The sequence below is a fragment of the Cryptotermes secundus genome, unplaced genomic scaffold (genome assembly GCF_002891405.2).
Source record: "Cryptotermes secundus unplaced genomic scaffold, Csec_1.0 scaffold588, whole genome shotgun sequence".
In the NCBI taxonomy this organism is placed as follows: Eukaryota; Metazoa; Arthropoda; class Insecta; order Blattodea; family Kalotermitidae; genus Cryptotermes; species Cryptotermes secundus.
In genome coordinates, this window is record NW_019737990.1 from 4,906 (window position 1) to 76,994 (window position 72,089).

Sequence of the window (72,089 nt, forward strand, 5' to 3'; positions counted from 1 at the left end):
TCAGTGTAATGATTGGCTGCTGGCTGGAGGACCGAGAGGTCGGAGTTCGAGTACCGGTAAGGTCAAGAATTTTCAGTTCTCCACGTCTTCCAGACCGGCTCTGGGCCCCACCCAGCCTCAAATCCAATGGGTAACGGGGGTTCTTTTCCCGGGTGTAAAGCGGCCGGAACGTGAAGCTGACCACCAACAGCTAGTGCCTAGTTCAAGAAAACCTGGGTCTATACATCTACTCCCCGGTACGCCTTCATGGCGTAGTGCTTAATTAGTTATGTGCAGTGACAGCTTTAGCTTTGTACACAATCGGTAGAACTCCTTGGACGAGGGATCAGCCCGTCGCAAGCCCTCTACGTATATACAGGGCAGCAAAAACAGAAGAAACGCCGACAGACATCCATGTCTCGAGTAGTATTCGAACACGCGATCCCAGTGTTCAAGCCTGCGAAAACACTTCCTGCTTTAAACAGCGCGTCCAGTGTGATCGGCAACTTCTGGGAATACCATTGCATATTTCGTAGAGAGTTGCCAACATTTCGGATTAACTAACTGTCACCATCTTCAGGGTACGATGAACCAAGCATGGAGAGAAAGTGGTACAGTTTTAACGAGAGAGTTGACTCACGGTGGCAGGATTCCTGTGCAAACCAATAAGAGCGCTGGTTCTGTCTTGTTCCCTGCTTGCTTTCCCTCTTCTCATTTTTCTGCCTTGAAGACAGGCAGAAAATTAATCTGAAACGCTAGTAACAGTCTGTGAGACTAAAGTCTCATATAAAAACAAACATAATTACCTAGGAAGAAAGCAGTCTTCTGGGATTTGGCACCGTGTATATGTGGTGTTAACCGACGTTTCGGAGGAACGTATCGCCCCCATCTTCAGGGTAGAAGAAAAAGTATAAGAAATCTGCAAGCGACAACACCGTGAGAAACGGTAAAGCGGTGTTGTCGCTTGCAGATTTCTAATACTTTTTCTTCTACCCTGAAGATGGGGGCGATACGTTCCTCCGAAACGTCGGTTAACACCACATATACACGGTGCCAAATCCCAGAAGACTGCTTTCTTCATAGTCACCGCCGTGAAAGCCTCAAATCTTACAAACATAATTACCTAGACTTTCTACAAAATGGATTACCAAAACAGCTACAGAATGTTTCTTTCGCTACACAGGTTGCTATGTAATTTCAGCATGACGGAGCCTCTGGTCATTATACCCGATGCAGCATCTCAGTGACACTTTCCCTGGATCCGATCCATATATTTTCATCTTGTTGCTTCTGTATTCTACCAGTCTTTATTGCGTCATATCCCACCTTATTAATTAGATGTAATTTTACACGCTGTATGTGGATCGTGTAATGTCTTAGAATTCGTTTCTTTGTGTTTTAGGTATTGGAATGGTGGGACCCAGCTACAAGCTCCGTAAGTAGAAATGTCATTACAGTGTCTTGTGGCCTCTGCAGTCCATACCCTGACATCCTCCGTTTACTTTTGGTCCCCTATACGGGATGCTCCAGGAGGAAAGTTCATTATTCTGGGAGGTCACAGTATCGGTCATTCTAAGCAAAAAGTGTATATGTACATGTGCCCTATTCCGAACGGTTTCCGAGATGAGGCTACTTCACTGTACAGTTCCAAATTTGTTGATAAGAGAGAGATATTACGTACTGTTTCTAATACCGGCATTTATTGCTCAAGTGATAAAGTTGTTACAGCTTACCTAGTATAGTACATTTTCGAAAATTCCACCGTCAACATCAATACACCTTGCAGCTCGTGTGAGGACATGGCGTGTTGCTCGTCTGTACAGTGTACGGTGCACTGTTCAGTGAAATAGCTCTCTCTCGGTGCAACTCGTGTTAGGACATGACGTGTTGCTCCTCTGTACAGTGTGCAGTGTACTGTACAGTGAAATAGCTCTCTCCCGGTGCATCTCGTGTGAGGGCATGGCGTGTTCCTGGCCTGTACAGAGTACAGTGTACTGTACAGTGAAATAGCTCTATCTCGGTGCAACTCGTGTGAGGACATGGCGTGTTCCTGGCCTGTACAGAGTACAGTGTACTGTACAGTGAAATAGCTGTATCTCGGAAACCGTTCGGAATAGGACGCATGTACATATACACTTTTTGCTTAGAATGACCGATACTGTGACCTCCCAGAATATTAACCTTAACTCTTGGTACATATGTACACATACATACATACATACATACACATTGTGCTTCCTTCTCTATTTTAACCCTTCAGCAGTCCCCATACTTCGAAAGAAGTGCAGAAATCTTCATGTAGGGGCGTGATAGTCGTATGGTTCGATAAAGAATATATATCTATCGAATCGATTACGTCACAGATGTTTCCCTGAAACATTTTGGGAAGTTCTTATCTGCCTCTCCGCCCATCCGCATGTTTCGATTGGAGAAAAGTTGGACGGATTTTGAATAAACTTGATACGAACTTACGTCAAATGGAGGCTATTTGATACTTTTTAATTTCTTGCAGTCGATAAACATTATAGCTGACGCACGAACTTCTGAGGTGGGAGCGCCAGTTTTGAACAGCAGTAATCGTAGTAAGTAAAGCTGTACGTAGTATTGTGACCTTGTGCAGCAGAACAGCTAGGAGCAGCGAAAGTTTCAGGGTGCAGATAACGTCCCTAGCAGCTTCTGATATACGTTCGGGAGGCTTTCTGATTCGAATTCCAGTCGGGAAACCGACTATCCTGAGGGTTTTATGGTTTTCCTCAGTTCCTCCAGGAATGTACCGGGGTAGTACCTCAGATTAGATCACAACCCCTCCCTTAATCTTGCTTTCCATTCAGTGAATGGTGATTTACTGTGATGCAGTCATTCAGTGCTGTTCAGTCAGCGCTGCCGTCTGTCACGATTAGATAAAAAGGTAAAGTTGTCCCTATGTTTCACTAATTAAGCACTCTGCCATGAAGGCGTATGGGACGGTAGATGTATAGATCCAAGTTATCTTGACCTCGGCACTAGTTGGGGCTGGGTGATCAGCTTCATGCCCCGGCCGCTTTACTACCAGGACAGAGCTCCCAGTACCCATTACATAGGAGGTTGGGTGGACCCCAGAGTCGGTCTGGACGACGAGGAGGAGAGAAAATGCTTAACCCTACCACAAGAAGTGTCACAAGCAAGGAAAACAAATGCAAGAACTCTATGATACAGAACAACTATAATTTAGATGGCATTCTGTATTTTCCACTCATTGGTCCTTTTGTCTTGCTGTAGAGATACTGAAATGTGGAGAGTTGTCCATCTACATCAGGCCTCTGTCTGTTTCCTTCTTCAGTTGTCGAATTAATTTCCCTTCTTTGTTTCTTTTATTCAGGCTCCTTTGAGACCGAAGTAGCTCTCCTTAGTGGTTTATTGTACGGCGCTCTTGATATGTATACGCAGTGCAGTTTTGTATGTGTAACACTCTAAAGATTTTTCCTTAAACTCCGCATGTTTATGTCTCATACAAAGGAGATCCAGTAAATAAGTCACAAATAGAAGTAAAACAGCTGCACTGGACGTAATAAGGTTTCTATGTGTATCGCTAGGTGGCAGCACAGTGTAGTTTTATGACTGTCTCGGTATCAGACGCGCATGCGTAAGTTCAGAGGCTGGTTTCAGTAGTCAAAATGGCGACCGTGCTTGAGTAGTGTATTACAGAAGAGCAGCGTTCTGTTTTATTTTTGTGGGCAAGAGGACTCGATGCAGAGGACACTCATTAAGAAATGTTTCATGTTTACGGTGGGAAGCTGTCACGTAAAGCGGTTCACATATTGCTGGAAGACGTTTCGCTGTTGACGACGTTGAAACGGAGGTGCGGAAGTGGCTGAGACAACAGCCAAAATACTTCTGTGCTGCGGGTTACGACGCACTGTTGAAGCGATGGGACACGTGTAATCAGTGTTGGTGGGGGATATGTCGAGAAATAAATGTTTTTATTCCAGGTTCGAATGACACGTGTTTTACGTTTTATTAATTTGTGACCTATTTACTGACTCCCTCGCATTTTACGACGTGTTTCGACCGTATGAGGCCGTCATTAGGAATATGTGATAGTCAAACTGCTACACTGGACTCTTTATCACTTCACTGTGCCTAAGACGTAAAACGCAGAAGTCTGTAAAAGTACCTTGAGTCTTTCCTTGCGCTCTAGGTTAAGAATACCTGGAGTTCTGCCTCAACTCTTCCATACGTCTTCATGGCACGATGCTTAATGAAACACAAAAGCGACTTTTCTTCACTATGTAATATTCTTCATCCTTGAATCAGTCGCTGTGTCTTACGCAAACGTATTCTCCTCAGCAGCCTGTTCCCAAACACCCTCGGCCTATGTCGGATGTTAAGTTCTGATTTCCACGACTGTGAAGAGTACAGTATTCTGAGGCGTGATCTTGTATAGTCTCATAGTTTGCCGACGTTTCGGATGCACTTATTGCCTCCATCTTCAGGATGACATAAGCCAAAGAAGCAGTAAGCAGTTGGTTCTCAGTGCTTCTCCCTGATTGCATGCTTGGCATCGACACTGAGCATTGAGGCAGTGCATTAGTCCGAAATGTCGGTGAACTTCAACCGGACTACACAGGGCCACACCCGTGAAGGTAATGCTGCTTACCCTCACGCTGTTTTGTGTTCGTTCGGAGCGTCGACTGAGTAAATTATGGAATATGTAAATCCTATGGTTGCTTCCGCCCCCGTGAGTGTTCGCTGTGGCGCCCTCTTCCCCCCGGGACATGCAGCGAGTGAGTGAGTGCCTGTGGCTGTTAAGTCGACGTCAGGAACATGTTAATTTCCGGAGGAACAACTTATGTGGCAACACTTGAACACAGCAGGTTGTTCTGTCGGAAGTGCCCTGCACTAGTATGCAGGGAGTGTTCGGGATGAGTCCCTACCGGGTCCATCGGATATACTGACAGATTTTCCGTGGTTTCTCTTGATCTCTCCAGGTAAATTCCAGGGTGGTACCTCAGTTAGGCCACGACCGCTTCCCTTTCCAATTCGGCATTCGTCTGTTACCCTACTGCTCGAAGCTGTATAGTCTGCTTTAATGACAGCGCTGTAAGATTACTCAGAAACCCAACACAAACCTGGTAAAGCTATCCGTGTAACAGGCCGTAGAGGCCCATAGGGTTGTGAGACGTCGAGGCTCCCACATTTTCTAGACGGTTCACATATGACGGTGAAGTAAGTCTTACGCGCTGACCGCCCTTTACCCTCAGGAAGATTCCTGGTACTCATTCTGTTAGAGGCTGAGTCGACCCCAGGGGCATTGTGTGGCTGGAAGGATTAGGTAATTTAAATTTTCAGTAACCTCATCGGAAATCGAACCCGTGACTTTCCGGCTTGTAGTATAGTGTCTCGACTAACTACACTACCGGATACATTGAATTATTGCTATTAATTTTATTTTCATACCATTATGAACAAATTGTTACGTTGCATTAACGCAGGTCGTGTAGTATTTCACGAACGAGCGAACAGTCTTTTATTTCAATATGTCGTGTTTAACCTGTTTTGATAATATATTCATGTTGATGTGTGAAGTGTAATGCGCCATATAAAAGAGACTCTGTACGATTGACTATTTGTTCGTGTTATTTGTTGGAGATAAGCCTCGACATTTGGTCCCATAACGTGTAGAACTGGAAAGGAATATACGAGACAGCAGAGGACGTTAACAGTACGAAATGAAGAGAAATATCAGTTAAATTCACAACGAGTGTTACACTAATTATTGTTACCGTTATAATTAAGATCGTCCCATAATTGAGGGAAGAGTTAAAACTTGACCTTGCATAATGAACCTGTGCACTACGCTCCACGCTTACCTTACATACAGCCAAATTTACAGATTCACATTATGAAACTGAGATGTAAATAGTAGAGAATTACTGCTCTGGAATGTGTGAACATGGGGCTCTGCAGGAGGGCGACCGCTGCTGTCACTTCAATTAAGACACGATTTTATGTGCACATAGCGTTAAAGAGTGGGGGAAAGGAGATTGCTTAAGTTGGTAGACTGGTAACAAGGTTTTGGAGGAACCTGATGTCCCTCTGTACAGGGTAGAAGATGAGGTTGCAGGTACTTTCGAAACATTGGTACCAAACTACACGGCATCACACAATACAAGCTCGAAATACTGGAAACAGTTCGGGGCAGAATTCATGGAGCCTACATTCGTACTTTACAGATTTCCCTTCTTGAAAATTTCCGTTATTTAGTTAATGTAAAATAATCTAAGAATAAAATCAATTTAACTAATGAGTTGACATGCTGGACTCGTGCACACGGGTCTAACCCTTGGTTCCTAATTTTCTCAGATTTTCGCTTATCATTCTCAGATGTAATTATTTTAACATTATTATTTTTATCATTATCTGTGTTATAGAAGACTATAAGTACTCGTAATAGTAAGTCCCGCTACTAGTAGTATCTTTCTTTGAGGCAATAACTTATTAGGTCCAGATTTAGTCCATATTAAAATTGCCAGACACAACCTCAAAGTGTTAATCCGTCGCCATGTTTGAAATTGTTGACATATTTTTTATTTTATTTTTATTGCTAGTGGGGTGGGACTAAGTCCCTTGTACTGCGGCCACTTCTGGCCTATTTTACCAGCCCCAGATGATAGGCGAGGGTGATTGTGGAGCAGTTGGTGGAATGAAGATTGGCAGGGGAAACCGAAGTACTCGGAGAAAACCTACCCCAGCGCCACTTTGTCCAACACTTGACCAGACCCGGGCTCGAACCCGGGCCGCCGCGTTGGGAAACCAGCGACTAACCGCTTGAGCTATGGCGCGGCCTCAATTGTTGACATAAATAATGCATATAATACAGGGTGTGTCATTTAAAACGCTACCCATACAGCAGCATTTGTAAGAGGTAATCCGGTTTCTTGTGAAGATCTTCCCAAAGACTTTCACATATTAGTTCTCCTTCTTCGATGTTTTGAACCGTACCGTCTGTCACAATTACTCAACACCTGTCATTTTGCCTGTCGTAAACACTTGCTGCGTTACTTCATAAGTACTTCACGAACAGTAGCACACGGTTTCCCTACGGCAAGTATTGTTACAGAATACATACATATGCTCATGAATACCCCATGCTCACATCCGGATAGTTTCTGTGCAAGTGGCAACAGCAGAAGCCTAGCAACAAAGAAGACATTTACTATAAGTGTCAAGCAGAAAGTTGGGAGAGTTAATTACACGGCAGTATTTGCTTCTGACTTCATTTCTGTGCCGTAATACTATGAACCGGGATAGCGCAGTCGGTACAGCGACTGGCTACGGTTTAAATTGCCGAAGTGCCTAAGTTCAAGTCTTAATGAGGGCAAGATTTGTTCCTCTCCACGTCGTCCAGACCGGCTCTGGGGCCCACTCAGCCACCTGGCCAATGGGTACAGGGGGATCTTTCCTTCCTCGGGGATAAATCGGCCGGGACGTGAAGTTGACCAGTCGCCTCCAATTAATGTCCAGGCAAAGAATACGTGGATTTATACATCCACTCCCACATATGTCGTCAAGGCGTATTGATTGATTACTTAAGAACAGGGACAACTTTACCTTTTACCGTGGAATGAGATAGTTATTTAAGCTGCATTTTGTATGGTACACTCTGTACATAAAATAAACCTGAGGAACATTTAGACACAGGCAGGAGGCTATGATATTGTTGGAGCCGAGGTTCTTGCAACGGCAACTTTCTTCTGTGAAATGACGCCGTGTAGGCTTAAAGAAGTGTACCGACTTTTCGGACGAACGTTCTGCCTCCGTTTTCAGGTTCAGGGAATAAACCAAGCAAACATCTAGCGAGAAATGACCAACAAGCGGATCACAATTTATTTCCACGTGGAAGTAAAATAGACTAAACACTATACTCCATCTGCTATAGCAGGCATGTCCAACGGTCCATCGCGGGACGATTTTTGGTCGATCTCATAGGCCTCTAAGGAAATTATACGTGAAAAGCATGTAAATTCACTTGTAATATAATCTGATTATACTCAGATTTTGAAGGGAAAATACATATTAGTCATTCCTATTTTTCTGTTCTTAACGAACAAGGTATTCGTCTAGTGGGGGGTGGAGTCCGACTGGGTCCACTCGGCACAGCGGCCACTGATTGGCCTCTTGTAGCCTGCCCCAGGTGATTATGATGATGGAGAATTTGGTGGAATGAAGATTGGCAGGGGAAACCGAAGTACTCGGAGAAAACCCTCCCCAGCGCCACTTTGTCCACCACAAATCCCACTTGACCAGACCTGGGATCGAACCCAGGCCTCCGCGGTGGGAAGCAAGCGACTAACCGCTTGAGGTATAGCGCGGCCAACGAACAAGGTAAGTCTGTACTTTCAATGTATGTTGCTCTTATAACAAACTTCATGTGTCGTGTTATGTTTACCAATATTTTTGCTTAAAGCGTGGTACGACGATAGGAGGGGGTGGCATATCACAGGCAATATTAACACTAAAAAGCCGATCACAACCTGTTTCAAGTTGGACATGCCTGTGCTATAGGAACGAGGTTGCGTCATCGTCAATGACGTAGACAGTTACGTCACTAATTGATTATAGTCAGCAGGCTTCTGTTATTCATACCCCGGTGGGAGATCTAGGCATGCTTACAGAGGACATTTCTTCCGTAAGGTTGGCTACACAGGATATGCCGTAACCGTAATCGTGGAGTGGACACACTGTACTTGCTTACAGCCTTCTCCACGTCCTCAATACGGACTAGAAGCGGGGGAGGGTGTTTGTTGCTGACGTGTTTTTCTCCTGCAGAAGACACGAATACCGTCTTCCTAAGCCATCGCCATCTGCTCCAGTCACGTTTCTTCTAAAATAAATTTCGTGCTTGAATTCATGTAATGACGTTGGGTAAGTCACAGATGTTGAAGACTATTATAATAGCGAATTAGTTATTTTTAGGTTGGTTGAGGCACTATGCTAAAAGCCGGAAGGTCGCGGATTCGATTCCCGATGAGGTCATAGGATTTTTCAATTGACGTAATCCTTCCAGCCTCACTATGGCCCTGGGGTCGACTCAGCCACTAATAGATATGCGTACCAGGAGTCTTCCTGTGAGGGTAAAGGGCGGCCGGCGCGTAAGGCTGACAAACTCACCGCCATCTGTGAGCTGATTGTGTAGAGAATGTGGGAGCCTCGACGTGTCACACCCCTATGGGCATTCGCGGATTGTTACAAGGGTAGCTTTATCTTTTCTAATAGAGCAAGACTTCACTAATTGCGACTAATTGGGAGGGAAACCCTGCCCAAGTTAGTGAAAGTCGTAATTATAGAAGTGCTGTTGTGATTAAGTTCGGGGAAGTTATGCACTTCACGTGTCTATTAGGGCAATACAACTGTAGTTTGAAACGTAAATTGTATATCATAAAGTAAATTACTTGTCGTAAAATGAAAAAATGTATGTTTTGACGTCAGCGTTAAACGGTTTAGATAGCAGGAGTGTCATTGCCAAGGCCCGTAATGCGCAAAAGCTAGCGGTTGTCCGGATTATCGCGAGTGAGGTTTCACTGAACACAGAGTGGGAGGGGGAACACAGAGTCGACTAACTGGTACGCCTGCCGAGCAATAGGTTTGTACTGCCTTACATTTTGGTTGTGAATTGTTTAACGACGCTCTCACTGGTTGGGTCCGCCTCTGTGGTCTACTGGTCAGAGTTCCTGCCTACAGATCCAGAGGTCCGGTTTCGATTCCTGGCGCTACCAGATTTTCTGAGAAGTAGTGGGTCTGGAACGGGGTCCACTCATCCTCGTGAGGATAACTGATGAGCTATTTCAAGGAAATAGCGGCTCAGGTCTAGAAAACAGAGATTAACTGCCGTGGGGATCCGTTGCGCTGACCATGTGACGCCCTCTATCCTCTAAAGTTGGCACTAACTTCGCCGACAAGCGGCGGTCGCTCGGTTGGTATAGTTCGGTTGCGGACTCAAGCCACGGAGTTTTTTCTCACTAGCTGGACTATATAGCGTCCAGTGGAGAATGATAGAAGAATGGTAATTTGAAAAATGCTGGGAAAGGAGTGGTTCTGCTCTAATCGAGCTACTGCCCCGGAATTTACGTGAAGGGACTGAGGAAGGCCACGCAAACCCTGTCAGGGTAGCCGGTGTCCCGGTCGAGATTTGAACCGAGCACTTCCCTCCTCCCAGTGCGAACAGAACATTATCGCTAAACCACTCTGCTCGGCTTTGCTTTAAATTAATCAGCAAACATTTTCCAAATTCGAAGATTTCCATCTTCTTGGATATAACGCCGTGTACTCCGTTGTAAGGGAACTGACCTGTCGGAGGAACATATCGCCTCCTTCTTCAGAGATAGGAACAAGCCGAACAAGAAACCAGATTGAAAGCAGGTGGCAAGTAGAGTTCTGCTTACCGACATATTCCCCCTAAACGGTTGACTTTTATCGGGTTACACACCGATATATGCCAGAAGACATATAGCTCTTCATAATAACCACTCTGAGAACCTCAAATCTTACATGTAAGAAGTAAAGCTATCCCTGTAACAGGCAGTGAAGGCCCATCGGGTTGTGAGACGTCGAGGCTCCCAAATTTTCTAGACAGTCGTCTCACAGATGGCTGTAAGTTTATCAGTCCTATGCCGGTCGCCTTTTACCCCCCAGGAAAATTCATGGTACTCATATATGTCAGAGGCTGAGTCAGCCCCAGGTCCACGGTGCGGCTGGAAGGATTAGGTCAATTGTAAACATCCAATGACCATCGGAAATCGAACCCGCTACCTTCCGGCTTGTAGCGTAGTGCCACAACCAACTACGCTACCACGTGCCTCCCAAATCATACATGTAAAAAGTGAAAAAGGTAAAGCTATCCCTGTAACAGGGCCGGTCACGGTAGCCGAGCGGTCTAAGGCATTCACTGTCTTCGTTCGCTCGGAAGCCGGGATCGTGGGTTCGAATCCCACTCAGGGCATGGATGTTTGTGTGCGTTTTTCTGTGTTTGTCTACAGGTAGAGGCCTTGCGACGAGCTGATCACTCGCCCAAGGAGTCCTACCGAATGTGTAAGATCTAGTAAACCGAAGTGAAACGGAGAGTTTCATGGAGGTAGGCCTAGGCCCAATTGGGGCTGTAGCGTCACAGAAAAAGAAATCCCTGTAACAGGACGTGAAGACCCATAGGGTTATGAGACGCCGAGGCTTTCACGTTTTCTAGACAGTCAGCTTGCAGGCGGCGCTGTGGTCACCTTTACGCGCCGGCCGCCCTGTATCTCCAGAAGATTCCTGGTACTCATTTCTGCTAGAGGCTGAGTCAACCCCAGGGCCACAGTGCGGTTGGAAAGATTAGGTCAATTGAAAATTTCAGGGACCTCTGCGGGAATCGAAACCGCGACCTTCCGCCTTATATCATAGTGCCTCAGTGAGCTACACTACCTTACGTGTTCCAAGTGTTTTCCAATTTTTCACAAACTTTTCTGCTTTTCGCTGCTAATAACGAATGCAGTATATAAAGAGTTGTTAAGCAAGCCAATCAGTAGTTCTGTAGTATACAAACCTCCGAAATAAACTATTGCTCAGGCAACGCTTATGAACAGCATGGAAGGCTGCCTTGTGTTAGAGATTGGCAATTCAGAAGAATCTCTATAAACGCGTTCTAAAGCAGCCCCTTTATGTAACTCGCCTTGTTCGTACGGCAACTTTTCCGACACCATTGTTTGGCGTGTAATCAGACTGCTGTGATGCAGGCGAAGCTGTATATTTACTTTCTATGCCACTGGTTCTCAACCTTTATGAGACCGCAGCCCAGTAATTTCCTTTTTTATAAGACGAGGGCCCAGTCCCAACAAATTTACTCGTAAATACCTTTACAGTATTGTTGAAATTCATTCATTAAGCTAACGTAATTAGTTACAGCATAATCATAAAGAGTATTAGTGCACTTATGTATACGGTGTGGCATGTTGACAAACATAAAATTACATTTAAATTAGTTATCAGTCACTGGACTAATGAAATCTTTTAGCATTTTGTAGTTTCCTCAGACCAACATCATTAAATTAATTTGTGCTAATTTTCATTGACATATCCCATGCTGATCACCAAAAACATATGGTATTCAGCGTAAAATTGATTATTGTATTACTAAATTGATTTTAATGATGTTGGTTTGAAGAAACGGCAGTGAGAAAAATATTTATGCATTGTAACTCACCATGGAAGTCAGCTGAGTAGGGGAAGAAGCAGAAGGATGTCAACTTGCCGGCGAAACACTTATTATCACAAACACACGCCAAATAATTATATATGTAAAGTATGTAATTTGATAAATAAAAATGTATGAATCTCTCAATTCTAAACACTACTTCTAACACTAATTAATATTTTGATTTTAAAGACGCAGCACTTTAACACAGCAATTATAAGTTATTGGGAAGTTAAACTTAGTTTATTTTATCACAACTGAGTTCGGAAGGTTTTAGTTAGGCTAGTGAACTTCTGTTTCTGATTTCCATCCGTTAGCTTATTAATTCTGGGATGAATTGGAGAGCCAGACGGAGACAGAAAGTTGCAGGCAGTTCCTCTGTTTCGTTTTAAGCACAGTCATGGCAGGAAATGCAGTTTCACAAAGATATATGGTGGAAAAACAAAGAAGAAACCTCACTGCTATTTCATGTAAATATGGATATTCATTTTTCATTCTTATCCAGAATTTCGAATTACTCGTAGTATTAAAAGTACTTTCCAGTCCTTTGTCCGATGATAATTCAGTAAGTTGAAGGGTTTCTTCGTGGGAAAGGGCTGTCCCTCTGTGTTCAACAAAAGGGTTCACAATCCACATATTTTGCCTCCGGGGGTCCTCATGTTCGGGATAATATTTTTCAAACGACAACATCTTCAAGTGGGCTGCAATGATATCTGAAACTGAATTCTGTGAATAGAAATCATCTGCTTCCATAATATAATCTGAGTACGACTGAAACATTTCGTTCTTTCCTTCTGCAGTCATATTAAGCCAGAGTTTGAGTTTCTTTTTGAATGATTCGATCTTGTTCCACGCATTAAATATTGTTGTATCTGGACCTTGAAGTTTTAAATTCAACTCGTTCATGTAAGAAAATATGTCGCTGAGATACTCCAGCCTGGCTACCCATTTCTTATCCTGGAAATAATGGGACAGGTTACTTTTCTTGTCAGTTAGAAAGAGCTCGACTTCCTTTCGGAGTTCATATAACCTCTTGCGAACTTTACCGCGGAACAACCAACGAACTTCCGAATGGAAAAGAAGATTTTGATGATCAGAGCCCATTTCGTCGCACAATTCTTTTAACGGTCTCGTATTTAAAGCACTGTTTTTTATATAATTAATAATCTTAACAGATTGAGACAGGACTTCATTAAGCTCAGGTGCCATTTTTTTGGAGGCCAGTTTTTTTTTTTAATGTAGCCATGCGTTGACACTAAGTTATTGCCCGCCATATCCTTAATTGTAGTGACCTGAATTTCTACCTGTAAGACAGGCAGTGCCGTCAGTGCAAATTCCAACAGAATTTTTCCATTCCAGACCTCTCTCTTCAATGAAACCATTTAAAACTTTGAAAATTTCACTGCTGGTAGCGTGCGTAAGTAATTCAGAAACACTTAAAACGTCTTCCTTCATGTCACTCCCATCATGGTCAATATATCGTACATACGTAAGTAAAATGCTGCTGTTCTGTTCTGAATATCTGTAGATTCGTCCAGCTGTAATGCAAACAGTTTCGATTTTTAATTTTTTCAATGACTTGCGTTTCTGTATCTTCTGCCATATCAGATATCCGCCTACCAACTGTATCATTCGACAATGGGATGTCTTTCATTTTACTTGCCGCAGACTGGCCCAATACTTCATTACAAGCAGCAGTCAAAGACAGCTTAATGAGTTCTTCCCCAATGGAATGTGGTTTTCTACATGTAGCTATCTGTAGTGATATTAAATAGGATGCCGTCAGAAGTGAAGTGTCAGTGGTTGAAGCTTGGTAAATAATTTTCTTTTCTACTTTAAGTGCATCTCTTCTACGCATAAAGAATTCAGTGGGTTTGTTGACTAGATTGGAATGTCTTGTGTTGAGATGTCGGGTTAGTCGCGATGGTTTCATAGCTTCATTTCCCAGAACAGTAGCACAAATGGCACGTTGAGGTCGTGGCAGTTGGTCAGTGTTAGGGCATTGTATGAAACCAAATTTTAAGTAGCTGTCCACGTACTTACGAATGGATGCAGACTTCATCTTCTGTGTGCTGGTGGTTTTCCCTTCATTTTGTACATCCTGGATATCGCTATGTAGGCTTGAGGTGGATGAATCACTACTTGTTGCGTCACAAACACCTTCAATACGAGATTTCTTAACACCAAAATTAAACAAAGTCCCCTGTCTCTTATTCATATTAAAATTTAAATCACTCAGGTTTCGAAACAAGCACCTACACACTGCAATGCGAACTTGCGAAGAAACAGCATTCAGTATTACTAGATTTGAGAACCGGATACAGACTGCCTTGATCTTCAGTTTCAGTGGAAACATTTTCTTTATACTTCCTTGCTGATTGGTCACTGACATTTGCAACACAGATTTAGGTGTTCTGTGTCTAAGCTTCTCGACACAAATAATATTCTCCTCACAATATTTCCACTATAAAATATTTATTCATAAAAAATGCTTGGAGAATGAAAGTGACAAATTCCAGAAGAGCCTCTCGCGGCCCAGCGTAATTGATGCCAGGGCCCACTACTGGGCCGCGGCCCGCCGATTGAGGAGCACTGCTCTATGCCGGCGAGTGTATCTGTTGGCGCAACCTAAAACACACTAAAAGGAACACTTATCATTGCATTCTGGATAGGAGGCTGAATGGGCCTCAGCCCTTCTGTACTGTTTGGGAAGAGAAAAATCTCTTGCCCCTACTCACCTCCAACTAGTGCCGAGGTCAAGAAGACGTGGATCAATTCATTCACTCCCCCATACGTCTTCATTGCCTCGTACCTAACTAGGCAAGCACAGGGACACATTTACCTTGTAACTTTACCCAACCCGCACGCAGTAACGTAGTTGGTTGAGGCACTATAACAAACCGATAGGTCGCCGGTTCAGTTCCTTCCAGCCGCACTATGGCTCTGAGTCGACTCAGCCTTTAAAAGAAATGAGTACGAGGGATCTTCCTGAGGGTAAAGGGCGGCTGGTGCGTGAGGCTGACAACCTCACCACCATCTGTGAGCCGATTGTCTAGAAACTCGACATTTCACAACCATATAGGCCTCCATGGCATGTTACCTTACCATACCTTACCGGAAATCAAACTCCAGTTCTACAATTTTCCCCTCCATTAGTCTGGTCACTATACTGACTGAGCTATCTCGAATAGAATTACGAGTAGATCACTTGAAATGTGGTTGTGGAGTAGGAACAGACATGAGCCTGAATCGTGAAGGTAAGGAGGAGAAGGTGGGGGGAGGGGGAGGAAGAATACGATATGTAAGTGAAAGTGCTTGTCTGGGGGCAGGGGTGGGGGCTTCGTGCTAAGTTCTCCTTCCATCACATAAACAAACAAACCGTAGGCACTTGAGAAGTACTTCAGAAGCGCAGACCCTAGGGAGATGTAGAAGTAGCAGAAACAGGCCACTTCTGCCTTCCCTTTGCGCCAGGGTCTAGTCTGCATAGCCCCTGAGAAGATATCGCCATTCAAATGAACCGACATCATACTCCACTTATTCCGTAAAATCCGCGTTGCCCCAGAACGGAACTGGGATTCAAGAGACTTTAAGGGCGTTATGATCTTGTGAGTTACGACACTATGCATTCTGGCCTCTGACTTCAATCTAAGCATAGAGGGCATAAAAGTCTGTACAAAATACTTACTTGAAAACACGTAAACGACGGAGTCGGTATAGTGACGGACTACGAGTTGCACGGCCCGGGTTCGATTCCCGGCATGGCAATTCTTTCTCCACTGCGTCCAGACCGACTGTGGGGCCCACCCGTTCCCCTATCCAGTGGATACGGGGGTCTGTTTCCTCGGGGATAAAGCGGCCGGGGTGTGGAGCTGACCAGTCTGTTGCTGAGATCAAGTATGGCGGAGCTTTACTTCCACTCCCCCATGCGTCTCCATGGCATGCTGCTTAGTTAATTAAGCACAGGGATAACTTCTGCTTTACCCATAAATGAAGCACTTTGGAGACCTAGTCGTAAACGGAAATATGTTTATTCATTTGTATCTTACTAACGGCGTCAGTAGCTCAGTTTGTGTACCTTCGAATGGTAGGGCAATTAGTGAATAATGAATTGGAAGGAATATGGAAGGAACCAATCGTCTAATTTAAGGCATCATCCTGGAGTTTCCTGGAGGAACTGAGGAAGACCACCAAAAATTTCAGTCGGGGTAGTCTGTATGCCGGCCAACGTTCGAATCGTACACCTCCAAATCCAAGTCAGGAACGCCGTTGGAGCCAGTTTGATTGGTTCAAAGTCATGTTAAATGGTCAAAGAAATTGGAGGGTGTTAACTGGATTCAGCTGACTGAGGATAGAAATGAACGAAAAATAAAGTCAAGCTATCCCTGCAATAGGCCGTGGAGGCCCATAGGATTGTAAGACGTCGAGGATCCCATATTTTCTAGACAGTCGGCTCACAGATGGCCGTGAGGTTGTCAGATTCAAGCGCCAGCCGCTCTTTACCCCCAGGAAGATTCCTGGTACTCATTTATGTTAGAGGCTGAGTCGACTCCAGGGACATAGTGCGGCCGGAAGGATTAGTCAACTGAAAAATCCAATGAGCTCATCAGGAATCGAACCAGAGACCTTCCGGCTTGTAGCATAGTGCCTCAACCATCTACATTATCGCGTGCCCCGGCTTAGGATAGAGGATTTTTAAAATGGTATTGAACTTTCGGATCACGTAATTGATTGGGAAATATTTCTACCAGTCAAGTATTGAACACATTTTCAAGAAAATGTCTTTTGATTTTTGTTCTTACGTCAATTTTGACGAGATGAAATCTGAAGTTTAAGCACTGTCGATCCGTCTTTATCCTTTCCATATATAGCGCGTTCGCAATTAGAGGACGCATAAATTCTCCCATTGATTTCACCATGTCTGTAGCAACTCGACAGCCCTGTTCATGAAACTTGATATTGGACAGTTTTGCTGAGATGTCTCAACCAGTTCAAGTTTCGTTTAAAACGAAACAACGATAACGGACGCTTTGTATGAAGATCTGTTTCCTTCTAGGCGTGTATCGAGACTTCGCCTCTGACATTAAGGGAGGAACATAGACTGAGGGTGTTTGAGAACAGGGTGTTGAGGAGAATATTTGGACCGAGGAGAGATGAAGTGACAGGAGGTTGGAGAAAACTGCATAATGAGGAGCTTCATAACTTGTACTCTTCTCCAAGTACAATTAGAATGATCAAGTCAAGGAGGATGAGATGGGCAGGGCATGTAGCACGAATGGGGGAGACGAATGCATATAGGATATTGGTGGGAAAGCCAGAAGGAAAGAGACCAGTATGACGACCAAGACATAGATGGGTGGATAATATTAAATTGGATCTTAGAGAGATACGATGGGATGATATGGATTGGACTGATCTGGCTCAGGATAGGGACCAGTGAAGGGCTCTTGTGAACATAGTAATGAACCTTCAGGTTCCATAAATTAGTGCGAAATACTTGAGTAGCTGCACAATTGGCGGCTTCTCAAGAAGGGCTCAGCTCCACGAGCGAGGGAATGAAGCGCCTATCGAGAGTGATTAAAAATTATGTATCGGAGCGATAATTGTTTTCAAGAAAACTTGTACAGAAACATGAAAGACATAGTCTGAGTCTAATGTACTTTGACTTTGGAAATTTTGTGCCGTCTGTGTGCAACGTCGTTCACTGTTCTTTCTTTGTATTCCTTTAGTGGACACTGCATGTTTCGGCCTAACTGGACATCTTATATCACGCTATAATTTTAAGGTACTTATCTACTAAATAAAAATATTGAATGTGCCAGGTTTTTTATGCTATTCATACATTTCCTGCATGTGGATACACACATGGACACATCCCCCCCCCCTTGACACTACAGCCCCAGTGGGCCTAGACCTACCTCAATGAACTTCTCCGTTCACTTCGGTTTTTTTAGATCTTACACATTCAGTAGGACTCCTTGGGCGGGTGATCAGCTCGTCGCAAGGCCTCTACCTGTACGCAAACACAGAAAACCGCACACACACACAAACTAAACATCCATGCCCTCAGTGCGATTCGAACCCACGATCCCAGCTTCCGAGCGAGCGAAGACAGTACATGCCTTAGACCACTCGGCTACCGTGACCGGCCACGGACACGCATACTTTCATAAAATTTCACATAATTGGTGGCAGACGACACAATGGTGTTGTCAACTTCGTTGGAGAGATTTCCCTGTACAATACGCGACCTTAGGTGTATGAAGTTGCATGCCTCTCCTTTGATATTGGAAGCTGATTATCTATAACGTAATTTTCTGGCATCCGACTGAAGTATTTTCCACGAACGGTCTCGTTATGTATGTGTACCTTTCAACGAATCGATGTATACAACTTGGCGACCACTGCCGTTTGCCTGTCACTGCGTGATGTTACTTGGTGTAACAAGATGGAAAATGTTTCACATCATAATGCCAGTTAAATGTCAAAAGAACCAAGGTGGAAAAAAATGCAAAAAGAAAGTACACTTTAGCAAAATGTCATAGCTTTCGAATAAATGAAATTGAACTCCATTTGCAGTCTAGTCTAGCTGTAAAAGTGTTGCCTGTACAGTACTCTTCCTGTTGCAAGATGGCGGTCTATCCAATTTCATGACATACTTTATTTGGTGATGTCACTTCTGAATTCGTCATGTTTCACATTTACATTCTATGAATTCTCCGTAGGTGACTCCATTGTGGATAAGAAATATTTTGTTTCTTGGCATGTATTACGGAACTGTGTATGTTTACGCTGTGTGCCCAAGTCTGAAACCCATGTATTTCTTTGAATTACCCATAAGGCACCATTGTCGATCAGACGTCTCGTATCCAAGAGGTCACAGGATTGTATCTCGCCCCCAAATGGTATCCTTATTCGGGTATTCGCGGTGCTAAGTACATAGAAAGATTAAGCGTCATTAAATAAATTAACAAGAAGTTCTGGGGAGAAGAAATAGCCTACTTTCCTTTAATATGACGTGGACCGCATAGAAAATGACGTTTCCAACAAGCCTTGTATTGTTGACGTGTATTCGCTGCCACGGGAACGTGTTTACTGAGCTGTTGACTAGCAAATTTACGAGGGCTACATTTTACGGAGATGTTGCCTAGCGATGGTACGAGGGATACACATACAGACACACACACTGATGGGAGTGAGTTATGAAGTACGCCACTGAGGTGGGTTCAGTTGCCATGCGTAACAATTTTCGTAAATTTTTGTTCAGGCATTCAAACGTTGATGAGGGAATGGATGCAGAGAGACACAGCATGGAGATCCAGTAAGCCTACTTTAGGAAAGTAGGCAAAAATCTGTCATTAGACGAGTTTAGAAAAATTACTTACAGAGATACCAGTATATTTTCCATAAAATGTTGGGTTAAAAAGGTGATCACAGGTGTAATTAAACACACCGGGATGAAGACGTGTTGGGAAGGGGAGGTATGGGTCCACGTATTGGGAGGTGACTGGCCACTTTCACATTCCGTCCGCCCTATCCCCAGAGAAAGAGTCGGAGCCCCCTTAAGTCCCAGATCCGGTTCAAACGCTTTGGTTTTCTCTTGAAAATTTCCAGCCAGAAAGGCGTGATGTTGAGTTCCTGAAATTCAACGTGACTGTAATTTTTGTACAATTTCCTCGAAGGACTTTCTTTGATCATAATGTAATTTTTATTTCTCACAAGCTTCTTGGAAACATTCTGAGCTGCTACTGAATTTTGGATATTGAAAATTTCATTGCTGAACTGTATTTGGGACATGAATATTATTTTGCTAATATCAGAGGAATATTCGCAGATAAATGGTGAAATATGTTCTCAAGCGTTAAGTTTATTCCACTAATACTCGTACAGTCTTGTACACAGTACTAACTGTATGCAGTAACTTAGCTATATGTTTTTATCTTGCTGGTCATCATCAGGATGTGATGCATTCATTCTACAGAAACTGCTGAACTTTGAAGGGTACGGTCTTCTGCGTTGTAATGTTGTATAGTTCGGAGACGCCAGAAGTTTGCCTCCAGCTTCCTGCTGCTGTCTTCCTTGGCTTACTTTTCTACACTGAAGATCCTGATAAGCGAGGTGAAGGGGGTTACGTTTGATCTGATTAGGTTACCTTAATGTGGGTTATATTTCGTTAGCTGTGGTTAGGAAATTATGTTATAAGAGGTTAGGAAAGTTTAGGTTAGGTTAGGTTAGGTTATGTAAGACTGGGGAATCTGAATAGCGATGAGCTACGGGCTGAACGGCTGAATTTGCGCATGCGCCTCTGCTGCTACCTAGTGATACACATAGGAAACCTGTTACATCAATTACAGCTGTTTTGCTTCCATTTGTGACCCATTTAATGTCTGGTTTGTTTTCATTGAACTATCTAGTAACACTGAGATTGGAATGCATGAAAAGTGCCCTCAACTTCTCCGTGACTCTGACGTGCCGGTCCGAGTGCAGCTGTTCACCTCGTTTCTACCTGGCGCACGGGCTGACCGTCACAGCCAGCCAAGAGAGCTTGTAAATCTTCTCTACTTTAATTCCTTGTTGATGAATGTACACTGGGCCGTGACCTATATGTGGTAGGGTGACGAATGAATGACATCACAAATGGAGACATAAATAGGCCCTCTGTGTTGGGAATAGACATTTAATTAAACGATGCCCATATCAAAATCCTGTTATCTATTCACTTAGTGATTTAAGATATGTTTTCCTCATCTGAAGTGTCATTCTATATAGTTTCTCTTTGCTTACATGTAACATGTTTACACTCTTTCTTTCATTTATGGTTTTGATCATGATATAGGTCAAATGGTCATTCTGCGGCTTCTGACTGATAATCCTCGCTTAAGTCACTGGAGATATAATCTGAGATTTCTTTTGGGATGAAGTGGCACTAAAGCACATTTCTCTCGAAGTTGCTTCAGTTTCCTCCTGCTGATCAATATCCCACTATTGTCCTATACTCATATGTGATCACCCTCTTAGCTGTTCAGTGTGCCTGACCAGGCAGCACATTATCACATCTTCAGTCTCTAAGTCTGGGGTTTCATCTCTGACCCGGAACGTGACTCATTAAACAGTAATGAATTTGGTTTCTTACTTTGTTTATGTTTTAAATATCGACACTATGAGTAACAAAAATGTACATTGGCTCTGTCGGTAAGTTAATAGTGAATAATGAATTGGTTGCGGAAGGTACGGATGATCTCCTAACGTAAGGTAATATCTCTTCCTTCGCCTTGAACGGCTGAGGAAAACCACAAAACACCCAGAATAATAGGTTTACCGGCCGAGATTCGAATCGGACACCTCCAGAAAGGAAGACAGAATAATTACCGATTGAGCTGACTTACTCTCTTATCTTCCTGTATTAAGGCGTGACGGAATCTTGAGTATTTTTCGTCGTGAAACCAAGCAAGGACTCAATACATCGGCTGGACTGCAGAATCCCTGCTCCACTGTTCAGATTATCACGTGTTAGTTACTAGACACGGGGTTTGGATGAATAATTGGATTTACTGAAGGCTTATAACTCGTCACTAGAAAGAACTGTAATATAACAATACAACTGATTTACACTGGAGATCACTACGGCTACAGCACGCATGAAGTCCTCTGATTTTTCCCTTGTCGGTGCCAGATACCAGCTGCTAAGTGCAGCTCAAGGCTCAAATATGCCGACTGACTTTTCCCTTTGATCCTCGTCATATAGCCTCCGTACGGATCGCATAGAAAACACCGTATCCAACAGTTTTTCTGTTGTTGCGGAATCGTGTTTACTGCGCCGTTGCGTAGCAGTGGACGCCCTTTCTTGCTCCAGTGTTCCGGCTTTCAGCCGTCATGTCACGCTACGTTGCGTATAGTCAATTGCATGGAAGTCACATATCCCAGCAGTGACACTGTGTGTACGTTGACACGTCTTAGCTCGTGGAAGGCCCTTACCGGCTTCTGTACTCGAATCTGCAACAGTATTTTGTTTCTTAGGTACCGAGCAATTTGGCTCCAGCTTCTGACCTGTATTCGGTTGGAGAAAACTTGCAATCTCAGCCTAAACACGTTCTATCCTGCCCGAAAGCGGAAATAATACGTATCTTTCCAGAGAGAATTCTCGTGATTTTTCTCAGTCCCTTCAAGTAAATACCAGGACAGTACTTCATATTGCATCACGACGCCCTCCTTCCGTATCATTTTCTGGGGGCGAATTCGACCTCAGCATGAAGCTGACCACTCACCTCCAACTACGTCGTAGTGCCCACGTTAAGAATGAATGGAACTATACCTTCACTCCCCCGCACCAACTCTGTGGCCAACCCTATTCAGTGAGTACCGTGGACTCTTTCTCCGGGGATAAATCGCCCGGGAAATAAAGCTGACCTTTCGTCGACATCGATAATATTTTGAGCTACACCTCCAAACCCCTTTTTCGTCCAGACTTTCTGATATCGAAGCAGCTTCCTTTCCGATTTGTACCGTGGACTCTTTCTCCGCGGGTAAAGCACAGAGGAATGAATGTGACACTAACATCTATCTGGTAAAGGTAACATTGCCCCTGTGCTTAACTAATTAAGCACTACGCCATGAAGGCGTATTGGAGGAGTGGATATGCAGGTTCATATTTTCTTGACCTCGGCACTAGCTGGAAGCGAGTGGTCAGCTTCACGCCTCTGCCTCTTTACCCCCCGAGGAAAGAGCCCACCGTATCCATTGGATATGAGGTTGGATGGACCCCAGAGCCGGTCTGGACTGACCTTACCGGAACTCAAACTCCGACCCCCTGTCGTCCAACCCGTAGTCAGTTGCTGTATACCGACCGAGCTATCCCTGCTCCTGTACTTCAGTCTGGTACAAAGATTAGAAGTTCGTGAAGCTGCAGTGCACACCCTCGTACGCTTTCATGGCGTAGTACTGAATTAATGAAGGGGATAAATTTACCTTTACGTTATGTTCAGCTTAGGGTTGAGTGACGGTTGGGCGCGGATTACTTCCTGACCTGCTGTGTCTTACAGATGAGTTCACGACCTACATACAGGTCATGTTTTGTTAAGGAAGGTCGATGAATCCGTTTCGTTCTCTGTGAACCTCTGAAGCATGAAATTAATCTAACATTTTAAAATTTCAGTCCGTATCTCACAGGAACCATATCACGTCTCTGCTGCGAGGCCCAGTGCTCTTTAGGGAAACAGTCGCTGTTTATTGTCAGAACCATACGGAACACACAAACACACTGTGTGGGCAGAATGCAGAGTTCAGTTCGTACCTCACAGGAAACACATTACGTCTCTGCTACAAAGCTCAACCGGTTAATTCTGTTTAGGGAAATAACCACTGTTTATTGTGAGAACCATACGGAACACACAAACACACTGTGTGGGCAGAATGCAGAGTTCAGTCCGTACCTCACAGGGAACACATTACGTCTCCATAACCAGAGCATAACCAGTTAATGCTGTTCAGGGAAATAATCTCTGTTTATTGTGAGAACCATACAGAACACACAAAAAAATATAATCTGTAGGCAGAATGCTGAGTTCTAGTACGTTGAAAGTTAGCGTTACATATAGTAACCACTGTGGTTTAAAGGCAGCAGACAGACATGCTCTCTAATGTCGTGTAGTCCAGTAAAAGTTCACAGACATTTCGGAAAAACGTAGTGACTCCAGTTTGGACGACATGCTGAGCATTCAACGAATGAGAACCAAGCCGAAATCCAACAATTGTGCTACCTAATTATTTTCAGAATATTGGCTTCTCTCGTGAGTCTAAATTGCATGCTAAGTCCTTCCTCCCCAAGGCCTTCCCGTCCTTATAATAGACCGTATGGCCTCTGGTCTCTAGTCTGTAAGGATACTGTTGTGGCCTCTTATATTATTGATCAGCCTGAATGCACGTGGACGTCGGATTTTTTATCTGTTATTTTATGACGCTGCCAGTGTCTGGACTATATAGCATCGAATGGGTGGGTGGTAGTAAAAGGATAAAGTCCACGTGCTTAATTAATTAAACATGAAGACGTATGGGGGAGTGTGTATATAGATCCACCATTCTTGACCTCGGCATTAGATAGAAATGCATGGTCGGCGTCACGATGAATTGGAAGGGATTTGGAAGAAAGTGGTTGTGACCTAATTGAGGTACTATCCTGACATTTCCCTGAAGGGACAGAGGAAAACCAGGAAGAACCACAGTCGAAATAGCCGTTGTCTCGGCCTTCAATCGAACGGAACATTACCTGGATACAAGTTGAGAGCGTTACCGCCACGGTAACCCTCTCTGCTTCCTCTTATTCCTGTTTTCACTCTATATTCAGCCTCAGTGTTGCATGTAGTGGTAACCTTGGCCTCATTTTGTGCTGTCTCATTAATTATCAGTGGATAGTTTCCCTGGAAGTTCTACCCGAAACTTGACTGGTAAACTGGTTCGGAAACAAGTCCGTCAGATGCAAGGCCTCTCCGAGGCATGGAAGCACCGAACAAGTTGACGCTTCTGGTTTTTATTTGGAAGGTACCCGGGTTCGATTCTCGGCCATACACCAGCTCTCCGGATTGAGGTTTATACTGACTTTCCTCGGCCTCTCTAGCCAGATATCAGGATAACACATTCTCATTTAATTTGCATTACCGCCAGAGCTTTCGACCCTGTAGGTCTCTAAGTTACAGCTCGCGGCGTTAAATACACTCCATACGAATTGTGGAGCCGAGGTAGCTGTAGGGTACGAGCTGGACGACCGGGATTCGATTCCCGGTAGGAGCAAGACGTTTTTCTTTACCCCATTTCGTCCAGACCGGCTGTGGGACCTACCCAGCCTCGTATCCAGTGTTTATCGAGGGCTGTTTCCCCGGGGATAAAGCGTTCTGAGTGTGAAGCTGTCACAGTCGCCTCCATCTAGAGCCAAGGTCAAGAACGGTGGAGCTATACCTCCACTCCCCCACACGTCTTAATGGAGTAGTGCGTAATTAAGCAAATGGACAGCTTTACCTTTTACCTAAAGATAATACAGTATCTCATTAAAGCTGCGTAAGTTGGTGGTATTTGGCCTTCAACACACACAAAAAAAAAAAAGGAAACCAATCGAATTGCTCACGTTGGTTTTACTTTGGTAGCTGCTCCATGTTTCAGTCTACATTTGGGACATCTTCAGGCAGCCTCATTAAATACTTCTATTTGTTAAATTGACCTAATAGGGATCCATATTAGTAGTGTTCTTCACAGCCATATAACACGTGCAACTGTCACGAAGTTTCAAGAATTTATCAAATTTTAAAATTTGTCAAAATTTTAAATTTAAATTTCAAATTATTTAAAATTCTATTATTGTTGAATGTGAAATTATATTTTTTTTTTTCCGCATTGTAGGTTGTCTTTCGCCCTAGGTTCGCTGTTATACAGGGTGATTCATATAGAACGGGCCCGACGAAATGAGGTGTAATATAAAATATACCATACAGATATGAAAGTAATTTACACATATCTTATCTTGGATTGTGTGCCGTGAGCAGAGCAGGTGTTGAAAGTGTCCGCCTTTTTCAAGTAGGCATTAGAAACACTCGCTGTTCAACAGTGTACTCCATGACTGTCGCCTGCCCACTGCAGACACGTTTTGGCATTGTCCTTGACCTTGCAGCATAAAGGCTGCCACTTGCCGATCATGCGCACACCATTCGACTCAGCACCGCCCACGGATTATTATGTCGTAATTGTGAGTGGTTATATGCATCACCTGCGAAATTATTAGCAAATTCATCGGGTCGGTTCTATACAATTCACTCTGTACTATATGATCCTTCTGTGTGGGCGTTTATGCCGCATCTGTTCCTGGTTACAATGTCAGTTGATATAGACTCCTAAAACGAACAAACACTGGATCACAGACAAATATGAATAAAGATTTGCGTCTAATATCGCATCATCTAATACAAATAGACGCAGTTGCGCAGTAACGAAGCTGCTACGTGTATTTACAGACTGTCTCGAAGTGCATTAGGGTGGTGATAACCCCTCAACTCTCAGTCACGAAGGTACACACGAAATACTTGTTTACGGCGCGGTGTATCATTTCTGGCGCCTTTGACAGTGAGACAGGCGTGCAGCTCCTGGAAATAAAGTACGCCGATGTTATAACTGAAAAAAAAAATGTATTTTCGACACTGTAACATGTCCATTCCAGCAACTCCCAGTAACCCTTTAACAGCATGATAGTATTCACCGCGACGTTTAAAACTTAAAGACTCCACTCTCCGTGATTCTCAAACTAAACAGCGATTATTTCCCTATATAGCCTTAAGCTGCTCTTTGATTTATAACGAAGGGTCACATATATTTTCTATGCGGAAGGAATTTAAAGCACCGATCACAGTGGCCGCACGGTGTAAGGCATGAACTGTCTTCGCCCGCACAAACACTGTGAACGTAGGTCAGAATCCCACTTGAAGCATTGATGTCTGTGTACGATTATTCTGTGTTTCTGTTGTCTTGTGTGCAGGTAGCGGCCTTGCGATGGGCTGATCCCCCGCCCAAGGAGTCCGAGCGACTGTATAAAAAGATCAAGGGACTGAAAAACCTGCCAAGGTCCAACAAAGGGCTGTAGAACCGTAGACAGATAGAAATTTAAAGTTTCATGAAGGCCTGTCACCCCGATAAATTTGTGGAAGTCAGCTTGCATTCTAAAAGTCCTGCGGCCAACCATCTGGGACACAGGCTCTCTTGATTTTCCTCTGTCTTAGAGCATATACTGAGATGGTCCCAAGATCCAAGTCGCTACTGTGTGCATCTCATGCAGGCCTCTCGACTTAATTCATCAAAATTAAGATCCATTGCTGTCAAAACCACAAAAATTATTATTTCAAATTGTGCAGTTCGATATTAATTCAGAAAGTGAATCAATTTCAGGCTTCGATGGATTAAAATGTAAAGGAAGTTCCTGTAGTTTTCCGCCTGAAGGTCATGTTGAAATGTGGGTGCATCAGTTCATGACATTACATATTTCAGAACTGTTACTGTTTATTGTATAGTATGATTAATTTTTATTAATATTAATTTATTTAATTTAGTTGTAATTGTATTGGCATTGTATTCATTGTTTATACTGTCCTTTGTTTATATAGTTCTGTATGCTATGTATTGTTTGAGTGTGGTGTGTTATTTTGTGTGATGTGTCTTATTGTAGTACCACTGCCACTGGGTAAAACCTATTTGCAGTTTAATAATAACAGTCAGTAGATCTACTTGAGAAGGTTTATTCCCCTGTCACAAAAGTTCGTAAATGACCCTATCCTCATGTAATTGAAAGCAATCCACGCATTCTCATGTTATACCTTTTGTACGTATAAGCATCAGTATTAGTCTTACCAGCTATGCCTGTGTCTGCAAGGCAGTCTCTTCTTTTCAGGCTCTGAACAAAAACCTTTTAAGCATGACATCTTCAGGATTTTGTTGTTTACAGCTGTTGTACTTACTGCGGCTTCTCTGTCGCAGACTGGCCTTACAGATGTTTCTGTTGAAGCTGGTATCCCGTATTTTCCTATTCATTTATTCAGTTTTTCATCTAATAACTATAATTAGTCTCCAGAACTTCACGTTGTGCACCGAAGAAATAGCTTAAGTGATAAAGCTTCTGACTTGTATTCGAGAGGTACTGTGTTCGAATCTCGGCCGGGACATAGACTGTCCAGATTGAGGTCTTCTGTCGTCTTCCTCAGTTCCTTCGGGCAAATTATGGGCCACTACCTTCAATTAGACCACAGTCACTAACCTGTCATCCTTTTCCTTTCCAAATCATGTTTCATTATCCAAACATTTCTCGGTATGGCCTACAGTCTGAGTTACCAACATCGTCTTTAAATAAACTGCAAAATACAGACATTCTTACTTGGCCATCTGCTAAGAGGATTGTGTTTGAACAACTTCTGCCAATGTATAGAAAACAAGGTAAAGCTATTTCTGTAACAGGCCCTGGAGGCCCATGCCATTCTGAGACGTCGAGGCTCTCACAGTTGGCTCACAGATGGCGGTGAGGTTGTCATTATCAAGCGCCGGCCGCTCTTTGCCCCCAGAAAGATTCCCGGTACTCATTTCTGTTAGAGGTTGAGTCGACCCCAGAGCCATAGTGTGACTGGAAGGATTAGGTAAAAAATACGTTGTCTCTATGCTTAACCCATTAAGCATTACGTCATGAAGGAGTATAGGGGAGTGGATTTATACATCCACATTTTGTTGACCTCGGCATTAGTCGGAGCTGAGTGGACAGCTTCACGTCCCTGCCGCTTTACCCCCGGGAAAAGAACTGCCGGTACCCACTGGATAGGAGGTTGGGTGGACCTCAGAGCCGGGTTGGACGTCGTGGAGAAGAAAACATTCTTGCCCCCACCGGCACTCGAACTCCGACTCCTCGGTCGTCTAGCCCGTGATCAGTCGCTATACCGACTACGCTATCCCGGCTCCTCGGAAGGATCAGGTCAATTGAAAAATGCAATGAGCTCTTCGGGAATCGAACCCGTGACCTTCCGGCTTTTAGCATAGTGTCTCACCCAACTACGGTACCGCGTGCCCACTCTGGCAATGTATAGACGCCATTTATTTCAGAGTCATGGCCCGCATGTTTTAAGTGTTCAGCTGAAATATTTCAGTTATGCGGCCTCACTTGCGCTGTTGAGTGCTGTGAACGGCTGAGCCCTTGAAAATTCAGACTGTGTTCTCTTCTGTCAGCATGACCTCGTGCCCGCGCACTGGAGGCCAAGGACTCTTGCAGCTGGAACCCTTCCAGAGGTCGTACTTGCGTAGCAGGTGGCATGTCCCCTCGGAGCCAAGGGCAGAGTCGAGGTTGATCCGAGGGAGAAAGTGTCTTATTCTGCGCTTTTCATCGTCGCAAATAGATCGCGCAGATTATGAGAGGCAGTAAATGTCCCATAACAGTAATTTATCTCTAGAAGTAAACTCATGACTCCAGGCGCTGTTCTCGGTGACGTCATAGAAACATAGAACAGCCGCTGCGAATTCAGCGGGAAGTCTTTATCGTTTATTATACGAGCTTTCATGCTGCTAACTTCCCCTGCTTTTTGCTTCCCTTGGCGAGAGACAGAGTCCACTTGGTACTGCAGTCACTAATTGGCCTATTGTACCAGCCCCAGTTGATAGAAGATGATGATGATGATTGTGGAGCAATCGTTGGAATGAGGATTGGCAGAGGAAACCAAAATACTCAGAGAAAATCTGTCTCAGCGCCACTTCGTCCACCACAAATTCCACATGACCTGGCCGGGCCTCGGACCCGGGCCACCGCGGTGGGAAGCCGGTGACTAACTGCTTGAGCTATGGCACGGCCAACTTCCCATGCTTAATGTCGTATTCATTTCCTGTCCTACATGTTACCGAATGATGCGCCGAGACCGACGTTTAACTCCAACTCCCACGAATAACAAATATAATCGTAAACCGTATCCATCATGAAGGATACTACACTTTATATATCCTCACCAAAATACACTAGTAAATAAATAGATAAACCGCTCATTAATCAGTCATACGTTGTTCACCGAATATTCATAGGGGGCGGGGGGGGCTCAATTGCTGGGGATCCCCGATCCGGAATAAACTCAAGAGTGTTGGTGAGAAAAGTCTTGAAATTCCATACATGGTGATCTTCATGTACTGTATCCAGTCATATGTCATTACGACGATCAAATCCAGTAAGATGAGATGAGTGGTAGATGTAGCATACGTGTTGGGTGTGTATAACGCGACAAATAACTTCACGCCATATTTGATATAGTGAATTTATTGCACATTCGCTCTTACATAAGCAACAATCCATGGAGTTAGTTTAATTGGTTAAGTAGTAAGTTAGTAACGATTTGCGAAGTGGTTGTGTGTCGAACTCATTTACAGATAGTTGTATTACAGTGTATTCAGCAGGATCACTATAGATACATTGTAAGAACGTTGTGAAGTACTGACTCCATGTACAGGTTTCCTTATAAGGGTCGAAGCCGGAGCTCGCCAGCACAGTGATTCTTGGTTCCCAGTCACCCGAAAATCATAACAATATTTTACTTTATAACGGCTCTGGAAGCCTCCAGACCACACTATGACTCCTGAAGGCTGAATTTATTACAATTACGTCATAATTAATTTCTTACCGCACAGGAAACACACTACGTCTCCGCTACAAAGCCCAACCGGTTAATGCTGTTTAGGGAAATAATCGCTGTTTATTGTGAGAACCATATGGAACACATAAATACACTGTGTGGGCAGAATGCAGAGTTTTAATATGTTAGAGCAGGTGGTACATATAGTAACCACTGAATTTAAGATGGTTAATAAAGTCATTACTAAGGCCGCACCATACCTCAAGCGGTTAGTCACTGGCTTCCCACCGCGGCGGCCCTGGTTCGATCCCGGGTCTGGTGAAGAGGGATTTGTGGTGGACAAAGTGGCGCTGGGGCGGGTTTTCTCCGAGTACTTCGGTTTCCCCTGCCAATCTTCATTCCACCAAATTCTCCATCATCATAATCACCCGGGGCAGGTACAATAGGCCAATCAGTGGCCGCCGTGCTTAGTGGACCCAGCTGGACTCCACCCCCCACTAAGCGAATTAAAAAAGAAGTCGTTGCTATGGGTCATATTGTACGAGGCTCGATTATAACATGACCTATGGCATTTAGGATTGTAACCTCTATATTTCCTCATTTGATGATTGGTAACATTTGACATTTCGTGTGAATCTCGTAGGATTTGTGTTCGAGCGATTGCGTGAGCACACGAAATCATAAACTGAAGCTTCAAGAGCTACCCTCAGTGCATACACCCACATCGCTTCTCTGCATCAGTTCAGTCAGCTGACTTTCCAAAGCCTCAAGTTCTTAGTATTCATAATACTGGTAGAGACTTTAATCTTGACTCTTGGGAAGTGAGGGATTGTGGGACCATCATAGGGTGAAGGGATGGAGACAGACTTGCCTGTTGTGTATAACATCAGTTCGGAACATATTGGCCACTAGACTACTTGCGTACTGTTCAATTGAAATAAAATAAACAGTTCTGTTTTGGCCCAAGTAGCAGTTGCTGATCCGCGCTTCTACCGCGCCTTCTTCACAACTCTCAGCATTAAAGTGTCATCATTTATACAGCATTTAAACTGCACAGCGAGGGTCACGTGAGGTCACCTAAGTGCAGGTCGATCTTCACTGGTAGCCCCGGAAATGGACTCTTCTCTCTGGTATCACTAGCGACTCTCAGTGAGAAGTGAAGGCCGCGGACACCCAGGGGGTTGTAGAACTTTCTGCCCGGGTCCGACCCAAATGCTAATTGTCTAAATACCGAGCAGATGGGGGTAGCTTTAACGGTCTAAACATGTGTTCGGGAGGTGACAGGTTCGAATCTTGGCCAGGACACTAACTATCCTGACTTGACTTTTCATGGTTTTCCTCAGTCCTTTGGAACAGTCCAGATAGTACTTAGATTAGGCCAAGGCGGCTTCCTTCCAAACGGAAGGTCTGTGTGCGGTTTGTACCGCACGCGCTGTCAGGCGATGAAAAATACGCCAGAGTGGAACACTGCAAAGACATGTTACGGTCGGCCCAAAGTGATACAAAATTTACAAAATCGATTATTACTAGTGATGAGACATGGTGTTTTCAAAATGAGCCTGTCACAAAGCGGCAGAGTGCAGCGTGGTTGAGGCCAAAGAAGCCGAAACCAAAGAAAGTGCGCATGCAAAAGAGTCGAGTAAAGACACTGCTAACCGTTCTCTTCGATTCCAAAGGAATCATTCACAAGGAATTTTGATTATTATCTCGAATTCCTCAATCGTTTGTGGGCGAGAATTCTTCGAATTCGACCTGAATATCGAGAGCAAGGTTCCTGGTTGCTCTTCCACGACAGTGCCCCACCCCACAAATCGAAGATCGTGCACGATTTTTTGGCCAGAAAAGGGATCACAGTCCCTGATCACCCTCCATATTCGCCAGATTTGGCTCCAGCAGATTTCTGGTTGTTCCCAAAAGTTAAGTTGGCGATGAAAGGAGACCATCACGACACCATCCAGGACATCCAAAGGGAATGTACCCCAGTTTTAAATGCGATTCCACAAAAGAGTACAGTGACTGTTTTCGAAAACGTTCCAATCGATTCCGGCTATGTATTGATTCAGAAGGAGACTATTTTGAATAAAAAAGTGAAATTTTGAAAATAATTCACGTCTTGTATTTTTAATGAACACAGTCCTAACAGAACCTGGACACACTGTGTACATACCAAGTTTTATAAAGATTGGTCCAGGTATTCAGAAGTTGATAGAAGAGGAACATACAGAGACACAGACAGCGTGATGATATCATAAGCCTGTTTATTTTTTTCAAAATAAAGAAAGTAAGCTAAAAGCGATGTTTATGACTCTTATTACCAAAACAGAAATACGTCAGGATATTAAAATTATATTAGAGGCTACGACGAAGTTTGAACCTCTGGGCTACCTGACACAGAGCAGAGTGCCAGCCTTTAATCCATGACTTCCGGTTGGGCTCTTGTAGGATTCCGAATATACCAGTGTAAAGATGTAACAGCTGAGGTCGTGAAGGTTTCTGTGTTCTGGGATACAACGACGTGGAGTTCTTGAAAATCGGCCGAAGTTTCGGAGGAATATTTCGCCTCTATCTTCATTGTCGAAGAATAAGCCAAGCAAACAAGCCGACATGAAGTGTGTAGCACGCTCTGCTACCACAAGATAGAACTCTTAACGGTAAAATTATTTTATACCTTCATGTATTCTAACCTCGTCAGTAGACAGAGGTGACTGGTCAGCTTCACTCTCTTGCCGCTTTATCCCTTTGCCCATTGGATAGGAAGGTGGGTTGGACTCACAGTCGGGTTGGGCGCTGTGCACAATAGAAGATTCTGTGTTTCTGCCGGAAAATGAGCTGAGATTTCCTGTGCTGCCAGCCCGTGTTCTGGTCACTATGTTAACTGAGCTATCCAGGCTCACACTAGGTGGAGAAGAATGTTCAGCTTCGCGCCCCGGCAGCTTTATTCCCACGGAATGAGCCCTCGGTACCCATTAGACAGAGGGGTAGGTGGGCCTCTGCGAGGAATGGAACCCTGATATCCCATTCGTCCAACTCGCAGCCTGATCACTGCATTCACTAAACCGTCCTGCATCATAGCTGCATATCTCCATGAGTTGTCAAACTTGACAGACGAAGATCAGCGGCCAGCTTCACGTTCCGGCCGTTTTATCCTCGTGATAGGACACACTTGAATGGACAGAGGGCTCGGTGAGACTCAGTGCTGTTGTGAAAAATAAAGCCTCTTCCGCTGTCGGGTAGCGAATGTCGGTTATCCACCCGGTAACTGTGTTGCAGCTTTGCGTAGCACTGTCCGCACTGTTTCACATTAATGATACTTTGGTAAGATTTATTGGGATTGGTGAGCGGATGAGAAGTCATCAGACATAGGAAACTGGGACTGTAGGTGTTGCTTGAAGTCTGGTTCCATAATTCAGGCTCAGAGAGACTTCAAAAGGATTTACAACGTTAACAAATGTCTCACCAGGAACTCAATATTCTGGTACGTCAAAGGGAATAAATCTTGACGCCTCCCCACACGTATACTGGATGGACCTGACAACTTAAAAGACTGCATTTGCCCATGAGACTGTCGTAGAAGACAACTCGGTGCTATTAACTTCTCATTTAGATCATGTTTAAGGTTAACGTGGGATGTGACGCCGTGTATTCTGATAAAAATTTCGATAGAAATTACTGTAACCATCATCAGTACCGAAGAGTAAGCCAGACAACCAAGAAGAACAAAACTTGTTGCTTGGCGGTTTTGCCTACTCATAAGCCCTGAAAATGGAATTAGTGTTCCACCGAAACGTCGACAAACATCTACCACACTACATGACTTCGCAGAACATGATACTCTTCTAACGTAATTGGTTACAACTACGTTATTTTTTCTCGTATTTTTCTCGGGTTTCCCTTTTCGCCTAGTTAATAGCTGTCAACTTCGTTACTTGGCCCTAGGGACTGGCTACACTCGGTGGTGACCCTGTGATGAGCATCATATGATCCTGGTAGTCACTTCGCTGCACATACGGCTACTGCGTCAGTTTTCTGCGCACAGCCGAACAAGTAGCGCGCTGCTGTCTTCTTCCCTCATGATTCAGAAATTGTTTCGTGCTTGGGTCTGTACGCCAGAATAGTGCATAAAATAGGGCCACGACCGCTTCCTTCAACATAATTTACAATTCGTTATTCAAAATCATCCAGTCATTCGAAGCTGTGTAGTTCGAATTATTGACAGCATAGTTATATAAGTCAGAGACAAAAATAAATTAATAGAATTTCTGATTGTAGAACCTCTATAGTTTATTATTTTCGATGAAAATAAATTTCGATCTTTATTATTGGTCCTTGAACACAGTGACCGACAGAAAAGTATTCCTTGTGCTTAAAGTTTAGCACCACGACATGAAGACGTATGAGGGAGTGAAGGTATAGCTCCATCATTCTTTACCTCTGCATTAAATGGAGGTGAGTGGTCATCTTCATGCCCCGGCCGCTTTGTCCCCTGGGGATAGCCTCCGGTACCCATTATGTAAGCGGCTGGGTGGGCCCCAGAAAGCAAGTCTCGACATTGGGGAGAAAAGAAAACGCTTCCCCTTGCCAGGACCCGAACCCCGGCTCTCAGACTCCTTCAATCATAGCTCTAATCGATTCAGTGGTTCTTTCCATTCAGAACTGATGCTGAAATTATGAATCTTACGGGGGCATGCGGTAGCTTAATTGGTTAAGTCACTATGCTACAGACTGGAAGGTCGCGGGTTCGATTTCCGTTGAAGTCATTTGATTTTTCAATTGACCTAATCCTTCCAGCCGCACCATGGCACTGGTGTCGACTCAGTCTCTAACAGAAATGAGTGCCAGGAATCTTTATGGAAGTAAAGGGCGGCCGGCGCTTAGGGCTGACAACCTCACCGCCATCTGTGAGCCGATTGTCTAGAATTTGTGAGAGCCCCGACATCTCACAACCTCGGGGTCTCCACGGCCTGTTACAGGGCTACCTTTATCATTTTATTGTGCATCTTATGGACTGTCGATAAGTGAGGGGTACAGAACAGTAAATATTGAAGGAGATCGTACCAGAGCTGTCAGACACGCGGTTCCGGGTTCAGATAGATGTGTACAAACTTTTGTGCGATGCCGCTGTGCTTACGCCTCGCAATAAGATTGAAGGCCCAAGTGTGTCCGCAGTCCCTGAGACAATTCCTTATGAAGAAAATGTGGGCATATCCCCACGCATTCGTAACTTCGACAGCAGAATGGACTATCGCAGTACTTCCTTGTCCTTTTTATGCGGGTTATCGATTGAGAATTTGTCTGTCTGTGCCGCCTAACAGTTCACCCTGGTTCTTCTCCAAAACTAATTCCGCAGAACAGGGCCCTTTTTCAGAAGACACTGGTCTCACAGCTAGTCGTTTCTTACCTCTTAGGGAACCCAAATATTCATTACCGTGTTCCCTCAAACCAGCATTTGGTCTCCATCCCAAGCCAGATGAATCCAATCCTCATCTTTTATTCTATTTCTCCATGTTCCGCTGTAATATCATAATACCCTATACACCTAGATCCTACACCTACGCCTGTTTATTCCGTGTTTTCTAACCACAATTTTGTGTGAATTTCTAATCTTTTCCATGCGCGCTACATATCCAGTCCATCTCATCCTCCTGCACTTGATCGCCCAAACATCATTTGGTTAGGAATGCGAATTATGAAGTTTCTTATTATGTAATTTTCTCCAGCCTCCTAATTCCTCGCGTGTCGTTTGCCGCTACGTTTGTCTAAAATACTTGACTATTCGTCATCTCTTCATTTGTAGCTCTCGTAAATCATTCTCTACATATTCCAGCCATATCAGTTTGGGTATTTTCATTCTTTCCTTCTTCTTCAGAATTCTTCATAGCCGCTTTCGTTGGGTTTAGTTCAATCATATGCTCCAAGCAGTCAAGTCTTCTCCTTTTGATATCCGCTACCGATCGTGTGTTTTATACAAATTTCTCATTCCTTAGTCTTGACCCCCCCAACTCCGTATTCGCTCACTTTTCCATGCGTGACTATAGACGGGGTTCGGATTGGTGAATGGATTTACTGACGACTTATACAGACGACTCGGAACTACAAGTAATTACAACGCCACTGCTAATCTTCACAATTCACAGATCAGCACAGCACCGGCTAAGCTTTTCTTTCACCGGCCGTTTACTGGCAACGGCTTCTAGCAGTGGAGATTCTTCAACTTTCACTCTCTCAGGTTATCTCTTCGTAGCCTCCCATACAGAACTCAACTGGCGCTCAACTAAATTTGTCCGCTGCTTATAACATCTCGACACGTATCACACAAAAAACACCCCGTTTTCATTGTTGTAATCCAACTGCTGCATTAAGAATCTGCTGCCTAACAAGGGAGCGTGTTTGCCGGGCCATCGCCCAGAAACGGCCGCTGTTTACAGAGTCACTCCTCAGCAGTGTGTCTATACGCCACAATAAATTTAACCCTTTCAGTCAATACTTCCTGTCACTGAGGACCAAATTTTCTACGCATCGCCCACCAAACATTCCCTTTCCTTCCATATAAAACTGCAGTCATGGTTTGAACCTTCACGGCTTCATAGAGTCGTTTGCTTGTGGTTTCAGTGCCGGACCAGGAGGAGACGTCTGAGGACACCGCTAGGCCACTGCAGGCGACAGCCCTCATTGTGCTGTCCGTGGTGGGCTCTGGAGCTAACATCCTGGTCTCCATCGTGTTCCACCGTCGCCCTGCTCTGAGGTCGCCTTCCAACAGGTCAGTCAGTCGGTCGGCCGTCATTAACATGAAACTTCAGACCCAACTAGTGAAATTCCCGTTTAAATCTAACGGTTAAATTCGGAATTCTAATCTCTGCAAATGGTTTCCATAGGCAACCCTTTCGTTTATCCATTCTTGCATTTTATAGCCCGCTGAAGGACATTCTGAGGTCAGGATTTCACAAAACGTAAACTTCAACATGTCTGGAAAGACTGCTCTTGATATACGAATTAGAGCCAGTAAAAAGGCCACAAATGGATATAAAAGGTAAAACATGTGATATTCGAACCTGGAAGAAAGCATTTGTTTCTCGACACCAACATTAATATATTTGTCCCATGGCTTTACCAGTGCGTCGAAACCCGCAGCAAAGAAGTCTTTTGACTGTTGTCTCAACCTATCCTTCATCAGCGAAACGTTTGCCACCAGGGTGGAACTGCTTTGCGCGACAAACAGTTCCACCGGAAACAGGAAACATTTCTTTGTGGATATTCTTTGCGTTGAGCCCATTTGTCCACAAAATACACACAACAGAACGCTGCTCTTCCGTAATACACTCCTCATACACGGTCACAATTTTGACTACTGAAACTAGCCTCCGAACTTGCGCATGCGCGTCTGCTACCTAGACCGTCATGAAGCTGGACTGTGCTGCTACCTAGTGATACACACAGAAGCCCTATTACGACCATTACAGCTGTTTTACATCCATTTATGGACTGTTTACTGACCCTCTCCCGTAGTAGTAGTAGTAATAATTCAATTCAGTTCTCTGTTACTGACCTGCAAACGTAACATCCCAGAGGCCAATTACAAAGTTAGCACGAGAACATAGAAAGAAACAACAAATACTTACAAAATATAAAATAAGGCAGTTTATATAATAATAATAATAATAATAATAATAATAATAATAATAATCTAGAGGCCATACAGGTTGGTCTAGAGCAGTGGTTCCAAAAGTGGGCTGTACGAGGAGGCGGTATGGTTTTTTTTAATTCGCTTAGTGGGGGAGTCCAGCTGGGTCCACTAGGCACGGCGGCCACTGATTGGCCTATTGTACCTGCCCCGGGTGATTATGATGATGGAGAATTTGGTGGAATGAAGATTGGCAGTGTAAACCAAAGTACTCGGAGAAAACCCGCCCAGCGCCACTTTGTCCACCACAAATCCCACTTGACCTGATCCGGGTTCGAACCCGAGCCGCCACGGTGGGAAGCCAGCGACTAACCGCTTGAGCTATGGCGCGGCCGGACGGTATGGTTGCGCTAGAGGTGGGCTTCTGCGAACGTGTTGTTCGCTTATTTACTACTGAAGTGAGTTTAGACCAGACAAGCCCATCCATCGCATCAAGAATTTGCTAACAGTGAAGTAGTTACTAAATGTAGCATTTGATTTTATTGTTATTGTCTTCCTTAGTGGGTTGTGCAAACAGCTGTTCTGAAGAAGGGGCTACTGGGGAGGAGTTTATGTAACCAAGGGGGCGGTGGTCCGAAAGAGTTTAGAAACCTCTGGTCTAGAGATGGCGCTCCCGACGTGTGTTCGATAGGTGCTATGTTCGAATCTCCGGTGGGACACCGCTATCCTTACTGAAGATTTCTTTGCTTTCTTCATTCCCTCCAGGCATATTCTGGAATAATACCTCAGTTAGGCCACCACCACTTCCTTTCGTACCCTTTTTAAATTTTTCATTCATTAGTCGACGACGATAGGTAAATTGCTGCTGGTCGTCGCCAGCAAAGTCATTCTTGTTTCCGAGTCATGCGTGACTCATTAGCATATGATGACTGGGAGTCTACAATCACCGCATCCGATGTTAAATTTTCTCGATACCGAAAGCATCGTTAAATAACCTAAGACAGAATGGTGTAGGTGTACTTGTAAGCGACGAAGGTCGACGCCGTAATGTCTACTGATGACACTTTAATGAAAGCAAATAAAAAGTAAGAAATGCTATCCTTGTAACAGGCCGTGGAGGTTCATAGGGTTGTGAGACATCGAGGTTCTCGCATTTTCTATACAATCGACTCATAGATGGCGACAAGGTTATCAGCCCTACGCGCCGGCCTCCCATTTCCCCCAAGAATATTCCTCGTACTCATTTCTGTTAGAGGCTGAGTCGACCCCAGGGCCATAATGCGGCTGGAAGGATTAGGTCAATTGAAAAAATTCAATGGGACTTGAACCTGCGACCTTCCGGCTTGTAGCATAGTGCCTCAACCAACTACGCTACCGCGTGCCCCTATGACACTTTAACAGCGTCGTTCATTACGGCATTCTCCTTTTGTCGTAAGGTATTGAGATTAGTTTTCCATTTGGTTCCCATAGAAACAAGAGTCTGGCAAACTTTGCTACAAACACTGGCCTTGGCTAGACTAATTAAGCCCATATATCTGTATGTCGCCGAACCGACTTCTCCCGCACGAACACTAGGGTCGTGGGTTTGAATCCGACTCTAGGCATGGATGCTTGTGTTCTGTGTATAGGTATCGTCCTTGCGACTGGCTGATGCCCCGTCAAAGGAGTCCTATCGACTGTGTATAGATTAATAAACTGAAAAAGCGTCTAAGGTCCACAGGGGCTGTAGAGCAATAGTTAGATAGCTGAGAGCCACGCCAAAGCTGAGGCAGTTAGTCACCGGCTTCCCACCGCGGTGGCCCGGGTTCCAGCCCATGTCAAGTCGTGTGGAATTCGTGGTCGACAAAGTGGCACTGGTGGATGTTTTCTTCGAGTACTTTGGTTTCCCCTACCAATTTTCATTTCACCGACTGCTCCACTCTCATCATCATCTATCGTCAGGGGCTGGTAAAATAGGCCACTTAGTGGCCCACGTACCAGGTGGACTCAGTCACACCCTACCCCAAGAAACTAAAAAAAAAAAAAAAAAAAAAAAAGCCCNCATGTGGGTAATTAATTTTGCTCCCGATTTCAGAGAAATCTTTCTAGATTCTTCAGCAGTTGTTCTGTGACTGCCCCAACATCTGATCCGTAACACAAGGATCTTACACTGTCGTCTAATTTTCTTTGAATAGGCATATTCTAGAGAGATTAATTTTATCAAGGCCCTTTTTTAGCCAATCCTTTTTCTGAAATGATATTAATTTTTGCTGTTCTTGTTTCTTGATTATGTGGTTCAGAATTAATTAATTAATTGATTTTGCTGTGTTGCTTGCTTCTGAATTTAACGTGGATACTCGTATAATCGCCTTCCTGTTGATTCAGTTGGTCCCCAGTCATTACCAAAAATAAACTGCAACACGTATTTAAAAGCATTGACTTAACCTACGTAAATTATGCAAAACAAGTAGGACTACAAGATGCACAGCCGTCCTCTGTATGATAAACTATTTACCTATTGCAAGGCCTCCTTGGTACATTGCCCACTTCGAGTCTTCATGCTCCTATTATCTCATACGGACCGAAATACGGATATCCGGAAAGTAAAGATACAAACCCAGAAAATATTTGCATTTTTTTAATTCACTTGTAGCACTTTTACAACACACCTTTATTTACTTTTCAACATAGTCACCATGGATCGCAATGCACTTAGTGAGCCTGTGAAGGAGTTTTTTTTTATTTCAGCGTCGTAGACGACTCCCTCCTGCTCTCTTAGACATGGAGAACAGTTCTTGACACTTCTGGACACTGTTGATGAAGTTCATCGATGGTTAGACGTCTGTCAGCATGAATGTTTTCATAAGTTTTTGGATAATTTCATCAGTGACAACAGATGGCCTTCCACTCCTTGTTTCATCATGAACATCACTTCTTCCGGCTTCAAATTGAGTACACCAATCTACAATCTACATGTTCATAACATCTTCGCGTTAAACAGAAACAATTTGTCCATGAATTTCAATAACAGTTTCTCCTTTCGCGTGAAAAAATCGAATTACTGCACGAACCTCATATTTGACGGGATTTCGAATCTTCAAGGCCATTTTAAACACATCCTGCGAACACAGCGTTGCCGTGACTGTGGACTGTGAACTCAGCCCTGTAATATGGTTCCAATCTCTCACGGCAGCACTGCCATTTGAGTGGGGAATAAAATCTCTTGCATTTGTTCTGGACTTGCATCTTTACTTTCCGGATATCCCTCATAGTAAATTTTATGTTTGATAAATTGCTTTTGCATTTCGTTTCCATAGAAAGAGTGTAAGAAAGTTGCAACGACAGTTAACTGTTATGTAATGATTTTTGTATTCTTATCCAGATTAAAAAGGATCGTAAAAGAGGAAATACTAACTGTAGTTTATTATTATTAAGCGCAAGGAAGTAGACATTTTTAATTGTAGCTTACACATCATCTTAAAATGATTATAACTTATACATTACGCAGAATATTGGAGTGGCGGAAAGAACATGAGATAGGCGAGACGTATAGCCCTCAATGGAGAGATGAGTTATCCATACACAATTTTTATCTCAAAATCTGAATGGAAGAGACAACCTGGTAATCCAAGTCTTAGATGGAGGGATTTTGTTAAAATATATCTTCACAAATAGGTTATGATAGTTCAGACTCTCCACCTGTTATGGTAGCTGAAGGTTCATTGTCTTAAGAGCCCGTCACTGGACCCCATCCTGCTCCAGATGAATCCAGTTAACTCTGCTGAAGCACGCGGCTCACCTGATAACCTTTAAAGATGCAGTTCCTTTGTTACAGAAAGCATACTACCTGTGATACAAGAATCAGCTCCTTAAAGCTGTGTGAAAGTGTAGCTATCCCTGTAACAGGCCGTGAAGGCCCATACGGTTGTGAGACGTTGAGGGTCCCACATTATCCAGACAATCGGCTCAAAGATGGCGGTAAGGTTGTCAGCCTTACGCGCCGGCCGCACTTTACTCCCCAGAAAAATTATTTAATTAATTCCTGGTACTCATTTCTGTTAGAGGCTGAGTCGCCCCAGGGCCATAGTGCGGCCGGAAGGATTAGGTCAATTGAAAAAAAAAATCAATGACCCAGGGGGGCTTAAACCCGCGACCTTCCGGCTTGTAGCATAGTGCCTAAACCAACTACGCTACCGCGTGCCCCTTGAAGCTGTGTAGTGGGGGGAAAAGTCACTCTTTGGGTTCAAATTAAATTGATAAATACACTTTTGGAAAAAGCATAGATTTTAAAATGTTAGAATTTATTATACTTACCACTGTGCTTTAAAGGATTACACCCTCAGTGTTTGTTTGCTTAATGTCCATTTAATATTATGCATCTGTGTTTGCATAAGTGTCACGAATTGTCTCTTCCTGTCTGGTTTTACAACTAAATTGTGTATGCAGCGCTTATATTCCTTTGCTGTTACGTGCAGACTGCACCTAGGGACACGAGAGAGTCCACGTCTCCAAATCGCAGGCAAGTACTTGCGCAGGGCAGTGTAAGGATTGTCATGGCCTCTGTTGTTTGTTGCAGGTTCGTTCTCAGCCTGGTGCTGGCGAACCTCATGACATCCTTCATTGTCGTTCCTATCCTGCTGGTACAAGTGTTGCACCATGAAGTGGCAGCACTGTCGTGGTTGCGACAGGTAAGCTCTGGCCTCACCACGCTTGCTGTTACGGCAGCCATTTTCTCCGTGCTCGCCATTGCTGTTGACCGCTACAACGCCGTTCTGAGTCCTCTCCATTATGCCATGACAATTACCAGAGGAAGGAGCCGGGCAATGATCGCCGGTGCTTGGGGAGTCGCAGGGTTGCTGGCCACCCCGCCATTCCTGGGCGCCCTCCTTTCACCCGTCCCTGCCACAGTGGCTGTACATTATTCAAACTGCACAGCTGGGGATGAAGGCGAAGTGTTCCGCCTCACGTATGCATTGGTGCTGGTCACCCTGGGCTTCACCTTGCCTTTGTTCGCTCTGTGCTGGATCTACGCCCGGATGTACAATGCAGCTCACAGGAACAGCGAACGCACACGGCGGCACAGCATCTCTGCGAACCCCGGCGAAGTGGTTGCCAGCAGAGGGGGTTCTCTAGACTTATCAGTTCCTCCAGCTTCATCAGGAACACCTGAGAATTTTCGACGACCATGGAAAAGCCCGCCTTTGTCTATAGGAATGCCAAAAAGACGGCCCTCAAATGCCAGTTTCTCTGCACTTCTTTTCCGTGAAGAGGGCCGCGCCGTGAAAACCGCTGCCATGGTTATAACATCGTACCTTTTCTGTTGGACGCCATACTTTGTAACCCTACTAATCGACACCTGGGGCGGGGTTGGCGCCACTGTAGACTCTTATAAGATAGAAGCTAACCTTGTTCCAGAGCCATTCCGCTCTCTTGCGCTACTCACTGCCCTTTCCAGCGGATGCGTCACGCCATTCATTTATGTATTCCGTAATGAGGCAGCCCGCAAGGAGGCTGTTAAAGTGCTGCTTTGGTGGCGACCAAGAAGTGGCAAATATGGCGGCAATGTTGCCCGATGTAGTCGGGACTTTGAGACCTACAGCAGCAACGGGAAGGCCGTAGCAGCTGGAAATAGTTTTGGCCCTCCGCCTGTTCACCACGACAATTTCTCTCTTCGTCGTCAGTCTCTCTCTTATTGTGACAGTGTTTCTGTTCAGAGTTTCCACATCCCAACTGCAGCATTGACGTCTTCCTCTGACTGTCATCATTGTATGAATGCAAATGTGGCTGCAAATGGACCAGGTACAGCGGATTTTGTAGCCACGTATGAAGTGATTGAGAGTCCTAACGGGGATGAAACACAGCAAAATGTTGGAGAAAATCCGTCTGCAGGAAAACCGGTGGCGAAGACAAGACGCGAGAGTGTGACGTTTCGACTTGCATTCCTTCCTCAGCGACGCTGTCAGACTTGCATTCGCCAGAGCTCAGACTCCTCTTCCGGAAGTGGGCATCCACTGGTCCGACACTCCGACGGCACAGACGGTAGGGGAACTCCTCCAGTCACCAGCAATCCGATGTCATCTCTGGTGAAGATGACAGTGTCTCAACGGAGACAACAGTTCTTAATAGGGCGACAGGGCAGTTCGGGGGAGGAATTGACTCCAGGGAGTGATCCGGAGACACCTCATCACATGATTTCGGTGGATCGACGGCTAGTAGACTATGGAGAGGAAGCGACATCACTTGATATCCCTCAACAGGTCTTTCCACAAAACAACAATAACAATGACCCAGCGACTAGCAAGAATGACGGCGTCATGCTTGAGTTGGAGGAGCAGACGAATGACGGCGTGCGAACAGGACCCAGATCAGCTGCGATGTTCCAGGTGAGAACAGTACTCAGAATCATTTGGGCGTACAAGCTGGGGGTGAAACTCACATCTTCATAATTTGACAGGACTGGATTAAGCCTTAACGAGACCCTGAGTATAAAGTAAAGTTTAAAAATATTAAGTATTTTATTTTAATGATTTCGTGGGCAGTTCTCATCATGAAGAGTCCTGTTTTCTGAGATATAACGCTATTTAGTCCAGCGACACCTCGTTATTTTCCAGAAGACAGAATTCTTCTTAACCACTGCTGCGAGAGAACCTTCCTCAAATCATACAAACCTCATCATAACATAAGACAATTTATCAAGAAATATAACAAATGTCTTGAGAAACCGCGTAGTTTTCGTTAAGTTGTTTGGAATGTTTCGGAAGCAGTTTTTACCTCAATCGGAACACGGAGGCATCAGGTTCCTCCGAATTATCGATTACGACACTATGAGGTGTCATCCCAAGACATTCTGGGTTACATTTTCACCATGATGAGTACCTTAAATTTCCTCTAGTTTCAGGAGACATCGCTGGAACGATTTTCTGCTTTATCAGCGTCCCTGGAGAACTGTATGCCGGTTGACCCGGAAGTGATGGTGACACGTCAGGATTCTGGACACAGCGACACCACGGTGCGGCAAGATTCTAACTTCAGTGACGTAACTGTAGACAGTGGCGTGGTACCAGACTTGGTGCCCTTCAACCACAGTCAGTCCAGTAGCAGCAGCATCAGTACTGCAAGTTTCAGCGCCCCACCCAGACCGAAGCGACACAGACATAAATTGCAGAGGCTGGCGGCGGTGGAGGATGAGGACATGGCGCCTCCCCTAGAGGAGCCCATTCCGGCGCCTTCTCTTAGAACGGTTAAAAGTAGACTGAAATCTAGTTTCAAATCAAGATTTTACAGACCAGCATTTCGGATACCAAAATGCGATTTTTAGTACTCGAGACACGCGTCAAATTGTGCAGGTGTAGTGGTGAAAATTAATTCAACAAACAAACGAAATCAGTATTGCAAATAAAGATCGAGATTGTTTGCGTTTATCGGACGTCACAGCCATATACTATATATACCATGACTTTTGATTGTTAGTTTCTGTGTTCAGCTGATATTTTTAACTCGCGTATTGCTGTTCACATTCATCACAATTCTGTGGTGGCATGGAAACAAATATATGGTACCTAAATGTCACTTTATGGAGTATGAATAATGGTTCGGCTTCAGAATATCATGACAGATACAGTTACATGTTTCTTTCTCTGATATGCAAGAATCACAGTAAACGGTTAAAATTTTTCCTGTGCTTAATTAAGCACCACGCCACGAGGCTGTATGGGCGATCGGATGTGAAACTTTACCTCAGCGCTTCCCGGATGTTGTTATTTTTACGTTCCTGCCGCTTTGTCTCCAATGAAGGAACTCTCAGTAATCACTGGAAAGGAAGGTGAATGGGGCCCAGAGCTAGTCTGGAAAAAATCTCATGTTCCTGTCAGGAATCGAACCTCAATATTTTGGTCGCCCAGTCCATAGTCTAGTTGTTGTATCGACTGAGATGTCCCGGCCACCGCAACAGTTCACACTTTATAGTTAGGTGTGTCGGGGTGCATGTCCGAGGAATCGGGGTTCGATCCCTGGAACGGACAGGATATTTGTCTCTTCACAGTGACCAATCTGGCTCTTCGGCCAACCCAGGCTTCAGTCCGGTGGGTACCGTGGAAGGGGGCATACATCTGTCCACTTACTACCATCTAGCGCCGAAGCAAATATACGTGGAGCTATACCTCCACTCCCGCCATCTGATTTCATGGTATGGTGCTTAATTATATAGAGGGACAACATGACTTGCTTTATTTCAGAACAACAAGGAGACAAGTGAACTCATCAAATTCGGAAGGTCTTCTGATTTACACATCTGTGTAATGGTGTGTTCCATTTTGTTACTGAATACAAATATCGTGTTCTTGTGACATCTTCAGTTTGTCTGATAGTTTTAATGAGGGAAATTCATATTATAATATTATAATTCATGTACCTCATTTTGACTTACACTTACGTTATCCTCCTTTCCATAACATTACAGAATTGTAGGTCTGTTTTGCTGTATTCTTATGTGACCATTACGAAGTCTAGCAGAGACCGCTGTAACATATTAAATTACAATGAAAACCCCTGTATGTGCTTACATACTTAAATAACATTTAAATACTTCTGTATTTCAGCATCCCGTTGTAATTGTTCAAATTAGCGTCCATTGTTTATCTTCCGCCAAAATTGCGACACTTTTACATTCTACACTTCAACACTACATGTTTCGGCCTCAAACGGCCATCTTCAGGTGTTTTTATGTTACAGATATTTTACTAAAATTGTGTTAAAAATTGCTACACTGTTTTAATTCGTGTTAAAATCACACGCTGTAGGCTTCCTTTTAAGTAAAACGAGATAAAATCCTTTAACATTTCTGTTACATGTTATTTCACCTCGCCCAGGGTGTCGTCATTTTCGTAAATGTATCAAGGTGTTTTTCTCGGCAGCTTGCCCCTCACGTTCGTAGTCTACTTTCAGTCTTTGACTGCCATCTGTAATTTATAAATTCTTATATTAATGTTGTTTATATTTGTTATTATTATTATTATTATTATTATGTTATGTTATGTTTGTTTAGTTTTTGTACTCACATGCTGCTGGTTTGTGTGCGCTTCCTCCACAGCGTGTGGTGTTGTCTTTACTAGTGCTGATGAGGTGTAATTGTTCCTGTATTTATATTCTCTGGTTGTGAGGAGTGGGGAGTGAAGGGGGAGGGGGGTATAGTGTTGTGTTATGTAATTTTGTATAGTATTTCAAATAAGGGTTATGTATGTCGATGTTTGTGTCATTCACATGTATCTTTTTTATTAGTTTTGTAAATATGGTATTTCTCAAGTGTATTTAGATGTTTTCCTTTTTTTCCTCTTTGTTATGGTTTCCATGGTGCCTGTTGTTGTGCCGTACCTGTGTCCGGTATCCAATGTATGAGTCGAATATCCTGAGTTACTATTGTTACTTTTTATGTCGTGAATGTGTTCTTCATATCTCGTTTTGAATGTTCTTCCTGTTTGTCCGACATATTTTAATGGGCATTCTAAATATTTCATTTGATAGATTCCACTTCTATTATACTTATCTGTTTGTGACTGTGGCTTTAGTATATTTTGTATTGTGTTTCGCATACGGAAAGCCACTTTATTTCCGTATCTCTGAACAGTTTTGTGATTTTTCTTATTTCCTTTCCGCTATACGTAAAGGCTACCCACTTTGTTTTTTGTTGCTGTGAGTTTTCCTGTGTGTTTTGTTTTTGTTTCTTGTGAGGAGATATGTTGCTAGTTTATTTTCTGTCATTCATTGTTGTGTAATATATTTTGAATTGTGTTCATTTCTATATCTTTTGCTTTTCTCGTTATTGGGTATGTATACAATCGATTTAGTAAATAGTTTATGCCTGATCGTTTGTGTTCGTGTGGGTGGCATGAACTGTTTGGTATTATAATGTCAGTTTGCGTAGGTTTTCGATATATTGCAAATTCAAGGTTTTTGTCATTTCGATGTATTACTAGATCTAGGAAACCGATAGACTGATGCTCTTCTTTCTCTATGGTAAAATTTATAGTAGCGTGTGGTTTCGATAGTTCATCGATTAGTCGGTTCTCATGGCCTGTAATCCGGTTTTGGTATTTGTTAGCTTTTTCTTTGATCTCATCCGTTATGAAGGGTATATTGAGGTCTTCGTGGGTGGTTTTATTTGATACGTACCATGGTGCTCCTGTTATACCTTGTAAGGCGAGCATATAAATACAGGAACAATTACACCGCATTGGCACTAGTAAAGACAACACCACACGCTGTAGAGGAAGCACACACAAACCAGGAGCATGTGAGTATAAAAAGTAAACAAACATAACATAATAATAATAATAATAATAATAATANTTTATCTCGTTTTACTTAAAAGGAAGACTCCAGCGTGTGATTTTAACAATAATATAAAAACACCTGAAGATGGCCGTTTGGGGCCGAAACATGTAGTGTTGAAGTGTAGAATGTAAAAGTGTTGCAATTTTGACGGAAGATAAACAATGGACGCTAACATTTAAATACACTTGAAAATGTGGAGTTTGAAAATACGCACTCAAGTATCATACCACAGTGAATCCTGAGTACTGTCAGGATTTCTCTGAGTAGGGACAAGAATTTGTTTATAAGCTAACATTTAAGTTGTTTAAGAATGTTTTTACTTGTGTATTTACTTGTGATTTGTGTATTGAAACATAGATGGAACCGCATTTAAAAATAATTTTAGTTTTCGAAAATATTTCCTTCTTTTTCGATTTAGAATTTTTTAAATTTTAGAGGATGGATTTCTTTGTCTCCCTTCCATGTACGGGCCTATGGATTAAATCTACTTCTCTGGTTTTTCCTTAAAAGTCTGTCGAGTTATGGTCTGAATATTGTATAATCATTAAATCAGATTGGTAACATTAATTATGGTCGTATCTCTATTGACGGATCAACCTGCATGGATAGTGAAGGATAATCTAATAATTACATCATATGGTAACTTTGTGATACTATGGCAAGCTCTAACAAACTGAGCTAATGGGCCTGTTGGGTGAGGCACTATGCTACAAGCCAGAAGGTCGAGGGTTCAAGTCCCTATGAGGTCATTGGATTTTTTCAATTGACCTAATCCTTCCAGTCACGCTATGGCCCTGGGGTCGACTCAGTCTCTAACAGAAATGAGTACCAGGAATTAATTAAATAATTTTCGTAGGGAGTAAAGCGCGGCCGGCGCTTAAGGCTTACAACCTTACCGCCATCTCTGAGCATACTGTCTAGATAATGTGGGACCCTCAGCGTCTCAGAACCCTATGGGTCTTCAGGACCTGTTACAGGGATAGCTTTAATTTTTACCTATGGTAACTTTGTTTTCCGACCTTAAGGTTCATAACACGGTTATTTTAGAGGAAAATTACGCTCCAATAGTGCGAGATTTGAAGTTGACAGTAATAATTTATATTATGACATGCTATATTCAGGAAGTGCTCGGTTCAAATTCGGAAGGTACTTGTGTTGAATATCTGCTGGATCGCCAGTTATTATTGCAGAAGTTTTCTTGGTGTTCCTCAGTTCCTCCAGACGACTTCCAGGACAGTACCTTGTTTAGGCCATGACTAATCCCTCCACATCTTTATCATTGAGCAGTCCAACCACTGTGCAGTGTGTGTTGTTTAGTCAAGCTGCCGACAGTGCCATGAAATTAACCCATAGAGTAAGGAAACACCGCCAACAAATGAGGCTTTCTCAACTGGCCAACTGTTTCTTCTGGTTTCTTACTTTGTTTACTCTTCGACCCTGAAGATGGAGGCGATATTCACTTCTGAAATGTCGGACTCTCTCCCAACTCCACGGCGTTACAGCTCAGAAAATCATTCTCGTCCCCATCATAGGTCGGCGGTAGTTTACGCGTCAGTGGTCTAAATTATGTGTTTGCATCCTTCACACATAACCTCAATTCGTGATTAAGCTTTTGAGATGGTCCTGTTTAAAATCCTCGGATGTTGACCTGTCATGTAAGTCGGAAACAACTACAGTAATTTTAACCCAGATACAAGGACAGTTATTTAATAACATTTAATCAAACTAAGTGTATTCCTCTGTGATGTTGATCACACGTAACAGATAAATTCCCCTGGCTGGACCGGGAAGTATGAAGTTTTATGTGCGTGCGTGCGTGCGCGCGCGCGCGTGCGTTCATAGTCTCAACATAGGCCACAGTATTGTATATTCAGTGTGTCATTGCCACACACTAATGTAAATGAGCCAGGAATTTGAACCCTCTTCTCCTAATTGCAGTATCTCTCGCTATGTACATCTTGCCCCCGCAGTACAGAAGAGAAATGTTCTTGAAAACGTGTTCGTATCGTGAGGTTTCATAATGTAAACTCACTTTTCCAGTAATTTCCATGTCATGGAGAGGCGTTCTTTAGGAAAATTGTTTTTGGTAGACTGCTGTGATGAAGAAAGTATTATGATGAGGGTAGTACTCTGCACAATGTAAGACGAGAATCCGTGTTAGCATATTCACGGGCTAAGGACTTGGTTCGATTGCAAACAGGGGCAAGAGACTTTTTTTCTACTTCACAGTGTCCACACCGAATCTGGGGCCCACCCAGCCTACCTAATATGTACCTAGGGCTCTTTTCCCGGGAATAAAGCGGCCGGGACGTGAAGTTGACCACTCACCTTCATCTAGTACCGAGGTCAAAAAATGTGAACTATACCTCCGCTTCTCCATGCGTTTTCATGGCGTGTTGCTTAATTATTTAAGCACAGGGCAACCTTGCCTTTATGGAACATCAGTTATGATACAAGCAAGCTACACGTTTTGTTACGTTTTGTTTTTAAAAAGAATTGCGATGTATCCCAAAGTTCAGAGAGCCCAGATTTGTGTCCACGGTCACCACAGTTCGTACACGAACACCAAATAATGTTGAATTTGTGCTGGTTTCTAGATTACTCGTTCCGCTCGACACTTATGCGTTGTCTTGCGTCTTTCTGTTTTCTCTTGTAGGTTGATCTTGTATCTAGACGAGTATCTGTGTAGAACATTATTTAATAATACCAAACTATGAAAAATGAAATGAAAATGAAAAATGCAACATTTTAATATTTTACACGTAGGGTGTACGTTGTCATTAACATATGACCTCCCCAAATGTAAATATTGGCCAATGTAGATGAAAGAGGAGAAAAATAGAGGTAAAGTGAAGGAAAGCTATCCCTGTAACATACCGTAACGGTCCGTAGAGTTGTGATACGTCGAGGCTCCGACATTTTCTAGGCAGTGGCTCACAGATGGAGGTAACGTTGTCAGCCTTATGCACCGGCCGCCCTTTACCCCCAGGTAGATTCCTGGTACTCATTTCTGTTAGAGGCTGAGTCGACCTCAATGTCATAGTGTGGCTGGAAGGATTAGGTCAATTGAAAAATCCAGTGAACTCATCGGGAATCGAATGTAGAAGCAATATTATGGTGTTTATAATCTGTAATAAACACGAAAAGCTTAATCTATTTGAGATTAGTTTAATTAAAATCACTCTCTTCTGGGTCATAACGCCGTGTAGTCTTGTATATAGCTACGAACGCCTAGGAGGAACCTTCTGTCTCCATCTTCAAGGTAAAGTAAATAATTACCTATACCCTGAAAACGTTGGTACGTATTAGACTACGCGGCTTTAAATCTCAGAAAATCCATCTTAACATTGAAGGCCGTGAGAAACACTGATTTCGTGGAGGTTTCTTTGCTTTGTTTAGCAATAAAATGTTCATGTCCGTTTTCCTCCAAGGGGATATCGTCGAAGCCTCGTGATGCAATCCTCCTCTCAATCGTTTTTGTTATCAGGTCTCAGGAAACCTTTTAGTTTTTTGCCTAGTACCCTAATCCAATTTGAAGTCGGGGAAGGATGTAAGAGAGGCACCCAGAATATTAAACCGGGAAGAAGTTTATTGAAGGAATACAGTATAGTGTACAGGGTCTTATGCTCTTGGACTACATCGAAACTTCTGAGACGGTTAGCATTGAATGCTGAGAGTCTTTTTCAGGGTATCATCAGTCGCAAATGGAACATTTAAAACCCAAGCTGTTTGTACGTAATATATAGAGTTCAGTTCGTACCTCACAGGGAACACATTACGTCTCCGCTACGAAGCCCAGCCGGTTAACGCTGCTTAGGGAGACTGACGCTGTTTATTGTGAGAACCATACGGAACACATACACACATTTTATGAGTAGAATGAAGCGTTTAAGTGTGTTAAAGCATGCGGTGCATATGGTAACAGCTAGGCTCTGAAGAGTTCGTTTTGTCCACTCTTGTAACATTTTACGCCCGTTTATTTGAGGTTTTGTAGGGGCAAAAAACACGCACGGATAACCCAAGTTTCAAATATCATCAGGAGAGTGACGATTGCTGTAGAGAGAAATTATCTGATCCACATGAAAACAGAAATGAGGCAATTTTTCGTAAAATCTTGCAGCATTTTATTTTATGAAAATCGAACCAATAGTTCTCGAGTTATTTCATGTGATGGAAGGAGCAAATTTAACAGGCGCTCTGTAAGGTTGCGAACGCCCGTAGAAAACGCAGGGATAACGGAGAGTATACTGTATAGTGTTACTACGAGATCTGAGCATCCGGCATCAGAGACAGAGATTTGACTTCTGGGATGTGATGCATTGTGATCTATTAAAATTTGAGGTTCTCACAGCTGTGGTTGTGAAAAGTACTATCTTCTGAGATATAGCGCCGTGTAATAGTCCGTTAAAAGTCACCCAACGTTTCGGAGGAACATCGCTCCCATTTTCATGGTCGAAGAATAAGCCGAGCAAGAAACGGACGTGAAAGCAAGTTATCAATGTTTCGGAGGAAGCTGCTGCCTCCATCTTCCTCCGAAACTTTGCTAACCTACCAGACTACACCGCATCACAGAACTCTTAATATTTACAACTATGAGAACATCAAGTGGCACACACCTGTGTTAGGTAACCCAATTTGGAGCTGGTAACCATTGCATCAATAAAGTTTTATACATTTCCGATTTCATTAATGCTAAGAAAACTCTTCTTTAAAGGCACCAGTTTATGTATCGTGTATTAAAATATAACAGAACTGAATGCCCAGTAAGGTAAAGTTATCCCCATAAAAGGCCGTGGACGCTCATAGGGTTGTGAGACAATCGAGGCTCCTACATTTTCTAGACAATCGGCTCACAGATGGCGGTAAGGTTGTCAGCCTTACGTGCCGGTCGCCCTTTACCCCCCACCCCCCAGGAAGATTCCTGGTACTTGAGTCGACCCCAGGGCCATAGTGCGGCTGGAAGTATTAGGTAAATTGAAAAAAAAATCCACCTCATCGTGACTCGAACCCGCGACCTTCCGGCTTGTACCATAGTGTCTCAACCAACTACGGTACCGCGTACCCCTTAGTAGTCAGTAAGGAGAGTTTACGTCAGACTTATTTTTTGTTCAGTTAAGCATCATACCATGAAGACATATGAGTAAATGGAAGCATAGCTCCACGCATAATTATCTTCGCCATTAGAGCCACTGTCAACCGTTGGATATGAGGCTGGGTGAGTCTCAGCGCCGGCCTAGACTTGGGACGAACGGAAAATTATCTGACCCCTGTCGGGAATGGAATGCAGTTTCTTCCATCGTCAATCCCATAGGCTACTCATTATACAGATAGAGTTTTGTCAATTTAGACATATGCACTTTTTGTTTGGAACGGTGTTAAAAGCTTAAGAAGTTCTTACGCAATGCATTGACTGCTACAGCTGGGTACGTTTAATTGGATCAGGGAAAGAATGAACGCGGCCGGTGCGTGTTTAAGTCAGCCGCTTGTCCCCTTCACCCCCCCCTCTAGCACACCCTTTCTAGCCACTTACAAACCAAGAACGCAGAGGGAAAAAGAGAGAGAGGGCGAATATTAGCTACAATACACGTGACAACAGGTGGAAGTAGGGGAAGGCATGCAGAAGGGAGAAGCTAGGCTGACAGATGGGTAGGGGGGATTCTGTGTATATTTTCTCTCCCAACTTCGGACCTTAAATGAGAAATGACTACATATCACAGGTACTTAGATCCTTAGGAACCAGAAGTGGCCGCAGTACAAGGTACTTAGTCCCACCCCACTAGCAATAAAAAAAAGGTCTTTTTCTACGTAATGAATTTTTTTCTTAAGCCTGTAGGACCGAGCATCAAAAAATATATTTAAAGTAATTCTAAAGAACTTCATAACCAATTTGTAACAAGCTCTCTTATGTTTTAAAATGATCTTAATTCAGAAATAATGCCAAAGACGTGAAGACGTGAATACTTTCAGAATATTTTTATGCAGCCCGTACGAAACCTCTTATTTTTTATTTTTACCTTCTCTAACAAGCTCTGAATTCAATCACAATATACAGAGAAGCTCTCTCAGTCGCAATGATAGTATTGCACTACAAAACAGCAGTCTCCAGTCAACAACCTCTAACGCACGACCTAATTCGCCCTGCCGGAAAAAGGGTAGATGTGCATTTTCTAATGAAAGAAATTTCATACAAGAATGGGAAAACAGTTCTTCTGTAAATAGTGAAAGATCCAGGAAAAATAATATAGAAATTTAGATGCATTTGTCACAAGCAATTGAAAATACTTGTCTACGTGTACTTACCTTCATATTTTTACGTAACTTAGGGTTAGCGAGTTGAAAACTGAGTTAACATCCCTAGCTCAATATCCACAGATAACTTATCGATTGGTCCATGCTTGCATGTTATGGCCCTTCGGGGACACCTTAAAACTGCGATTCCACTGAATATGCACATTAAGAATTTGGAAAGTTCTGGAAAGACATGTTGGTAGAATAAGCGCCATCACGACAATGGCCTAGAAGTGTGTTTCATCCGGCAAAGTTGAGAACTCTAATAACAACTAACTGTACTATTGAAACACTATTGTTACTTCCATCTTCTGGTCCTACCGTAGCTAGCTGTGATCAATTTCATTTGGTTTCTACGGAAACGCTGAGCCGACAAACAGCGCCCTGCTTTAAATTTATGATACTAACCAACTAAACTAACTTCAAGGAGTTGAGCTCTTCTTGAGAAGCCGCCAATTTTCCAGCTGCGCAAGAGCTCCCAGCATTTTATGGAACCCAAAGTTTCATTACCCTCCACTGGTCCCTATCCTGAGATCAGATCGATGCAGTTAGATTTATGCATATTTTCAGTTAAGGGTGAGTGTAATAGTTGAGGGTCCCTAAAGTCGACAGCCTGTGACAGAAAGGGGGGGGGTGTAAAGGGCGGCCGGCGCGTAAGGCTGACAACCTCACCGCTATCAATGAACCGATTGTATAGTGGGATCCTCGACGTCTCACAACCCTATGGGCCTCCACGACCTCTTACAGGGATAGCTTTACCTCTTATTAAACTTGAGTTACGCACTTACTGCACTCAACATCGTCGTTTAAACAGAACTGGATATCAAAATAAAGAGTATTATCGTTGTTGAATGTGACACCGTGTGTTTTGGCAGAAGTTAACCAATCGGAGGAGCGTGAGGTCTTAATCTCTAGAATCCGAGCACGTCGAGAAAAGAAGCAAGCAGACTGCACGACCTCACATCCTAGAAAGTTCTAGTCTTCAAAAGGACCTGCCTGTACTACTATACTATACAGCTAGTACGTGTATGTAACTCCTGCATTCGGCTCTACGCTACATAAAATTCTGAAGCTACAGAAGCCTACGCTCTGGAATCCTCTTTTATCTGTGACTTCGATATGAATCCCTATTCGCCATTCACAACACACAAGATGCACAACAGACGAAACACATGTACCTCATCAAAAGTAAGAACGAAAACATGAAACATTACCATAATCCGCATAGTGTACAACGCAACACGGCATGAAAAATAACGACCGGACCAACTTAATCGATATCACGAGACAACACTGATGAGAAGACTGTTCAGGAGCCATACAGTGACAATACACACAGAACACTATACACGATATTTGACGCTACTGAACATAAGGGACATAGGGACAATATAAAAAAAAAACAATTATTAATATTTCCGTCATGTACTCACATTTGAAGTGAACCAACAGCGTGAGACTTGGAAAAGAACTTGTTATTTTAGCATAAATTTTTAGCGACACATATTTTAACCCTTAACACAACAGTATCAACACAATATAATTAATACAGTCGACCAAGTAATTTCACAATGTGTATAAGTTTAAAGATTGTAAACATTTATTAGTGTAGCAGTGAAGCGATAATTTATGTAAATAGCCTGATGATGATAAAATAACTCGAAACATAGTGAGTAATGTGTACAATTAATACAGTTGTACTCGTACACAAGTTCTGTTGACAGAACCTCTCATCAGTTTAGGGTGCTCTCATTTTGAGAGCTGCGGTTAGATGCTTCGGAATTGAAGGAATAATTAGACTCCTGAGAGAAAATTGAGCGTATCTTTTCAACTGTAAAAGGAAAAGAAGGGCAGGGCTGCTTGCTATCAAACAGTGTCCAATCATTGGCGTCGGCAGGGAATGGGTAACTTAGTCATCTTCCCCCCGTCCCCCTAGGATTTTTTTTTTAAAAATCAAAATTGAAAAAATGAAGGAAGTGTACCAGAGAAGGTTGAGCACAATTGGTGGCGCCAGCTGTGTTCCGTATAGAGACCCACAATTCCAGGTCGATCTATCAAATAACCTTAAACGGCCTATACATAACTGTTTACGTATATTTCCTGGGTGTTCCCCTGTAAATAATCCTGGTGGTGCCCATGTGTTCAGTACCAAGTCCTCAAGCAAATTCGACCTGCCGTGTGAGTATCATAATATTGCTTTTAATAAACACTGAATTAGTAAGAATTCATCCAGAATGCACGTTTTATCCATGTAATAAATGTATATCGTTATGCTGTTTTATGATCTTCCATTATCAAAATTGTGATTATGTCATATTATAATTGGTGTTGTGTCATGTAAGTTAGTTACGAATATTTATGTGAAATATTTTATGACAGCGGTGCTAAGCGAAGATGGGTATCTTACCGAGATACTCTGAGTTGTGATACGAAAGGGCGGAAGTAGTTAACAAGTTTAAGCATAAGCTTTATCCAGTTCGTATATATAGAGATTCAGTTCCTACCTCACAATAAACAATTCGTCTGCATTGCAAAGACCAAGCGGTTAATCCTCTTTAGGGAATTAATCGCTGTTTGTTGTGAGAATCATATTGTGAAACCCATAAATACAGTGTCTGGGATAAGTGCAGAGATTTTGAATGTTAAAGCATATGATAAGTTGCTACTTTATAGTGTTAACGTTTAATTAAAATTGCGTATTGTTGTAGACAAAGTTATCATATTTGAAACTGCTGTGAGATGTCTAGTATACACATATTCATAAAGATGTCGAAGGGATCAAACTTTACATAATTTTGCAAAGAAAGAATATTTGTGAAACATGTAGACATATTCAGTTCCAAAAGAATACCTCGTTTTACCACGAAAACGTATGAATCAACATTCCATTGGGTAATGACATTGATAAGTTCGACATATTAGTTTCAAATTGTAACTTTATCGTGGTCAAAGAAATATACCGTATTTACGCATGTATAGGCCGCATATTTTTTGCCAAAAATTCAAGAGGAAAACTGGGGTGCGGCTTATATTCGAAATATTCGAAATCACACTTCATTTTAAAAAAATCATATTCATAATTAGTAATACAGGGTGTTCTACTCCTGAAATAATATTCCAAGAAAATTATTTTTTCTATAATTTCTGTCTGAAAATTGTGCTGCGGCCTATACACGCACGCGGCCTATACATGCGTAAATACGGTATTTACTTGAAATGTTAAATATCTGTAAGTGAATTTTACTGTTTAGAATTTTAAATAATTTAAAATATGTATTTTGCGTTGATGACCAATAGACATAAGAGCTTCCTACAACAATAATGCTGTGTCTAATATAATTTAGTTATTTAAATTAAAAACATATAAAATAGCATTTTAATATTATTTGTTAAAACCCTTTAAGGTATGTAACTAATCCAAAGATGTAGGCACGAGGTTCTTTGTCACGGAAAAGTGAATGAACTCTGACAACAATTACGTTACTGCAACTTACCGTTCTCCATCTAGGAAGTGCGCTTACCGTGCCCCGTCGGATGCTTTTCTTAGCTTGGATATTTAACTACGCTGTCAGTTTCGAGCTTACATAGAGCCGATAATAGGATGATTAATGAATGTGAAGCAGTTTGTGGCGACTGGCAGAGTACATTCAGTTTTCTTACGGTGCTCTCTCTCTCTCTCTCTGGAATTAAACCTCATGGTTTTATCTACTCCTTTTTTTAAGTGATATTACTGCACAGACTTTAGAAACTCCATTTAATCTCACCGAATAATACTGTTAAATGCATCTACATTTTGAAATTTAGAGTTTGAGATTGCTCGGTCGGTATAGCGACTAAAATTCGATTACCGATTAATCTTGGGCTAGTTTCTGAGCAGAAGAAAGATTTTCTTTTGCTGCACAGCACCCGGACCACCTCTGTAGTTCACCCAGCCTTTTTCTAGTAGGTACCAGGGGCTCGGTTCCTGTGGGTTAATGCAGCCGGGGCGTGGAACTATACTTCCACTGTCCAATGTGTTCAAGTAATGATGTGCTTCATTAAACACACGGAAAAATTTAAATGTCATATCTGTATGTTACTTCAGCTACAGTAACAGAGCTGTAAATTAAGAGATCGTAGCTAAGGTATCTTCTTCTGAATGTTCTTAGTTCGTTGTTTCATATTGAAAACAAAATTACAATTCATGTGTATGTCATTGTGAAAACTAAACGAGTTTAATAATTTAGTCCATCTTTTACACTTTTGCTTTGTTCTTCTGTGGCATTACTGGAGCGTTTCATTGTAATTGTTAAGACATTCCATTGTTATTTATTAAGAACCCATAATTGATGTATTAAAACTGCTGAAATTATTAATGTGAATCCATGACTGAAAGAAGGGGCCCCACATATCAACAATAATACTACTATTTTTCTACTCGAAAGTTGTGGACATGAGGAAAGAGTTGGGAATGCTGTAATCTCTAAGCAACAGTATAAATAAATTTTGTGCTATCTGATAAAGCATTTGGTCTGTAATTGATATAACCTACACAATCCATTTCACGTTTAGACGCCAGGCCAAAATGGCGTCACAGTTGCTTCCAAAGCGTTAATAAATTCCAATGATGCACGGCGTGCTCTGATATACAGTAAAGATGTGAAACAATATGAAGAGCTTTGTGTTCGAGCTATGCCGTTGTTAAACTTAACTTCCTTATCCTTTATTCAGCCAAGTGCCGGGCCATAGACGAAGTCTATGCTAAAGCTAAACCTAAGGTCTAAGGCTACTGAAGATATGAAAACTGAAGACGTGAGGTATTGTCTGTCCAGGGCTATCGCACACTCCAGGGAAGCGAATAAAGAGTAGTGATTTGGAAGGAATGTAAGGGGGCCCATACACGTATCAGTCTGGCTCGCGAGTACGACTCGGCTCGGGTTCCAATGAGCCAAACTCGTCCGTGTGTGGGTGGCCACGCTCATACATGTGAGGTGAAATTAATCCGAGCCCGACTCCTCACCGAACCGGACTCGCGAGCCAGACTCGTACGTGTATGGGCCGCCTAAAAGGAAGTTGTAGTGACCTAGTTTGAGGAAGTATCTTAGAATCTGTCTGGATAAAATGAGGACAAGCACGACGAACGTCGGTCAGTAAAGTCACTGTCGTTGCCGAGATCCTAGCCGGACAATTGCCAGTTACAGGCCCGAAGTGTTCCCGCTTGAACCATCTTGTTCTGCAGTTATTCTTAAGGTGTGGAGTGTAATAGTTGCTGGAAACAAATAGTAAAGAATTCCTACATTCTTATGGAATCCCAACTTCTTTTTCCACTTTCGTAAGAGGCTGCATCTGACCCTTACTGATCCTTATCCGGAGCTAATCACTGCAGTGCACGTCTTCACATCCTGTTTATTTGAAATTTTTACTATTTTTTCCGTTCAATTTATCCAACAAAAATAATATGCGCTTCTTACCTCCCTCATAAGCACAAGAACAGGCTGTCACGTATCATTGGCTTTCTTTAAAAATCGCTTTTGTCTTAATAATAGTGACTGGCTACGGGCTTGACGACTGAGGGGTCGGAATTCGAGTCCAGGTGGGGTCAAGGATATTCACTTCTCCATGTCATCCAGACCGGCTCTGGTCTCCACCCAGCCTCCTATCCAATGGGTAACGAGAGCCCATTCCCGGGAGCGTGACGCTGACCACTCGCCTTCAACCAGTGCCGAGGTCAAGGAAACGTCGATCTATACATCAACTCTCCCATACGTTTTCATGGCGTAGTGTTTAATTAGTTAACTTTCTTTTTCCTTGGCACTACAGCCCCAGTGGGCCTAGGCCTACCTCCATGAACTTCTCCGTTCACAATTAGTTAACTACAGGGATAAATTTACCTTATACCTTACCTTAGTCTGAATACTCTCCAAAGGTGTCTCCACCTTGTCATGATGGTGGGGCTTGCGTGACTCTGTGACCTGGAGAGGTATGCCGGCAGTAGTTTAACTACCTGTAGGGTCACCCATGCCGGAAAGGTCAAAGGGTAGAGTCCAGACTAGAGAGGTATCTCCATGTTGGGGGCTGGGCATGAGGCTAACAACCACATCCTGTAAAAAGAATTTTGTTAAGCACCTAACAGCCAGCCTCGGGTCATCATGCGTGGGTCCATTCCTATGGCAGCATGCATTGGTCGTGGAGACTGGTTGTAGAGGAGGCCAAAACACCCACGGATGTAGCGTCTAGTGGTTGGTAGGTAGGTAGGTAGGTAGGTAGTTAGTCTGAAAACAGGAGACGTTGCAACGTTTTGCTATCTACAGTATACATTCCGTGTTTATATTTATTCTTAAGGTTTCTAGGGGCCCAAGTATCGGCAGTATGTAGTAGGCGTGGTATTTAAACACGGAAGAAAATTTTTCTGTGGTAGGGATATACATATAAAGTAAGTAAGTAAAGTAAAGCTATCCCTGTAACAGGCCGTGAAGGCCCATAGGGTTGTGAGACGTTGAGGGTCCCACATTATCTAGACAATCGGCTCAAAGATGGCGGTAAGGTTGTCAGCCTTACGCACCGGCCGCGCTTTACTCCACAAGAAAATTATTTAATTAATTCCTGGTACTCATTTATGTTAGAGGCTGAGTCAACCCCAGGGCCATAGTGCGGCCGGAAGGATTACGTCAATTGAAAAAAATTCAATGACCTCATCGGGACTTGAACCCGCGACCTTCCAGCTTGTAGCATAGCCCCTCAACCAACTACGCTAATACTAATAAATAATAAAATACACACTGCACGTACTTCGAAGAAAGGCAACAATATCTGACTTTACTGGATTTTAAAAACTCTGTAATCGACCTCCGAACGTTAAAGACCTAGTTTATATGGTCTTCGGAACCGCGTTTCATTTGTTCGCATGTTACGTAACGCTATCTGTCGATAAAATTCTAAGATAGAAACTTGACGCTGTTTTGTCCTATAATCGTGTGCCTGTTAGGAGATTATAAAGTCGTTAATAACAGGAATGTTTTCATATAGCATGCGCGTATATCTTTTAAAATATAGAAACGTTCCATGTAGAATGAATCAAGCTCCATGTCATTACTAATTCTTCTGTTACTAAGTGCAATACAAAATGCGTAAGAGACAAATGACTGCAGTGGAAGCTTGTCCGTTCAACCGGTGAAAGTTTGTGTGCGTATTGTGAGGCAGCTGTGCAGGTCGACTCGTGTTTCACTGCTGCAGTAGTCTGCATACAACAGTAAGTAGCTTTAATATAGTGATTTTCCCATTGATGTCCTATAGTAGAATATGTAAAAAGTAAAAGTAAAGCTATTTAGGAAAATTATTTAATTAATTCCTGGTACTCATTTCTGTTAGAGGCTGAGTCGACCCCAGGGCCATAGTGCGGCTGGAAGGGTTAGGTCAATTGAAAAATCCAATCACCTCATCGGGATTTGAACTCGCGACCTTCCGGCTTTTAGTAGAATATAGAATATTTTACGTAAATTTTCGCAATTTCTATGCTATTCGGATCAGATTTTGTACTTAACCGTTGTTCTATGCTCACTTTAACAGTTTTCGTCTAGGGAGTGCTGTATCATGCTTAAAATATGGAACGATTTCAACAGTAATAATATGTTACAGATATTGTATCAGAATTACGGTTTTTGTATATCACAATGGAGAGTCTCAATACTTTTATGTTGAAGCTGGATTCATCAACAGGTGGCCCGCGGGTCGCTGGCAATTCTCCGCTTCACTTTTACCGATCCACGAATTATAGTTGACGCATTATGCACATTATATTGGCATTAGTAACTGAATTATGGTTCATTAGTTTCACTATGAAGCATTTCAATATTTCTATGTTAAAGTTATATTTATCAACAGGTAGCCCTCACTAATGGAATGGTAGAATTTTATTGACGTTTCGGAGGTACCTATTGCCTCAGTATTCAGGGTTGAAGAGTAAGGCAGGCATTCACGGACGTACTTGGTTTGCTTGCTTCGTCCCTCGGCCTGCTCGCTTTGCGAGGTACTTAACATATTTTCGGGTAAATCAACTCAACCGCCACGGTAGCGCTGCAACCATGGAAGTTTATTTGGAAAAAAAGTCGTCCATATAAATAACACCGTTATTCCTAGCAAAGAAGAAGTTAAATACCTCGGAATGCATCTAGACTGCAAAATGACGTGGAAATGCCAAATAACAAAAAAACGTAAACAAATAGATTTACTGACCAAGCAGATGTCCTGGCTTATAGGCAGAAGATCAAAACTATCCCTCGAAAACAAAATCCTTATATACAAAACAGTAATTATTCCAATCTGGACTTACGGCATCGAACTCTGGGGATGTGCCAGTAAGACCAACAGCAACATTATCCAAAGATCACAATCGAAAATCCTAAGGATGTTAGTCGACGCACCTTGGTATGTGTCAAATGAAACCCTACATCAAGACTTCAAATTAAAATTCGTGAAAGAAATCATCCTGGACAGAAGCCGCCAACACATGAGCAAAATTGAAACCCACGAGAACGAACTATTGCAACCACTCAGGGAGCCAATCAACAATAGAAGATTAAAAAGGAAATGGCCAAATGACCTGATATAAAACAAATCAGCTTCTGAAGAGGTAATGTCGATGGACATTTTCCTCGCATGACATGTAATAGTCCTTAGCGAAACCATTAACCTATAGAATGTACGTAATTCTGATTGTTAATAAATAAGTTCCTCCGAAAAAAAAAAAATTGGAAAAAGCAACATTCAAAGCCTGGAGTTTCAAGGTTTTTAGATATTTAAAAACAAATTCTAACCTTTCCGAAACAGAACTAAAAACTTACTCTTGTGGAATTGTTGGAGGGAGATTGTAAGGCAATGCTTTTAGAAATAAATTCGTAACCACGGAAGAGCTAACATGGACAACAAAATGGCGATAAATTTTAATGTTACTTGGTTGATTCTTTAATACGTGGTTTTGTTCCTTCTAAATGTTATCAAACTACACGGCGTCACATCCCAGAATATAGTTACCGGTGTTAGAAATGCAAATCTCACATAGTAAGATCACATTTATTTATTTTTGTGTAGCTGTACAACCTCTTAAGATTCGAAGAATCACCAAACGTTTTTCAGACGTAAAACCCGTCTGAATAGCGCGTTATATTGTATCAGAATATTGACGGTAATATGGTGCTTGCTCGAAGTTAAATTGGCATATCAAAATTCTCGTCAGAATTATGAAGGAATACTTGACATGGTGAATTATGCATGTATGGCAACATGGGTGGTCAGATATCAGTAGAGCGACCGTCACTTCTTTGCTATTGACAATCAAGGGGTTACGTCTGGGGTCAAATGGCAACACTCCAGCTTGAAATTTTAAGTCTGCCGACATGTAACGAAGCGTTATATAGAACTCACGTCTGCGCAGACTCGTGCAGACTGCAGAAGGAAATGTTATCGCAACAGAACTTCATAGAGCAGAGACCGTCTTGAAAAGTCAATAGTTGCTCAGCTAGTCTGGAAATTTCCTCCCATTTTACGGAACAAAAAGATGCATTACTGTGTTTACACGGTCCCTGTCCTAAGCGAGTTGAATTCGGGGTGCACTTTCCAATTCAGTTGCTTTAAAATCCAATTTAATATTATCCCCCATGGACACGCTTGAAGTGTTACATTCATTTAAGGGACTAAACAATACCAATTTTCATACCCTTCAACTACCACTGTACCACTGCTGTAAGTCAAAGTCAAAGTTATGTTACGACCGACGGTCAGTCGGTCACTCTGTCTTGGAATGAAGTATCCATCCGGCGCTTAAGACCAGATCTTTATTACTGCCAGACAGTCTCAGGTTTGTCGATGTAGGGCACCCTCTCTGACGAGAGGACGGGTCTGTCGTTTGCCAGAGTCACAGCCCGCAGTAATAAGTCTGTTGTCAGTGTGTACACTTTACATTTTACATATTATTAAACGTATGTATATAAAAATTCTCCTTGTCAAAGTCAAAGTCAAATTGCGACTGACGGTCAGTCAGTCAGTCAGCCAGTCAGTCAGTCAGTCAGCCAGTCAGTCAGTCAGTCAGCCAGTCAGTCAGTCAGTCAGCCAGTCAGTCAGTCAGTCAGTCAGTCAGTGAGTCTTGGTGCCGAGCCCCATCTGGGGCTCATGACCAGATATTAATTATTACCGTTTGACAGTTAAGTCTTGCGTCTGTGGGGCGCCCTCTATGACAAGAGGACGGGTCTGTCTTTTGTATATGCTGCTGGCCCTTGCCAGTGCAGTCTTTCTTGGGTGCACGTCCCTTAGGACTTGGAACCATATTTTACCGTCTCAGATTTGAGACTTCACTTTTTGTCGCCTCCTACGACTCCCAGGGTCACGGTGGAGGTATTCGACATTCTTATCAAAGTCAAAGTCAAATTGCGTGTTCTCGTTATATAACTTCGGGGCGGACCCAAGAGAAAACACATCCATCGGTATAGCTTACTTATTAATTGCCGCAGGAAGGTGTTTACTGAGTAGTTACCTAGCAATGGACGTCTACTCTGGCGTCGCTATTACGGCTTTCAGGCTTCATGTCACAATATCTTCAATGAGCTCACCATCACTTCCTTCCATACCTTTGCAGTTCTCTACTCGCCTTCATCCAAGCATTCGATCCAGTACTGTCTGAGTTACCGATACCGTCCTTAAATAAACAAATGAGTTTCTAATTTATATACAAGATTTCAGATTCCGTAAACATGTTGACACTGTGAAAACGGAAAAGTCATTCTGTCTTTCTAATAAAGTTGGCAAGAACAAAGCTTGAAGAAAATTGACGTCAAGTTGCCTTTGTTTCAGCAGTAAACAACGTTGCTATTCAGGTTGTTTACCTAATCTTAGTGTCACGAGATGTTAGACAAACTGTCATCTTCCGAAGGAAGCCGAAATCTCGTAAGAGGAGCGGGTCAGTGACACTTGCCACCCGTTTGGTTTTATTCAGTGTGTTTTAAAAGTTCTGGCATGTATCCCTGAGACTCATCTTGTGTAAACGGAAGAGAAAACTGCTACTGAAATGTAACATCTCAATAGCAGACACCGTCTTCATCATGCTCTTGTTTCTTCAAGACTGCGGTCACAGTGTGAAGTAACTACAACCTGATCGAAAACTTCTTTCACTACATAAGCATTATGATGAGGAAAATTTACCGCTGTAAATGGACTATGTTTTTAATATTAATTCTTTTATCGTTAATCTGGTTAATCCATGATTAATCTATAAACTTATCTGTGTGTATTAATAATGTTTTACATCAATTTATACGAATTTTATACATGTAATCTTAAGACTAAACGAAAGATGACCCAAAAGGCGACATTACGTTAATTGTACACTAGAGAGACGCATCTGAAATTCATAGAGCGCAAGTCGCTCATCTGATCAAGAAATTCACCTCTTTGTATGGAACCCAAAGATCCATTGCCGTGTTCACAAGAAATCGCTACCGGGCCCTGACGCGAGCCACTTGAATCCAATACAGTTGTTGACATCCTGTTCCTTTATGATTGATCTTAAATTTATGCTTCTTACATGGAATCTCAGGGTTCATTATCGTCTCCAAACCAGTCCATCACTGGACCGAAGCCTGAGACTGTCAATGCAGTTCACACAACCGAGCGAGTTCGCTCAGTAGACTCCTGTTTCGGAGGTACTGGGTTCGAACGCCTATCATCATAGAGGTTTTTCTTTGTTTTCCTCAGCCCCCTAGGCATATTCCGGGATAATACTTCGATTGAACCAGAATCGCTCTTTCCTAGGTAAAGTTGTCCTTGCGCTTAATTAGATAAGGACTATATCATGAAGACATATGGAGGAGCGGAGGTATAGCTCCACTCTTCTTGACCTTAACACTAGATGGGGGTGAGTCGTCAGCTTCACGCGTTTGCCGCTTTACACCCCCCCCCCCCCCAACGGGAAACATTCAACGGTACCCCTTGAATAGGAGGTTGGGTGAACCATAGAAGCTGTCTGAAAGATGAAGAGAAGAGAAAAATCTTTCCCCTGCGGAATATCGAACCCAGGCTCTCCACCCCTTAGCCCGTCACTATACCGACTGAGCTATCCCAACTCCACCTCTTTCTCGTAGACTATTTTTATAATTCGTCTGTCATCCTACCATTCGAGGATGTACGAGTATATCGTGACTGCTGACCATGTCCTTATGTAACCCACAGCCCTCAGTTAATACCTTTATATAGCGGCCTCCGTAGTCTAGAGGTAACGTTCCCACCACATGACTCGTGGTACGAGGGTTCAGACCCGGCGGAGGTCGTCGAATTTTTAAGGGCGGAAAAATTCAGGGAACAAGTCCTCCGGGAGGGACTTTAAGCCGTGTGTCCCGTGTCGTAGCTTTACGGGACGTAAAAGAACCTCATATCTCCAAAGGAGGTCACTGAGCCAAATTCAAGGATGTTTCCCGCCCAACAAGTAGTCTCTAACACCTCTGATAGATGGGGGAAGCATTATAGATACCGCCAAGCTAGTGGAGGCCGAACTCGCTGGCTCGGTCGGGACTGATGGTACGCACCAATATCGGTAGGATATAGAGACTGGTAGAATATCATAGAGGGAATCACAATGGACCAATACTGGTCTAAGTGCATGGGGAAACCCACCCTCTCCAATAACTAACTAAGTAATACCTTTATATACCTATACCTCAGTATAGACGAAGTTCCGAACGATATTCGAACCGAGCCCTCCCCCTCCATTATGAGTTTATGAGTTTAGACTCCAACGTGCTCACTGCATACGTCTATGTCTCCCAGTCTCTTTACCTTCTTGCTGACTAGCAGTTTGCAGACTGCTCGGTTCACATTTCCCTATCATGTGCTGAACTCTCCCGAGCGGAAGTCCAAGTGTCTTTAAGTAGGCCGTTGTCACGATTTCAGATTGTTTTAGCCTTTGTAATTAGATCTCCTTAAAGTTCACAACTTTGCCTCTCGAACTCCATTATCATTGAGAATTTCATATCATATCTCGTTTCCGGTTACAGAACATTGTAGTCGAGTGTTTAGCGAACTTGTCTCGTATTTGGAAGGTCCCGGGTTACGAAACCGGCTTTCATTCCAGGCAAATGCTGGGATAGTACCTTAAGATAAACCGAGACCTCTTCTATCCACATCCTCACCCTTGTCTCCTTCCTCTCTCTTCCTGCCTCAGATATCCTCTTTTACGACTTCTTGCAGTTCTGTCTTCTGGTTCTGGTGTTGTCCAGAAACAGGATGAACTATATTGTCACGTATCAAGGGGTTATCGTTGCTTAAAGGACGGGTTTTGGATTTGATGATCGAATTTATTGGACATTTATACGACTTGTTACAATATTTCACAATATTTCCAACTGAACTGAACTGAACTGAAGTGAACTGTCAGTTATGCCAGTCGAGTCTTATGTTGCGGCCGACGGTCAATCGGCCTGTATGTCTTGGAATAAAGCACCCATCTGGGGCTTACGAAAAGATTTCTATTACTGTCAGGCAGCTGCGGGTTTGTTGCCATAGGGCGCTCTCTCTGACGACAGGACGGGTCTGTCGTTTACAATTGTTGCTGGCTCTCGCTAGCGCAGTCATTCTCGGGTCCGAGTACCGTGGGACTAGCGACCATATTTTACTGTCTCAGATTCGAAACTTCCTTTTGTCGCCTCCTACGCCTCTCATGGCTACGGTGGAGGCGGTCTACCCCGCCTCTACACGAGATTGTCACATATTCTGGGTTACTCGTTATACATGTAGCCTCTGGGCGAAATCCACAGAAAACGCGACCATTTCCTAGCAATGGACGTATACTATAGTCGCGTATTGTTACACGCATTACTTAGCAACGGGCTGTTTACCTCGAATGTGTCTCTGCTGGAAGGTGTTTAACGAGCCGTTGCCTAGCAATGGGCCTATACGCCACAATATTATTCTGGGTTGCCTCTTAGGCCTCTTTACTGTAAAATTTAGTTATAATGATCTTCTCTGTTTCTTTGTCCTATCCATTCGTTTTACACGGACAAATAATTATAGTAATTTCTTTCTAAATCTCTTTAAAATTCCTGGTACTCATTTCTATTAGAGGCTGAGTCGACCCCAGGGCCATAGTGCGGCTGGAAGAATTAGGTCAATTGAAAAAATCCGATGACTTCATCGGGACTTGAACCCGCGACCTTCCGGCTTGTAGCATAGTGCCTCAACCAACTACACTACGGAATTAATTAATAATTTTCCTGCGGAGTAAAGTGCGGCTGGCGCGTAGGGATGACAACCTTACCGCCATCTTTGAGCCGATTATCTAGAAAATATGGGGGCCTCGACGTCTCACAGCCCAATGGGCCTCCACGGCCTGGTACAGGGATAGCTTTACTTTACATTTTTAAATGTCTTTAAAAACTCCTAATTATAATATTCATGTTGTCCCTCGGCACTTCTCAGTATTTGCTATTGTAGGCTATAATTCGTAAAATGCCTTATCATCGAAGCTATGTACGCGGTACAGTTGATGAAGCTTAATAAAATAAACGAATAAGCAATGTTTCTCCAACGAAAGTTTTGAAACACCTCTCTCTGCTTTCAAATTTGAACCTCTCATTAAATTTGCACACGGAAAATACGTTTCATTAATTTGTAAATTAATTACCGGCTCTGTCCATAACTAGGAATATACGGTGCCAAATGATTTGGTGGTAGTCAATTATGAAAAAAAATACAAAAAACAAACTCCGTGGTTTTAGTTCGCAAGCGAACTATACCAACCGAGCGACCACCGCTTATCGGCGAAGTTTAGTGGACACAGCGTGTCGCGTGGTCAGGGCAACGAATCCTCACGGCCTTTAATTTCGGTTTTCTAGACCGAAGCCTCTATTTTTTCAATCAATTAGCTCCTCAGTTATCCTCACGAGGTTGAGTCGACCTCGTTCCCTACCCACTACTTATCAGAAAATTTGGTAGCGCCGGAATCGAACCCGGAACCTCTGTATCTGTAGCCAAATTATGAATTATAAAGGATATAAAGCAAACGGTCGCTGCATAATTTCAGTAATTATCCAAGAATTTACATGGAGGAACTGAAGAAAACAAAGAAGGACCTCAGTCGGGACAGTAGATTCGAGTCGGTGACCTTCTGATCTTTACTACTTGAGTCATCTTGCTTGAAGATGGTTCATATGGAATTAATAAAATTCCCTAAAATATTTCCAGTAGGAAACAGAAATTGGTACAGATGTAGGAGCAGAAACATATGCTAAGTCAATTCTGTGAGTCTGGTAGCATTTTCACTGACACAGAAATGAAACATGCCCACAGACTGTTTGCGTAAAACCCACGCACTTCTTGCAAGTCGCACCTCATTTACGGTCTGCTTATTCTGGGATAAAGTCACAGAAACGGAAAGATTGATGGAACGTTTGTTAGGGAGATGACTGATGAATCCAAACACTCATCACGTTCTTTAATCTGTATTTCACATGGATCATCTGTCCGTGCCGTTCGGAAAGCAGAAATACCCAGATCGACAGGGATTGCAGGGGAATATGTTCATGTTTGTAAACATGTCAGACAAGCCTCCGAATAACCTTAAAACGTTTAAAGACTGTAAGTACAGTGAAGGTATCCCTGTGATTAACCAGTTAAGCACTACGCAATGAAGAAAAATGCGGGGAATAATGTAGACCCGCTTATATTGAACTTCGGCACTAGTTTGAGCTCAGTGGTCAGCTTCACGCACCGGTCGCTTTACACCCTAAAAATACGCCCCCGTATCCATTGGATAGGAGGCTGTATGGCCCCAGAGCCGGTCTGGACTCCGTGGAGAGCAAATAAATTCTGTTAATGCCGATACTCGAACTCCCGTCCAGCCCGTAGCCAGTTGCTACACTAACTGCATTTTTCTTTTCAATGGCTCCTCCATCCCATCCAGGGCCCAGGCCTCTTATTCAGTTTCCTTATAATATTTCTCAGTCGGTAGGACTCCTTGGACGAGTGATCAGCCCGTCGCAAGGCCTCTACCTAAACACATGACAACACAACGCATACACACACCAAACATGCATGCCTTGTGTAGGATTCTAACCCACGATCCCAGCGCCCGAACTAGCGAAGAGAGTGCGAGCCTTAGACCGCGGGGCTACCGAGACCGGTGCCGACTGTGCTGTACCGGCTCTTAATTAATGCGAATGAAGTGTAATTTAACATGTGAAATCATAAACATGCTGCGTGAGATTATGAGAGCATGTGGTACTACATAATTAGCTCAGTCGGTATAGCGATGGGCTACTGGCTCGACGGCTGGGGTTCGATTCCCGGCAGGGGCAAGAAACTTTTATCCACAGCGTCCAGACGGGTTCTGGGCTGTACCCAGCTTCCTGTGCAATGGGTATCGGGGGTAAGACTGCCAGGGCGTGAAGTTTACCACGCACTTCCATACTGGCGCTACACCCCGTCTTATTGGCGTGGCGCTTGAGTCGTTAATAGCAGGGATAACTTTACTTGTACTTTGCTACATAATGTCACCGGTAGGTGGATCTGCCAAAAATACTAGCAGCGCCTCTGTGTGGTTTTGGTTTTCGCGAATAAGCGACGTCGAATGTTGAGCAGTTTCCAACGTTCCGGCAATCATTTAGATTGCCATCTTCAAAGTTAATGACTTTGGGGAGAATTTTGGCAGCTCTTACATAGCTCTTGTGCCGGTCACGGTAGCCGAGCGGTCTAAGGCGCGTACTGTCTTCGCTCGGTCGGAAGCCGGGATCGTGGGTTCGAATCCCACAAAGGCATGGATGTTTGGTGTGTGTATGCGTTTATTCTGTGTTTGTGTTGTCCTGTGTTTAGGTAGAGGCCTTGCGTCGAATTGATCACCCGTCCAAGGAGTCCTACCGTCTATAAAAATGATCAATGAAACTGAGAAATCAGCCCTGTGCTCCAAAGTTGGAGCCAGAAGAACAAATATCTATCAGGCAGTGTGTCGGAGTTGACACTGTGACTGGATGCCTTGGACAGACTCGAGATCATAGTAATTATCATGAACTACTGTGCCCACTTCAGCAAGGAAGCCCCCGAAGTAAGAAAACACCGCCATAATTTTAAGCCTGAAGACGGATAGAGATATTGGGTTTTCGGACTTTATCCATCGTCCTGGTTTTTAAGATAACTAATAAAAACACGACGTTTCGGAAACTGGATCTGTTTCCGTCCTCAGGTGAGGGGAAAACACATATTCTGTTGGGTCCCTTAGAATCACCTGAGGAAGAAAACAGATCCAGTTTCCGAAACGTCGTGTTTTTATTAGTTATCTTAAAAACCAGGACGATGGATAAAGTCCGAAAACCCAATATCTCTATGTGTTATACACCATCGTCAGAATCCTATAGTAACTACTGAAGACGGATGTAGATACGTACAGATTGGCTTCACCTCCTTCCGCCTACACCCACCACAATATCCTCATCCTGCAGTCGCTGCATATGCTTTCCTACCCATATGGATAGAAGAATAAGAACAAGGAGGAGGAAGAGGAGGAAGAGAAGGAGGAGGAGGAGGAGGAGGAGAAGAAGAAGAAGAAGAAGAAGAAGGGAGAAAGATT

At 43.2% G+C, this 72,089-nt stretch overlaps 2 protein-coding genes across 2 annotated transcripts in view; both read left to right on the forward strand.

Moving 5' to 3' along the window:
* Positions 1–1,385: 1,385 nt before the first annotated feature.
* LOC111870653 lies at positions 1,386–46,507 on the forward strand. Its single transcript, XM_023863121.2, has 4 exons — positions 1,386–1,414; positions 36,907–37,054; positions 42,471–44,277; positions 44,787–46,507. Exons 1-4 carry the CDS (start codon positions 1,390–1,392, stop codon positions 45,210–45,212), a joined length of 2,406 nt encoding a protein of 801 aa, XP_023718889.2. The 5' UTR covers positions 1,386–1,389; the 3' UTR covers positions 45,213–46,507.
* Positions 46,508–61,463: 14,956 nt separating this feature from the next.
* The window catches only part of LOC111870643 (multidrug resistance-associated protein 5), a 164,573-nt gene continuing 153,947 nt past the window's right edge, over positions 61,464–72,089 (forward strand). The window contains exon 1 of the mRNA XM_033753952.1: positions 61,464–61,739. The gene's annotated coding sequence lies outside the window, so the exon portion shown is untranslated. The remainder of the gene's footprint in view (positions 61,740–72,089) is intronic.

Excerpts from the sequence above, each read along its gene's own strand:
- LOC111870653 (XM_023863121.2), top strand. The coding sequence starts at position 1,390 with ATGGTGGGACCCAGCTACAAGCTCC. Across the intron at positions 1,415-36,906 it reads GGGACCCAGCTACAAGCTCC|TGCCGGACCAGGAGGAGACG; the intron begins GTAAGTAGAAAT and ends TTGTGGTTTCAG. Across the intron at positions 44,278-44,786 it reads GATCAGCTGCGATGTTCCAG|TTTCAGGAGACATCGCTGGA; the intron begins GTGAGAACAGTA and ends AATTTCCTCTAG.